Raw genomic sequence first — 72089 nt, forward strand, 5'->3', positions numbered from 1 at the left:
TGTCTGGAGTGGAAAGAATGGATGGAGGAGGTAGGGAGGGTGGATTTGGAGAGAATGCTTGGAAACTCTTCATAGGTGAGAAAAAGGGTAGACTTTCTCTTGGACTAAGTCAGTGGTAGTGGAGATGAGCAGAGTGGATACTTAATAAATAATTTTTAGGCAGAAGGAACCAACTTCTAGGTGGATGTGTGAGACGAGGGAGAAGGAAGGAGCACAGAAGACTCAGACTCTCTTCGTTTGAATAATGGGATAGATTACAAAAGATTTACCAGATTTCAAAAGATCAGAAAAGAAGGGGTCCTCGGACTGTTCCATCAGTAGAGCATGAGACTTTTGATCTCAGGGTCATGACTTCCAACCCCACACTGGACACAGAGTTTACTAAAACAAATGAACAAAGAGAAAACAAGCTGGTTTGAAGGAGGAAGATTAACAGTTGAGTTTTGGATGGAATGATATTTAAGTGGAGATGTTCCCTCCTCTAGCAACGATCTGGTGAGATGGGTTCTCATCTTTTCAGTGTCTCAGATCCTCCCTCTGCCCTTCCTTTAGTTTGTGTGGGACTTTGGTGTGATGGTCCATTATTAAAATCCCATCTTTGCTTCCTTCCTTCCTTTTCCCTTACTCCATTGTACTTACCAGGTGTGTTGGGCTGAATATTGTCCCCTCCCCCATTCATGTGTTGAAGTCCTCACCCCTAGTACTTCAGAATGTGACCAGATTTGGAGACAGGGCCTTAAAAGAGGTAATTCAGTTCCAATGAGGTCATTAGGGTGGGCCTATTCTGATAAAGCTAGTGTCCTTATAAGAAGAAGAAATTGAAATGGAGAGGGGTACCTGGGTGGCTCAGTCTGTTAAGCATCTGACTCTTGATTTCTTTTTTTTTTTTTTAAAGATTTTATTTATTTATTTGTTAGAGAGAGAGAGCATGAGCACAGGCAGACAGAGTGGCAGGCAGAGGCAGAGGGAGAAGCAGGCTCCCCGCTGAGCAAGGAGCCCGATGTGGGACTTGATCCCAGGACGCTGGGATCATGACCTGAGCCGAAGGCAGCCGCTTAACCAACTGAGCCACCCAGGCGTCCCCTGACTCTTGATTTCATCTCAGATCTTGATCTCAGGTCTCTGCCCTGGGCGTGGACCTGTTTAAGATTCTTTCTGTATCCCTTTTTCTCCACCCCTCCCCACCCACTAAAAAAAAATAAAAAGCATTAAAAAAAAAAAAGAAATTGGAATGGAGATATGTGGACACACAAAAGGAAGACCATGTGAGGACACAGAGAGAAGGTAGCCATCTACAAGCCAAGGAGAGAGGACTCAGAGGATATCAGCCCCTTGGATATCTTGATGTCAGCTTCCAGAACTGGGAGACAATAAATTTCTGTTGGCTGAGCCACAACAGAATGTATGGCTTTATTATGTCGGCCCTGGCAAATCCAGCAAACCCCAACCTCCTCAAATCCCACTATCTGCCTACTTTTGCCCTTTTTCCTAGGCAGTGGGGAGTAGCCAGACAAAAGAGCACCCCCTCATTGACTGGCCTTTGTTTAAATTCCTGACTACTTCATGATACCCTGAGAACCTCTCTGGTTTCCTTGCTTTGTCTACTCTGCTGGAATTCTACCAGCCCTCATCCTCTCTCAGTAGATGGATGACCTCATTTCACTGACAAGCAGTCAAAAGAGGATGCCCATATGTCACTGTCTGCCAACCCACTAACATAACGCCCGAAACTATGGTCTCCACCTTCCTTCTGTGAGGTAGCAGAGCTTCCACACACACATCCCGGTGCCTTGGTTCCCTCTTACCTACACATGAGCTCTTCACAAGTTTTAAGTTTTTTTTCCAGCAATTTCCCCTTCTTCTGCATTATCAGCTATTGCCTTTCTCTTGGGCTTTCCAGTCATCCTACAGACATAATGCTATAGGTCTCTCCTAAGAGAGAGAGACTACAAGTTGTCCTCTTGCTATATCCTCATTTCTCTACTCTTTTGACCAAAAACTCTTCAAAACAAGTCATCTCTCTTAAGGACACCAGTCTCTTCATATACACTCTCATGAACCTACTTCATCAGGCTTTGTCCTCCATATTCCTCCAAAAACTGTTCTTGTCAAGAGCACCAATAACTCCCTGTCTGGTCTCAGTTTCTTGTCTCAGGGGTCACTCTGGCCAGGTCCCTTTGCTGGAGCTCTTCTCAACCCTCTGACCTCTGCTACAGGCTCACACCCCCAGTTGAGTCTCTGAAACTGTTGTTTCTGCACACACTCTCTATGTGATCTTATTTATCCTCTTGGCTTTAAAAACTATCAGCATGATAAAGCTTCCCATATTTACGTTTCCAGCACTGACCCCTTGGATTCCAGAAATTTATACCCAAGTAGCTACTTGATATCTCCTCCTGGGGGTGTAATAGGCATCCTAAACTTGCCTTCCAAACCAAATTTTTGTTTGGTGACTTTTCTACCAAACCAAATCTTCATTCCCCGGTCTTTCCATCACTCTAAATGGCAATGCTGTCTTTCCTTTGGTCAGTTACTCAGACCAAAATTCTTGGAGTCCTCTTCGACTCCTCTTTCTTGCAAACCCCACATCCAACTCATCAGCAAATCTTGTTGCTTCTATTTTCAAAATGTTTTCAGAATCCAACTGCTTGTTTTCCTTGCCACTTTTGTAACTACTTCCTTTTTAAAGTCACCATAAATGGTCTCAGCCTTTCCATCCTTGCTTTCTTACAATTTATTCTCAATGCAGAAGCCAGATGGAGCTTATAAAATGTCATGCTTGATCACCTAGTGACCTTGAATAGGTTAAAAATAAAATTTCCTGTCCAAAAAGTCCTTATCCTGTCCTACAGGGCCGTTAGTGATCTGGCCCTCTGCTACCCTCAGAACTTTCCTGTTCTGCCTCCCTTAACCCTGAATTCCAGTTCCAATGGCCTCCTTGCTGCTCCTGAAACTAACCAAGGGCTTTTCTTTCTTTCTCTTTCCATCTTTCTTTCTTTCCTTCCTTCCTTCCTTCTTTCTTTTCTTTTTCCTTCCTTCCTTCCTTCTCTCCTCTCCTCTCCTTTCCTTCTCTCTCTCCCTCCCTCCTCCCTTCCTCCCTCCTTCCCTTTTTTCCTTTCTTCCTCCTCTCCTCTTCTTCTCTTTCTTTCTTTTTCCTTCCTTCCTTCCTTCCTTCCTTCCTTCCTTCCTTCCTTCTTTCCTTTCTCTTTCTTTCTTTCTTTCTTTCATTTTCTTTCCTTCTCCTTCCTTCTTGCTCTCACTTTCCATTTCTTTCTCCCCAGAGTTTTTTGTTTTGTTTTGTTTTGCCTCAACCATGATTTCTGCTATTCCTTCCATCTGGAAAACTTTTGCCCCAGGAAGTCCTGTGGCTTGATTTTTCACTTTCTTTAGGTCTCTGTTGAATGTCACAGAGTCCTAGTGCTAAGGAAACTTGAAGAGAGTGCAGGGGATGTCTGAGACTAGCCACTGGATTATTTATTGAACCATCACTTAGAGTGCTTGCTGCATGCCAGACACTTTTCCAAGCATATCCCATGGATTCTAGAATTACATCTCTAGCCTCACAGAGCAGGTAGTAGTAGCTAATATTTGTTGAATACTTAGCATGTGCCAGCGTTGTGCTAAACACATTGTAAATATGACCTCTCTTAATCCTTATCATACCCCCTGAAATAAGTAGTGCTATGATCCCTGCTTTACAGCTAAAGCACAGAGACGTCAAGTAACTTGCCCCGTATCACTCCGGTAGTGGGTAGTGGAGCTGGGTTTGAACCCAGGCTTAACTACTGATGTCACTTGAGTTAAGGGGTAAGGGGTGAGGCTTGAGTGGAGCTTTTGAAGGGGGCTGAGCAGAAATTTGTCAAGGCTAAGAAGTAGCAGTAGAGATCTTTTCCCAGGCAGCAGACACTGCTTGTAGGCAGATGCCCAGGTAGCCAGCCTTGACACTTTCCAGGATCAGCGGTGGCTAAAGTGTAAAGTACAAGGCTGATAAAGGGAGCTGGCGGAGAAGTACAAAGAAATATTGTCGGTTTCCCCAACACCTGCAGAGAACCCTTAAGGCAGCGCCTTTTCCCTGGAAATGCAAAGTATGGTCTTTGTCTGATTAGGAAGCTGGAAGTGAGCGGCTGTAGTAGTAAAGGTCTTTCAAGTTTTTTAAGTCCTTATTGGTCCGGCTGGCCAGGGAACGTTGCAGGAGGGGGTGGGGGGTGAGAAAGGAAGCCGAGAAAAGGCAAGTCCAGGAAGGGGAAGTGCAGTTAACGAACCCGGCTAATTCTCTTCTCTCTGCCTGAGCGGCGTCTGGCGGGTCTCTCCTCCAACTTCGCCGGGCCGACCTCCTCAGTGGACCCCAATGGCCAACCACAGATTCAGTTCAGTGTCTGAGGAGGAACCCTGCTGCGACATTTCCAAGAAAACCAAGATCTGTCTCTGTGTCTTTTTTGGTCTCCTGATCGCGGTGATCATCGCGGTGCCGGTCGGTATCCTGATGTGGCGCCATCCGCTCAAGGAGTGGAAGGGGAAGGGCACCACTGCCCATTTTTACGAGATCCTCCTGGGACGGTGCTACACCTATACTCAAATCGTGCGACCTGAGCTGGGGTGAGTCGGCGTCCGTGGCGCGCGGCTGGGCGCGGCTGGGCACAGCTGGGCACAGCTGGGCACCGCGCGCGAAACAAAGCATCTTCTATTCCGGGTCAGCAGAGAGCCCGCTGGCCAGCGCTGAGCAGGGAGTGCTGGCCTTGCCACTCCATGCCACTCGCCAGAGCGCCTGGCGTTGGCCCCGAGCAAGCGAGCGAGCGAGCGGATGGGGAGCGCGGGGCTCGCTGGCCCAGCCGGCTCAGCGGCAGAACCCCAGCGGAGATGCCCGCCTCTGCGCAAGGTGCACGGAGTCGGGCGGGTCCCGAGCTACTCGCGCGAAGGTACCTGGTAGGGGTGTGTGTGTGTGTGTGTGTGCGTGTGTGTGTGTCTGTCCTGGGGGATCGCTAGCGTTTTCTACTTTGAATGGGTTTTCTGTTCGCTGTCTTGGCCCCAAAGTGCCCGGACAGTTACGGCTGACACCTGGTTAAGTGGCTTGCGGAGGCTGCAGGGGGTGGGGGAGCTTCAGAGGGGCCAGACCATTAAAGTGCGTTTTTTTTTTCGTGAGTATAAAACAGTACTTTTTGCGCGCCCAGAGATATAGCGGACCAGAGAACCCAGTAACAAAACCAAAACAATAACAACTTTTTAAAATTGAGATAAAATTGGTTCACACTCTAAGGTGCATCCCTTTGATGGATCTGTACAGACCCTGAAAAGTCTGTGGAAACTTTCCGGACGATTCCTCGTTCCTCCTGCCAGCTAGTTCCTAATCTCCGCCAAAGGGGGCCGCTCGCTTTCTTGACTCCAGTCGCAGGGTTTGGTTTCACCCAGAGAACTCACTTTTGAAGTTGTTCATAAAGGAGAACCAGCCAGAAGTAAGACCTATTCCCCAGACTGCCCAAGGCGAGCACTGGGAGCCACCGCTCGTGCTGTGAGTTTGAAATTGCACAATTAATTCCGGTTGTGAACACGGGAAATTCAGGATAAAACCGCATTCCCCCGCCCTCCCCCTCCGTCCGGCGAGTTCTCAGCCCACCGATCCTAAGGAAGATAGCGGAGGTCTCGCGTGCACATTTTTCAAGGCCAAAGATTGCCAGGGTCGCTTAAGTGCTTTGTTTCCGAGTAATTAAATAGTTAATTGAGAAACCAGAAGTTGAGCCGTTCCTTCAGGTTGCACTTAAAAGTAGCAATAAAATCGAGCGCTGTCCGATCTGACATGTAATGATAAATGCCGTCTTTTAATTTTCATCTTAGTGTAACAGTTCTACAATTTTTGTTGTTGCTCAGTCATCTTTGGTAAATTTACACTGTTGGTGAGATTATCACCACGGACTAGCAAACCAGATGCACCACAGAAGCCACATGGCTTGCTAGTGTTTGTCAGGGCACTCGCTCAGTATTAAGCACACACACGCACACACAAATATATATATATATATATATATATATATATATATATATATATATATATATAAATACAGATCTCAGCATACACACACAGGTATATCGACATGTACATACATATGTATTTGTGTGTATGTTCAAAAATAACAGAAGAGGATATCTGTTGTTAATATTTCTTGAGCATCCTTCCAGATATCTCACAATACATGCACATATGCTCACTGTATAAATGGGTTAGTAGTTAATACGACCTGCATGCCAGGCGCTTAAGAAATACCCAGTCATTGAATCCTTCCACAACTCTTTGAGGCACTTAACTAGGGCCATCCCAACTAAGGCCATCCCTATTTTACATATGAACAAACTGAGGGGGATAGTGTGAGTAAATTGCCCAGATTTGGGCTCCAGAGACTGAACTCAGCCTCTCACTATGCCTGTGATGCTTATAGATGGTCTGCAAGTAGAGTGACCATCAAATGTATTGACCATGCATGGGACTTTTTGAAAAGAAAGGGGATGTTGTTAATTATACGGACTCAGTAGACTTAAACTAGAATATGTGATCACTTTATCCTTGGGTGGTTTAAGAGCACAAACTAGGAGTCCTTCTGCTTGGATTTAAAACTTGGCTCTGTCAGAGTGTAATTTTGGGCAGATTATTTACTTTCTCTGTGCTGCACTGCTCTCAGCTGTAAAATGGAATGAGGGTACCCACCACGTGGGAATTCTGAAGATCAGGAGGGACAATCCTGATAATGTAGTGAGTCATAATGCTATTGTTTTCAGAACTGCAGTATCACAGACATCTTTCAACAGTGATAAATATAGATCAAGGCCAACATCAAATGGATAGCTAGTATTTATTGAAATCACAGTCCAGTAATCAGTCCTCCAGTGATGGAATTTATGTTGTTTCTAATTTCCTTTTAACTGATCTTTTTTTTTCCTTTTTTTAAAATATTTTTTTATTAACATATAAGGTATTATTAACCACAGGGGTACAGGTCTGTGAATCACCAGGTTTACACACTTCACAGCACTCACCATAGCACACACCTTCCCCAAAGTCCATAACCCCACCACACTTTCCCTACCCCTGCCCCCAGCAACCCTGTTTGTTTTGTGAGATTAAGTGCCTCTTACGGTTTGTCTCCCTCCTGATCCCATCTTGTTTCATTTATTCTTTTCCTACTTTTCCTAACCCCCACATTGCCTCTTAACTTCCTCATATCAGGGAGATCATATGATAATTGTCTTTCTCTGATTGACTTATTTCGCTAAGCATAATACCCTCTAGTTGAATCCATGTTGTTGCAAATGGCAAGATTTCATTTCTTTTGATGGCTGCATGGTATTCCATTGTATATATATACTACATCTTCTTTATCCATTCAGCTGATCTTGTTTTTTAATTAAGCACATGGCCTTGGAGATCTTACAGTGTTAGTACATGTAGATTTACCACATTATTTTTAACAGCTCATGGTATCCCACCAGGTAGAGGTAACTGTTTGGACAGAAAATTAGTTAACAATTTTCAGGCCTGTTCATTCATTCAGCAGATACTTGCTGAGTGTCTACTAAGTGCCAGGCAGCGAGCTACTACCTACAACGCAGGAGTGGAAGACAAACTTCCCGCTCAGGAAACTTTCATTCCCGTTGGGAGTCACGTGCTTCAGTGAACGTCTTTGTATATATATTTTTGTGCACTTACAGGAGAGTTTTTGTAGGATAGGTTTTTGGTGGTGGAATGGCTGGATCAAAGGACGGATCGTGCATATTTTAAATTTTGATAAGAATTTCTAAATCTCTCCAAAATAACAGTGCCATTTTAGGCTTCCATTACCATCTATCACAGGACATGCTTTCCATTGCTCAAAAGTATCAACTTTTTTTTTTTTTTTTTTTACTTATGAGAAAAATAGCTCCTAATTGTTCTCTGATTATCAGAGGGTCTCAGCATGTTGTATATAGTAACTGGTCATTTATATTTTTATCTGTGAATTTTCTGTTCAGACCCCTGCTAATTTCCACTGAGTTGCTTATTTATTTCTTTTTAGGGCAGTTTGTTATATGTTGAAGATCCTATATATGGTATTTTCTTCTTCTCTGGTCACTGTCCTTGGAACCCTTGTGATTTCTGTTGTGCAAACCGCACCCTGCCCCAGACTTGAACTTCAAGGTCATGACTCTTTGATCAATAATCTGTTTCCTGGGGCGCCTGGGTGGCTCAGTGGGTTAAGCCGCTGCCTTCGGCTCAGGTCATGATCTCAGAGTCCTGGGATCGAGCCCCGCATCGGGCTCTCTGCTCAGCGGGGAGCCTGCTTCCTCCTCTCTCTCTGCCTGCCTCTCTGCCTGCTTGTGATCTCTCTGTCAAATAAATAAATAAAATATTTAAAAAAAAATAATCTGTTTCCTTCCATATTGTTGCAAGTCTGGCATGCTAATGTTTTCTCTTCTAGTCATACCCTCTTCACATCAGAAATCTTTTCTCTGAGGCACCTGGGTGGCTCAGTTGGTTAAGCTTTCCACTCTTGATTTCGGCTCAGGTCATGATCTCAGGGTCCTGGGATGAGCCTCCTGAGTTGGGCTCCATGCTCAGCAGGGAGTCTGCTTGAGTTGCTCTCTCTCCTGCTCCTCCCTTTGCACTTGTGCACGCACACACTCTCTCTCTCTCAAATAAATAAAAATCTAAAAAAAAATAATAATAACAGTAACAATGTCCTCCATGCCTGTCCAGCCTTCATGAATAGTCTCCTTGAAGTATTTCTGAGCTCAGCCTGCCACTCACTTCCAATCCTGATGCCACATTGTGGTAGCCAGGGCTCTCCAGGGAGACACAGAGAGGTGGGGAGGGGCAGAGATGGGGGAAGAGGACAGGTTTATTTTAAGGCATTGGCTCCCATGCTTGCGGTGGTCAACAGGTCCGAAATCTGAAGGGTTGGGCAGACAGGCTAGAGACCTAAGGAAGAGTTGATGTTGCAGCTTGTGTCTGAAGGTTATTTGCAGACAGAAGTCTCTTTTCCTTTGGAGAGGTCAGTCTTTTCTTAAAGGCATATGGCTGATGAATGGTAACCATCGTTATGGAGGGTAACATGCCTTAACTCAGAGTCCATTTATTTAAATATGACATGCACACATGTGTGTGACCAAATATGTGGGTACCTTAGGTCCTGCCAAGTTGACATGGAGAATGAACCATCGTGCAGATGTTTTAGGTTCTCCAGACAAAACATGTCACTTCCAGATACCACTTTCTGTGTTGGTTCTTGATTGCTGATAAACTACCCTAAACTGTGGTGATGGAAAACGACAGCCATTTAATATCTTTTACAATCGTGTGTTGTCTAAGATCAGTTGGAAGGTCTTTTCACTGATGTCAGTTGACTTGACTGGAACCCCCCAAATGTTGTACTTATGTAATGGGGCCTGGGTTTTGTGGGGATGGCTGGGCTTCTTTTTCTGGGTCCTCTCAGGGCCTCGCCTCAATTTCTTCAGAGTTCATAACTCTTTAAAGTGAAGTCTGGCAGGCCTTCTTTAAAAAAAAAAAAAATCAATGCAATTAATTAACATATAATGTATTATTTGTTTTGGAGGTAGAGTTCAGTGATTCATCAGTCATATGTAACATCCAGTGCTCATCACATCCTGTGTCCTCCTGAATGCCCATCCCCCAGTTACCCCATCCCCCACTACTCTCCCTTCCAGCACCCCTCAGTTTGTTTCCTAAGATTAAGAGTCTCTTATGGTTTGTCTCCCTCTCTGACTTCATCTTGTTTTATTTTGTCCGGTCTTCCCCTATGATCCTCTCTTTTGTTTCTTAAATGCCACATATGAATGGGATCATATGATAATTCTCTTTCTCTGATTCTGGAGGGGCTTTCTCAAAGTTAGCTAGCACCCATAGCTAACACAGCATCCCTTCTCCCACATTCTAAAGGTTAGAACAGTCATCAGGCCTGTCCAGCTTCAAGACAGAAAACAAGCCCTACCCTGTGATGAGAAGAGTAACAAAAATTTTGTGGGTGGCTTTAACCGTGTGTCTTTACATTAGCTTTTAAATGTTTATTTCCTTCTTGTCTCTTTTGTTCTTCTGTTACATCTATTGTTCTTTACACATTATCTTTTATTAACTACGTTTAATAATGATAGAAATCTGATACATGCCTCCTTGAATATAAGCTCATTGAGTGTAGAAATTTTTTGTTGAGCGATAGACGTCGAGGACCTAAAATTGTGCCTGCAATATAATAAGCAAAAATAGTTCTTTGAATTAAATGAATGGTATAGAAGCCAGTATATTACAAATAATAAGAAACAAACAAAGCTATAATAAATAAACTTCTCCAAAAAACTTTTCCATACCATTACTCCCAAATCCATCAATCTCTATTTTGGCTTTAAGGTGTTGATTTTTCTTTTATGTAAATAGCTTCTCAGCATTTCTTTGTAGATCTTAGGACTCTATTTTCATATATTCCTTTTCCTTCGTTTTCCTTTTCCAAAGCCTCTGACCCCCACTAGAAGTCACTTTTTTGCCAGTCTTTGAGTGTGGGTTGGCAATCATTGAAACTTGTCCCTGCTTGTTGAGCTGGGACTTTCTTAAGTTCAGCCAGGAGCATTAAATGCAGATGACACATGGTTCTGATGTCTCAAGATCACATTCAGGAGCTGCAGTCCATCCTGAGATGGGCCTCGGCTTGTGAGACCTGAGAGACATGCAGCCAAGACTCCCCAGAGTGTTAGCAGATGCCTAGTGCTCTTGATACTGTGGGAGAGTGTCACCTGTCTGGGCAATAGTTGGGAGCCAGGGGATGTGGGAAGGTGGGGCACAGTTTGCAGGAGGAAATGGAGAGCCACCACATCCAGAGATGGCCTGGGCTCAGAGAGGCCTCGAAGGTACATACAGTTCCAGGAAGCTTCTTGCCTTGGGAATGCCAGCCCTCCCCGTAATTTTGGCCATCAGTGACAGCTGCTGGCTGTGAGGGACAGGAGTGGGCATTCCTCAGACAGTTCTCTTCATCCCTGCTCCATACAAGTGGGGTTCCCAAAGAGAGAGACACTTTTATTCACCCCTGCACCCCTGTCATTGGGACATTGCTCATCACATTATAGTCCCTTAGTAGATGCTTGTTAAGCTGGACTCAGTCAAGTCCCCATCATGCTGGTGGAAGCATAAACATACACCGTGAGACACTTCATAGAGAACATTCTTCATCCATTTTATTCTGCTTGCTGTTGATCATAGACAGCTGCATCATCTACACTGGGCCTGTACTGACTGTCATTTTGATTCTTTTCTTCACTTCTCAATTTCCTTTTGCTTCTCCTTCCTCTTCAAAATTTCTAGCAAGATTTTTCAGGGGCCAGTCTCATTTTACTACCCCAGGCCTCCCATCTCAATGACTTTAGCATTTTTATTCTGTCTACTCAGTAAAATTTGTGAGTTCAAAACATACAAGATAGCAAATTCCTGCAAACACATAGTAGAGACTCGCTGTGTGCCTGGTGCTAGGGCCACTGTGGGATGCGGGGTGGGGCGCTTCAGAGAGGATGAAAACACCAGTCCTGCTGCCCAGGGTCCTGCAGGGAGGTCTGGGATGACTGGCCTTGAGACAGCATTGTGCAGGGCAGGTGATCTGTAATGGCACATGGCTGTGTCCATGGGCAAGAGAGGGGCCCTGTGGAGGGCAGAGTGGTTTCTGTTCTTTAAGACCTTTGCTAGATTCTGTAGGGGGGTATAAGAGGTACTCAGATACCCATCAAACAAGAAAATATTTGAATTGCTGTGAGCCAAGTTCCTGCACTACACCACAGAGATTCAGAAATGAGCACTACCTGCCTGATGGAGCAGAGTCAGGAAGGACCCCACAAGAGAAGTAGCATATGAGGTCTTCCTTTGATGACGGAATTTCAGCAAAGGGTTTTCTGAACAGTGTGTGTTAACCTATTGAATGAATCTGGGAGACAGATAAGCTGCTACTCCTGGGGAAAGACTGGCCAATGGTTGGATCAAAACTCTTTAAAGAGTATAGGACTTTGACAAGACCCTGCTGGTGAGAGGGTGAGGACCTCATGTTAGCCCACCCACAATGTGGACCTTCTCAGTGTATGAGAGAGTATAAGCATGACCATATTTGAACAGGACAGGATTGTGTAGCATATTTTCCCTGTGGATGGTGGAATGACTTCCTGCTCAATATCTGTATTTCCAGTGAGACCCTGAACCTCATTAGGGTGGAGTCAAGTTGACGGCCTCATATTCACCTGTGTGCCCTAAGTGCTTAGGACTATGGTTGTCAGGCTTCCTTTAACCCCATCTTTCATGCTGGTGTTCTAAGGCACATCAGTGGCCAGAGTCTTAGATGCACCTGACTGAATGGGGAGGGTCAAATAGGGAAAGCGAAACTGGTTTTCCAAGGGTGGGACATGGATGTAGCTGTGATTGTATATGGGGAAGTCGGACCATAGGGCTAAATTATCTTTGGAAGGAAGGGTGGAGTACACAGACAAATAAATAGCATTTGGGAACTTCAAGGCTTGAGATGCTATCGGGACACCTGAGAGAATGTAGCTGTGGGGTAGAATCTTCTAGAAGGAAAGGCTACTTCAAAGACCTGGGAGCACCCCAGATGGCTGAGTGGGGGAAAGCAGAGATGAGAGGAGACGGAAAAGGAAAGATGCTACTTCTGTGTTTCACTTCAGAAGTTCCTAGAAAGGTCAGGAGTGCGCACTGCTAATGTCACGCCCATGCTTCTGGTTCTGGTATCATTATTAACCGCTGAGGGAAGTGGTGGTGGCCTGCCTGGAGAAAACTTTTGTTCTTTATCACAACAAACACTCAGGACTTCTCTGCTTCCGCCTTTCCTCTTTGGAGAGAAAGCCCTTGGAAAATTGTTGCCAAAAGTCCGTTTAGAAATTTTGAAGAGAGAAAGGTTGAGAATCAATGTTTATGGGTTGTTGGCAATGTACTCGGAGCCTTACAAAGTTGGTTCTGTTATCAGAATCCTGTCAGAAAAGTCTCAGGACACATCCTGTGATGGAGGAAATGAAGCCTGAGAGAGGTTAAATAATTTCGCTTCTCCTGCAGTTGGTCAGAGCAGGCTGGGTAATTTGTGGGGCCCAGTGAAAATGAAAATGTGGGACTCATTGTTCAAAAAGCAGGAAGAAGCTTTTACTTTCCTCTGAGGTCTTGTCACCAGCTGGATGGTTTTTCACTTGCTATTTAATGTTAAGTCCCCTTGGGCACGAGGAGTCCTGCAGGGACACAGCTGACCCTCACAAGTGCCTGGAGCTGCTCTCCACAACTTGGGACATGGGGAAGGTGCCCCTGATCCCACCCAGCTGCCCTCAGGCTCCAGCTGTGGGTGGGGTGTGGCAGCCTGAGAACCCATCCCAGGGAGATGTGAGCCAAGGCCTCAAGCCCCCAGTGCAGGTTCCAGCATTCCATTGGCCTTGTTTCACAAGACACAAAACAAAGATAAATTTATTAAGAATTTCTGGACAGTTGGGACGCCTGGGTGGCTCAGTTGGTTAAGCAGCTGCCTTCGGCTCAGGTCATGATCCCAGCGTCCTGGGATCGAGTCCCACATCGGGCTCCTTGCTCGTCAGGGAACCTGCTTCTCCCTCTGCCTCTGCCTGCCATTCTGTCTGCCTGTGCTTGCTCTCCCTCTCTCTCTCTGACAAATAAATAAATAAAATCTTAAAAAAAAAAAAAAAAGAATTTCTGGACAGCAACTGCAGAACATTACACTCCTTGACCTGAGCCCAGGACCCCATGTGACTGCATTGGTCAGAGGCCTGTGAAGTTGGCTTTGTAGTTAGTAAGTAGTAGAAACCCATCTCTTTCCATTCTTGGCGTCATCAGATCCATTAGATTGATGAGAAAACTGAGGTATGCAGTGATTTTTGTTGTTGTTTTTGTTGTTCCTAAGGACCAGAGCTGGTAAGTGGTAGAGGTGGTTTTTGAACTGACTGATGACACTGCCTACAGCCATCCCATCATAAGGCTCCAAAAGAGTGTGTTCTCAGCACGTCTCATGGCCTGAGGCAACCCATTCCAAAGATAGGAGCATTTGTAAAGTCTCCAGATGGAGGTATCTATTACTTTCTCTGTCTCAAAGATGAGTCATGAGGCTGCATTGTGCGGTCCTTGGGCTCCTCCTTTTAGGGAAGCAAGGTCCCAGAGCCCAGAGCTTTGTCTCTGTACTCCAGAAGCTATTATGGACTGCTCAGGTAAAGCAGCTGAATGCCCAGTCCTGCCTGGTGGCCAAGCCATTTTCTTTGTGACTTATCTCTCCTGTTGAACCATCGCCTTCCAGAGCTTGGTCAGGAAAGATGTAGGGCACACTCTGCACTCCTAATCCTGTGCCTGTAGAAGGCCTTGCTGATTGATCACACTTCACTGGGTAGGCCTGGCCCAGCCTCAACATTGTCTACACAGCCGGCCAGGTAGATGCTATCCGTTTGTTGGAGCTGTTCTAAGAGATGACATCTGTTTGATAGTCTGTGTCAGAATCATGTTGCTTGTCAGCCTAGATATGTAAGTGTAAGTACTTTTATTTATTTATTTTTTTAAGTAGGCTCCATATTGGGGCCTGAACTTATGACCTGAGATCAAGACCTGAGCTGACATCAAGAGTTGGGTGCTTAACTGATTGAGCCACCCGAGAGCCCCTGTAAAGTACTTTTTATCCCACCTGGGGATAGTCACCATCATCCTATCCATTTTCAGTTCTGGGTGCTTAAGTTCAAAGGTGACTAACAAATGAAGAGGTCGTAAGGAAGGGGCAGCAGAAGGAGAAGCTGGATCACAAAGTTCAAGGGGCTCGGGCAGCTTGGCTTGGAGGAATTTGATGGGACAGAGTATCCGTGACCAAGTGGTCTCTACTGGTCAAGGGATAGTCCTGATCCCTGGGTGTGTGTTGTGTTTCTTTCTCTGTAAGGCTGACTCAAAGCCTCAGATATCAAAAAGTCAAGAATAATGGCCAATAGTTGCACAGTTCATCACAATTTGAGTTCATTTGTTAGAGTAGAAGTTCCAAAAAGTTAAGAGCTTGACTTTCATTAACATACAAAATCAGCGCATGCCAAAGATTTATTTACTCCTTTATGGAGGAATCAATGAAATGATAAAGTCAGTATAAAGAACACCTTGGGAGCACTAAGTATTTATACATATTCAAAATAGAATATTAGAATTAGGCTGATAGGTTAGATATAAAACTGGTTAATGTTGCACAAGTTAATTAAAAGCCATAACCTTTGGGGTATATCTTTTCTATTAGACAGAAATTATTTGCATCTTTAACCAACCACATGTATATTGTTAGCATCTAACTTCATAAACTTTGATAGTAAATAGGAAAGGCAAAGACACATTCTGCTACACGATGAAATATTTCTAGGGGCAACCTGTTAATGTTTTTGTAAGATACTGAAAGGACATTCTGTCCACCTTTTTGCCTTATTTCCAGATGGTAAGTGTTTTTGTAACACATTTATTCAGTGTTTCTCAAACTCCTTTTATGTCACACAAACTCTTCTAGATCCTGGGTATATAACAGTGAACAAAACAGACTAGGTTCTTGTTTACATGGATCTTTTATTCTAGTGGGATTGGTGTATAGTGGATAAAACAGGAAAATACACAGTATGGCAGATGGTGGAAAGTGCTAAAAAGAGAGCTTAGCAGTAGTCTTAAGGTGTTAAGTATAATAATAAATAAGAAAGGCTTCCCTGAAAGCTGACATTTTAGCAAAGATCTGAATAAAGAGGGAGAGCAAACCTAGAAACATCTGGGAGAGCCTTCTGGGCAAAAGGAAGAACAAAGACAAAGGCAAAGAACCCTATGATTGGATCTTCTCTTAGGGAAATACTTTAAAAAACGCAAAACTAGACAAAATAGTTAACCCCCTTTACCTAATCCCCATTGTCGATAATTAACATTCTGCTCTTAATTTCATCTATCTCCTCACTTCTTCCTCCTAAAGAACTTCATTTATTTAAACCATTTTATTTTAAGATTTATTTATTTATTTGAGAGAAAGAACAATCTGGCATGGAGGGGCAGAGAGGAGAGGAAGAGAGAATCTTTTTTTTTTTTTTAAAGATTTTATTTATTTATTTGATAGACAGAGATCACAAGCAGGCAGAGAGACAGGCAGAGAGGACAGGAGGAAGCAGGCTCCCTGCTGAGCAGAGAGCCCGATGTGGGGCTCCATCCCAAGACCCTGAGATCATGACCTGAGCCGAAGGCAGAGGCTTAACCCTCTGAGCCACCCAGGCGCCCCTCTTTTTTTTTTTTTAAATTATTTTTATTAACATATAATGTTTTATCTGCCCCAAGGGTACAGGTCTGTGAATTATCAGGCTTACACATTTCATAGCACTTACCATAGCACATACCCTCCCCAATGTCTATAACCCAGCCACCCTATCCCTACCCGCAACCCCCTGCCCTGCCCCCTGCAGCAGCCCTCAGTCTGTTTTGTGAGATTGAGTCTCTTATGGTTTGTCTCCCTCCCAATCCTGTCTTGCTTCATTTGGGGAAGAGAGGATGTTTAAGCAGATTCTGCATCCAGCTCCAGGCCAATCCCATGACCCTGAGGTCATGACTTGAGTTGAAACCAAGAGTTATATGCTTCACCAACTGTGCCACCCAGGCACCCTATTTACTTATTATTTATTTATTTATTTATTTCTAAAGATTTTATTTATCTATTGACAGAGAGAAATCACAAGTAGGCAGAGAGGCAAGCAGAGATGAGAGGATGGAGCAGGCTCCCCGCCAAGCAGAGAGCCCGATACGGTGGATCGATCCCAGGACCCTGGATCATGACCTGAGCCGAAGGCAGAGGCTTTCAACCCACTGAGCCACCCAGCGCCCTACTATTTATTTTTAAAGCAAGCTCCACACACAGGTATGGAGCCCAGTGTGGGTCTTGAACTCATGGCCCGAGATCAAGACCTGAGCTAAGATCAAGAGTCAGGTGCTCAACCAGGTGCCCTCCCCTAAAGTACTTTAAAGCCATTTCCTGACTTCACATCATTTGTCTTCAATTCTTCAGTTTGTATCTCTACAAAAAATAACATAAAAAAACTAGTTGACATACCATGTCACACCTGACAAACGATGACTAATTCTTCAATATTACCTGTATCAACCCTGTTTATTTTTTCATGCGTTTCTTAAAAGTGCGGTTTATGATGGCTTTTGTTCAAATAAAAATCCACCCGTTGCATGAGGCTACTTTATTCTTTAAGTAATATCTTAAAGGATATCTTAAGCATCCTTTTAAAAAAAAATCTTATTTTTATGTATTCTCTGCACTCAACATAGGGCTCATGTTGAAACTCGTGACCTCAAGAGCAGGAGTCATAGGCTCCACTGACTGAGCCAGCCAGGTGCCCCTCTTAAGCATCCTTTAACTCCTAGCCATTTTTCCTTCTCCATTTTTTAGTGCCTATTAATTTTGAAGAGACTGCGGAGACAGATTGGATTTGAGGGTAAGCAGGAATGCATTACAGAAGGAACCATGGATTTCTTTGGGCATCAGTCGCAGCAGGAGGGACGTAATGTCACAGCACCCCACATTTAGGGGGTTAACAGAATTGGGTATTATCTGCTTGATTCATCTATTATAAAGTTTCTTCGGCAACTTTTCATTAATTAGTTTTGGCACAATTCGGGAATTATTGCCAAGATCGATTATGTCCATAGGGGCTATACAATGGATATTTCATAATTTTAATACACCTTCTGCATTTATTTACTCTGATTCATCTAAACAGAAGGCTTTCTCTCATCCACCACTTGGATGCCTTGAAATACAGTCCATAAAAGAAAGGCAGAATAGATGCTTGATTCTTTTTCCTTATTGATCAGTTTACAGAATAATGGGTTAATGCCCTATCAATGTCTAGGGATGACCAACGAGTTTCTTTTTGGTTTCAGGTCTGTAACATTTTTTTTAAAATTTTTTTTTTAAAGATTTAATTTATTTATTTGACAGAGAGAGATCACAAGTAGACGGAAAGGCAGGCAGAGAGAGAGAGAGAGGGAAGCAGGCTTCTTGCTGAGCAGAGAGCCCGATGTGGGACTCGATCCCAGGACCCTGAGATCATGACCTGAGCCGAAGGCAGCGGCTTAGCCCACTGAGCCACCCAGGCGCCCCTTTTTTTAAATTTTTTTATTAACATATGGGCACCTGGGTGGCTCAATTGGTTAAGTGACTGCCTTTAACTCTGGTCATGATCCTGGAGTCCCGGGATCAAGTCACACATAGGGCTCCTAGCTCCACGAGGAGTCTGCTTCTCCCTCTGACCTTCTCCTCACTCATGCTCTCTCTCACTGTCTCTCTCTCAAATAAATAAATAAATAAAATATTGGGGTGCCTGGGTGGCTCAGTGGGTTAAGCCTCTGCCTTCGGCTCAGGTCGTGATCCCAGGGTCCTGGGATGGAGCCCCGCATGGGGCTCTCTGGTCGGGGGGGAGCCTTCTTCCCCCTCTCTCTCTGCCTGCCTCTCTGCCTACTTGTGATCTTTTTGTCAAATAAATAAAATCTTTTTTTTTAAAGATTTATTTATTTATTTGACAGAGATCACAAGTAGGCAGAGAGGCAGGCAGAGAGGGGTGGGGGGAAGCAGGCTCCCCGCCGAGCAGAGAACACGATGTGGGGCTCGATCCCAGGACCCCGGGATCATGACTCGAGCTGAAGGCAGAGGCTTCAACCCACTGAACCACCCAGGCGCCCCGACAAATAAATAAAATCTTAAAAATAAATAACTAAATAACTAAATAAAATATTACAAAAGATTTTTTAAATTAACATATAATGTATTATTAGCCCCAGGGGTACAGGTCTGTAAAGCGCCAGGTTTACACACTTCACAGCACTCATCGTAGTCAGGCCTGTAACATTTAAAAAATAAATCACCTATGGTCGTTTTTACCAAGCCATTCAACTTGGTTTTCATAGTTTTTTTTTTTTTTTGAAAGGTTTTTCTTGTTGCACTTACCCATTTTAAGTACAATTTAAATTATATAATTAAAACAACAGGTATAAGCATATTTACAAGTAGATAAATAAACAACCAAGTTGGGTGTGGTAGACAGCAGCCTATTAATTATGCAGAGAGAATGGATACTGTTGGTGCCTACAGGGGGTCACGGAGATAGGGGTCAGGTAAGAGTTTTGCAATAAAAGTGAATTGAGATGTGGTCAGGTTTTCTTTTCTTGCCAATAAGGAACAGAAAATTACCAAGACAAAGTTTTTTGTTTTTTTAAGTAGGCTCCACGCCCAAGGTGGGGCTCAAACCCACCACCCTGAGGTGAAGAGTTGGATGCTCTACTGACTGAGCCAGCTGGCTGCCCCAAGACAGAACGGAACAGGAAAGTGAATGAGATAAAATCAAGAGTTGATTTTGTGCACGTGCGTGTGTGTATGTGCGTGCACGCGTGGGTATTTCAAAAATTCAGGGTTTGCTAGGGGAGGTAGAATTATGTTTGTGGATTTTTGTAGTTGATGTGAGTGGGGATCATCTTTTTTCAACAAAATCTCCCCAGTAAGGAACTACTGTGGAGAGTGGGGATGATGAGACTCTTGTTTTGGAGACAAAAACGTGAAAGCCGAGGTCAGAAATTTGACGAATAAATGGAGCAAGAGAATATCTTTATTTTTCCTTTGCAGTGACTCTTACTTTTTCTAATTACAAAAATAAAACAAGCCATTGGAGGACATTGAGAAAAATACAAAATAGAAGAATACAAAATCACTTGACCCCCAAAGTGGAATTCTAAGTAGTGATGAATGCCACAATTGCCCTCCCCCGCCAAGATAGTAGATTCACAAAAGGAAGATACAGAGCTGTTTAAATGGATGGTTTCAGTATATGTAATTAAAAAAAAAAATTACTTGACAGAGATTAGGTGCACATGCAGGGGGAGCAGGAGAGGGAGAAGCAGGATCCCTGGTGAGCAGGGAGCCCGATGTGGGGCTCGATCCCAGGACCCTCAACATATACATTTTATAGATACAATTCAAATGTCTTTTATAATATGACATTTAGGAAGATCACTAAGCTTGGTTTTCTATTTCTTAGTAGAATGTATCAAACATGATGCATCTACATGGTAGAAAGTTATCTAGGTATTTGGTCCTTGGATGTTTTGAAGCAGTAAAGTCTAATTTGAAGGGACATGAGTAATTCCCCAAGACATATTTTGACTTGGCCTCCATCCGTACTTGCCTCAATACCATTCAAATGTTACTTTTATTATGACTATCCAGCAAATACTATGGAGCCATTGCTGTGTTTGGCATCTCATAGTTTTATTGAAAAGAATCATAATAAACATACTTTCCTCATTATCTCAGTTCTTGGGCGTAAGAGTTTGTTGGTGAATTAACTTAACCCAGAGCAGTGTCAAAGTTAGTAATTATATCTCCTTGGGAATTCTTCAAGAGCAAAGAAAGATTGAAATCAAACTGTGAGAGATTTAAAATTACAAAGGGAAGTTTGAGACTTGGATCAAAGACAGTGGATCACATTTTGGGGAACTTCCTTCCTGTTTTAGCACTTCTCTCTAGATTCAATTTTTTCAAGGGGACTTTTGAACCTCTGGATGGGAACACATCAGTTTACCACTGAGAACTGTCATCTTTGTATCTGCCATGTCATTTTCCTTCTTCAATATTCCTTATTCTCATGTCAGTATCTCCTCTCAATTTGTTTTTTTTTTTAACTGAAGATGTTAAATTATGAACATTTTGAACACACTGAAATGTCTAGGGAATAATATTACAGATACCTATCTACTCATCATACAGAGTTAAGAGGTATAACATGTTTGCTTTAGATCTTTTTTCCTAGGGTTTTTTTTTTTTTTTTTTGCTTGTTTGTTTGCTTTTGAGTTTGAGACTTGGGGAGTTTGAACTTGGAAACCTGAGATCCTGAGATCAAGACCTGAGATGAGATCAAGGGTCGGATGCTCACCAGACTGAGCCACCCAGGTGCCCCTTTTGTAGCTTTTACAGAAATAACACCTGATACTTAAATCAAAGTCTCTGTCTCCACAATTCCCCTTTCTTCTTCTTTGGAAAGGAGGCTTGTAAACTGAGTATTTGATATTTTCGATCAATGTGATAGGAGTCATGCTTTGCCAAGAGGGAAGAAGAGCGAGGAAAGTCTATTTGGGTTGGGAACCAAGTGTCTGACACATTATGTTTGCCCAAACTAGTCTCCAAATTTGTGGTGTCAACTTACTTTTCAGAAAAGGAATCTGAAGGTCCTTGTTTCTAGGCATCCTTACCATGGCTTGGAACAATTTTTGCCTAACTCTTTGTGGCTTTAATTTTTGTTTCCCTGATTACTAACACAATTAACCATTTTTTATGTGTTCATTGGCCATTCTGGTTTCTTCTGTGAAGTGCCTATTTTTGGTTTTTGCTTGTTTTTATGCTGAATTGTATGTCTTCTATATACATTCAAGATTTTAATTATTTTGGTCAGTTACATGGATGGCAAATATGTCCTCAGTCTGTGTCTTTTTTTTTTTTTTAAAGATTTTATTTATTTATTTGACAGACAGAGATTACAAGTAGGCAGAGAGGCAGGCCGAGAGAGAGGGAAAAAAGGCTCCCCGTTCAGCAGAGAGCCCGATGTGGGGCTCGATCCCAGGACCCTGAGATCATGACCTAAGCTGAAGGCAGAGGCTTAACCCACTGAGCCACCCAGGTGCCCCCCAGTCTGTGTCTTGACTCTTGACTTTATTGGATCCCTTGTATTGCTGATGATTTTAATGTGATTACATTAATGTGATTAGTGTGTTTATCTTTTATAGCTGTGCGTTTTGTACCTTATTTAAGAACTTACTATTTTTTTAATCAGAGGTCACAATAAAGGTCACATATATTCCAAAATTTTTGAACTTTTGCCTTTTGCAATGAACTTTTTTTTTTTTTATCCATTTGGAATTTGTCTCTGTGTGTGGTGTAAGGTAGGGACTGAATTTCATTTTTTCCTCACAGATGGATAATCAGTTGAGTGAATACTATATATCAAATAATCCATCCTTTACCAGAGGCTTTATTTTATTTATTTATTTATTTATTTATTTATTTTTTAATTTTTTTTATTTTTTTATAATTTTTTTTATTTTTTTCAGCATAACAGTATTCATTATTTTTGCACCACACCCAGTGCTCCATGCAATCCGTGCCCTCTACAATACCCACCACCTGGTGCCCCCAACCTCCCACCCCCCACCCCTTCAAAATTCTCAGATCGTTTTTCAGAGTCCATAGTCTCTCTGGTTCACCTCCCCTTCCAATTTCCCTCAACTCCCTTCTCCTCTCCATCTCCCCTTGTCCTCCATGCTATTTGTTATGCTCCACAAATAAGTGAAACCATATAATAATTGACTCTCTCTGCTTGACTTATTTCACTCAGCATAATCTCTTCCAGTCCCGTCCATGTTGCTACAAAACTTGGGGATTCATCCTTTCTTTCTTTTTTTTTTTTTTTTTTTTTTACAGCTTTATAAACATATATTTTTATCCCCAGGGGTACAGGTCTGCGAATCGCCAGGTTTACACACTTCACAACACTCACCATAGCACATACCCTCCCCGATATCCATACCCCACCCCTCTCCCAACACCCTCCCCCCATCAACCCTCAGTTTGTTTTGTGAGATAAGAGTCACTTATGGTTTGTCTCCCTCCCAATCCCATCTTGTTTCATTTACTCTTCTCCTACCCCATCGACCCCCCATGTTGCATCTCCTCTCCCTCATATCAAGGAGATCATATGATAGTTGTCTTTCTCCGATTGACTTATTTCGCTAAGCATGATACCCTCTAGTTCCATCCACGTCGTCGCAAATGGCAAGATTTCATTTCTTTTGATGGCTGCATAGTATTCCATTGTGTATATATACCACATCTTCTTTATCCATTCGTCTGTAGATGGACATCTAGGTTCTTTCCATAGTTTGGCTATTGTAGACATTGCTGCTATAAACATTCGGGTGCATGTGCCCCTTCGGATCACTATGTTTGTATCTTTAGGGTAAATACCCAGCAGTGCAATTGCAGGGTCATAGGGTAGTTCTATTTTCAACATTTTGAGGAAGCTCCATGCTGTTTTCCAGAGTGGTTGCACCAGCTTGCATTCCCACCAACAGTGTAGGAGGGTTCCCCTTTCTCCGCATCCTCGCCAGCATCTGTCATTTCCTGACTTGTTAATTTTAGCCATTCTGACTGGTGTGAGGTGATATCTCATGGTGGTTTTGATTTGTATTTCCCTGATGCCGAGTGATATGGAGCACTTTTTCATGTGTCTGTTGGCCATCTGGATGTCTTCTTTGCAGAAATGTCTGTTCATGTCCTCTGCCCATTTCTTGATTGGATTCTTTGTTCTTTGGGTGTTGAGTTTGCTAAGTTCTTTATAGATTTTGGACACTAGCCCTTTATCTGATATGTCGTTTGCAAATATCTTCTCCCATTCTGTCAGTTGTCTTTTGGTTTTGTTCACTGTTTCCTTTGCTGTGCAAAAGCTTTTGATCTTGATAAAATCCCAAAGTTCATTTTTGCCCTTGGCTTCCCTTGCCTTTGGTGATGTTCCTAGGAAGATGTTGCTGCGGCTGACGTCGAAGAGGTTGCTGCCTGTGTTCTCCTCGAGGATTTTGATGGATTCCTTTCTCACATTGAGATCCTTTATCCATTTTGAGTCTATTTTCGTGTGTGGTGTAAGGAAATGATCCAATTTCATTTTTCTGCATGTGGCTGTCCAATTTTCCCAACACCATTTATTGAAGAGGCTGTCTTTGTTCCATTGGACATTCTTTCCTGCTTTGTCGAAGATGAGTTGACCATAGAGTTGAGGGTCCATTTCTGGGCTCTCTATTCTGTTCCATTGATCTATGTGTCTGTTTTTGTGCCAGTACCATGCTGTCTTGATGATGACAGCTTTGTAATAGAGCTTGAAGTCCGGAATTGTGATGCCACCAACTTTGGCTTTCTTTTTCAATATTCCTTTGGCTATTCGAGGTCTTTTCTGGTTCCATATAAATTTTAGGATTATTTGTTCCATTTCTTTGAAAAAAATGGATGGTACTTTGATAGGAATTGCATTAAATGTGTAGATTGCTTTAGGTAGCATAGACATTTTCACAATATTTATTCTTCCAATCCAGGAGCATGGAACATTTTTTCCATTTCTTTGTGTCTTCCTCAATTTCTTTCATGAGTACTTTATAGTTTTCTGAGTATAGATTCTTAGTCTCTTTGGTTAGGTTTATTCCTAGGTATCTTATAGTTTTGGGTGCAATTGTAAATGGGATGGACTCTTTAATTTCTCTTTCTTCTGTCTTGTTGTTGGTGTAGAGAAATGCAACTGATTTCTGTGCATTGATTTTATATCCTGACACTTTACTGAATTCCTGTACAAGTTCTAGCAATTTTGGAGTGCAGTCTTTTGGGTTTTCCACATAGAGTATCATATCATCTGCAAAGAGTGATAGTTTGACTTCTTCTTTGCCGATTTGGATGCCTTTAATTTCCTTTTGTTGTCTGATTGCTGAGGCTAGGACGTCTAGTACTATGTTGAATAGCAGTGGTGATAACGGACATCCCTGCCGTGTTCCTGACCTTAGCGGAAAAGCTTTCAGTTTTTCTCCATTGAGAATGATATTTGCGGTGGGTTTTTCATAGATGGCTTTGATAATATTGAGGTATGTGCCGTCTATCCCTACACTTTGAAGAGTTTTGATCAGGAAGGGATGCTGTACTTTGTCAAATGCTTTTTCAGCATCTATGGAGAGTATCATATGGTTCTTGTTCTTTCTTTTATTAATGTGTTGTATCACATTGATTGATTTGCGGATGTTGAACCAGCCTTGCAGCCCTGGAATAAATCCCACTTGGTCGTGGTGAATAATCCTTTTAACGTACTGTTGAATCCTATTGGCTAGTATTTTGGCGAGAATTTTTGCATCTGTGTTCATCAAAGATATTGGTCTGTAGTTCTCTTTTTTGTTGGGATCCTTGTCTGGTTTTGGGATCAAGGTGATGCTGGCCTCATAAAATGAGTTTGGAAGTTTTCCTTCTATTGCTATTTTTTGGAACAGTTTCAGGAGAATAGGAATTAGTTCTTCTTTAAATGTTTGGTAGAATTCCCCCGGGAAGCCGTCTGGCCCTGGGCTTTTGTTTGTTTGGAGATTTTTGATGACTGTTTCAATCTCCTTACTGGTTATGGGTCTGTTCAGGCTTTCTATTTCTTCCTGGTTCAGTTGTGGTAGTTTATATGTCTCTAGGAATGCATCCATTTCTTCCAGATTGTCAAATTTGTTGGCGTAGAGTTGCTCATAGTATGTTCTTATAATTGTCTGTATTTCTTTGGTGTTCGTTGTGATCTCTCCTCTTTCATTCATGATTTTATTTATTTGGGGTCCTCTCTCTTTTCTTTTTGATAAGTCTGGCCAGGGTTTATCAATCTTATTAATTCTTTCAAAGAACCAGCTCCTAGTTTCGTTGATTTGTTCTATTGTTTTTTTGGTTTCTATTTCATTGATTTCTGCTCTGATCTTTATGATTCTCTTCTCCTGCTGGGTTTAGGGTTTCTTTCTTGTTCTTTCTCCAGCTCCTTTAGGTGTAGGGTTAGGTTGTGTACCTGAGACCTTTCTTGTTTCTTGAGAAAGGCTTGTACCGCTATATATTTTCCTCTCAGGACTGCCTTTGTTGTGTCCCACAGATTCTGAATCGTTGTGTTTTCATTATCATTTGTTTCCATAAATTTTTTCAATTCTTCTTTGATTTCCTGGTTGACCCATTCATTCTTTAGAAGGATGCTGTTTAGTCTCCATGTATTTGGGTTCTTTCCAAATTTCCTCTTGTTATTGAGTTCTAGCTTTAGAGCATTGTGGTCTGAAAATATGCAGGGAATGATCCCAATCTTTTGATACCGGTTGAGACTTGATTTAGGACCAAGAATGTGATCTATTCTGGAGAACGTTCCATGTGCACTAGAGAAGAATGTGTATTCTGTTGCTTTGGGATGAAATGTTCTGAATATATCTGTGATGTCCATCTACCAGAGGCTTTATAATGCCACTTCTGTTGCACCTCAAATTCATTAGTTGGTTATGGGATTCCCTAATCTGCTTTATAATCTGTTTATCCCTAAATAATTACCACATTGTTTAAATTACTAATGTCTTGATAACCAGCAGGGATGGTCCAATTTCTGTTGCTAGACATTAGTTTACATATTTTGGAAGTACTTAGAGAAACAGAATCATAGGGTGCCTGGGTGGCTCAGTTGGTTGAGGTCTGCCTTCATGATCTCAGACTCTCGCCTCTAGCTCCCTGCTTGGCAGGGAGCCAGCTTCTCCCTCTTTCTCTACCCCGCACTTGTGCTTGTTCTCTCTCTCTCTCTAATATAAATAAATAAAATCTTTCTTAGAAAAGAAGCAGAATCATATGCCCTGTACTCTTTTGTGTCTGGCTTCTTTAATGGCTTTGCCTTGATGTTTTTGAAATCCATCCCTGTCGTGAGTGTCTGCTGTAAACTATTCCTTTTTGCTGCATAGTAGTCCATTGTGTGGCTGTGTACCCCAGTTTGTTTCTCCATTCATCTTTTGATGGACATGTGGCTTGAATCCCCTTTTGGATATTACCAGTAAAGCTCCCATGGACAAGGTTATTGTGTGAATACTGTGTTTCATTTCTCTTCGTTGAATACCCGGAATTGAAGTAGCAGAGCCACAAGCTTAAAAAGCTAATGAAGAAACTATTAAATAGTTTTACAAGGTAATCGTGTGGTTTTACATATTTACGGTCAGTGTACGAATATTCTAGTTGCTACACATTCTTACTGACACTTGATATCGTCAGACTTTTATACCTTAGCCATTTTAATGGGTTTGTAGTGGTATTTTTATAGTGTTTTTAATTTTTCATTTCCCTCATGACTAATGATGATGTTGAACATCATCTCATAGGCTTATTGAATTAGCTTTTCACCCTATCAAGCAGGGAGCCTGATGCAGGACTATCCCAGGACCCTGGGATCATGACCTGAGCTGAAGACAGATGTTTAACCGACTGAGCCCCCCAGGTGCCCCTGGCTCCTTAGTAAGTCTTCAAGTCAGGTAATGTAAGTCTTCCAGCTTTTCTCCTTTTGATTACTTTGGCGAGGTTATTTGTATTTTCACATAAATTTTAGAATCATTTTTTGAATCACTGTTTGCGTCCACATGGATGGAACTAGAGGGGATTATTTTAAGTGAAGTAGGTCAAGCAGAGAAAGACAATTATCATATGGTTTCACTCATATGTGGAACATAAGCAGTAGCACAGAGTTCCACAGGGGAAGGGAGGGAAATCCAAAGGGGGAGAAATCAGAGAGGGAGCTGAACCATGAGAAACTCTGGACCCCGAGAAACAATCTGGGGGTTTTGGAGGAAAGAAAGGTGGGGGAGGGGTAACAGGGTGATGGGTATTGAGGACAGCATGTGCTGCGATGAGCACTGGGTTTTATACTTAACTAATGAATCATTGAACACTGCATTAAGGACGAATTATGTACTATACAGTGGCTGACTAAACATAATAAAAAATAAAAATGAATAAAAATAAAAAGTGGGTAAAATTATTTTAGAATTCTTTTGTCAATATTAACAAAGTATGCTAAAATTTTGATTTGTGATCTGTGAAATCTACAGATACATTTTAGCGATAGTTAACATCTTGATAGGGAGCCTTCCAAGCCATGAATAGGGTACACTTTTGTTTCTTCAGGAATTTTAAAATTTCTCTTAGCAATATTTTGTTTTCAGACCACTAATCTTGCATATATTTTGTTAAATTTATGACTCAATAGTTTCTATTTTGGGACTGTTACCACTTTATTGCTATTACATCAAAGTAGAATATATATGTGTGCTTATATAATAAGTATATATGTGTATATACATACATATATATATATAATTTGAAAAATCTTTTCTTTAAATTTTTTTTTTATTTTTAAGCCTTTATTATACAGTTTTCACACATTCCCAAAGACAGAGCAAATAATGCAACAACCTCCCTTGTGCACATCACCCAGCTATGACAGGTATCACCTGATGTCCAGCTTCCCACATCCTAGGTTCTACTGACTACAACCCTGGATGTCAGATAACATTTTTGAAAAATGTTTTCCAGTGGTTCAAGTTTTGAATGTTGGTATTGTATCCACAATTTTTAGACAGCAGCAAGTTTGACATGTTTGAGAAATTGAACAGTTTTGGCACCTAGCAGATGCAGGGCAGAAGTGAACACTTTTAGGTCAGAGGTAGTCAGAGATGACACAGTTATAAAGGTACAGGCATTTGACATTTTTTCTTAAATATTGTCCAGAAAGATCCAACCTTACACAAGAGCAAGTCCTAAAGTGATACATTTCCCTAGTGACCACACATTTCATTTATCGTTATCTCCTGTTTAATAACTAATTCCCTATGGACCAAAAGCTTTGGAGGTTAGGAGTGCTGTGTGTCTTGTTCCCTGCTATTTTCTAAGAGTATAACTAATACTCTTTGTGGTGCTCTGTATTAACTGGTCAAAAGAATACAAAGTATAAATAATGTTTAATAGGAGTATCTTATAAGTTCATGTTTATAACATTTGGATATTACAGTAATGATAATAGATCTTGATGAGTCCAAAAATTTAAGCTAAGGGATTACAAGAAGTGACTATCCCAGAATGACTCAAACCTCAACATTAACTCTATCTTCTAATCTGTTTTGCTTTATAGTTTTAGGAAAATTGTCATTCCAACAGGTGATTGATTAGTAAGGAACTGGCTTGCTTAAAATTCTAGGAGAAGTAGCTCTTTCTGCCCACAGGTCCTTCCTGTGCTTTAATAAAACCACCTTTTTGGACTTAAAAAAAAAATTCTAGGAGAAGACATGCTCAGGCTTGAGATGGGCATGAAGGGTGAGCACATAGAAAGATAGATTCAGGGATATTGCTTTCTTAACAATACATGTATAAAATACTTAGATATAGGCAGTATTTTCCAAGATCGTCCCCCAAGTCAAGTCACAAAATACATGATTTGACATAAAGGCAGAAAACCAAAATCAAAGCCCAAAACAAATCTAGGAAGCAAATACAAAAAGATGAGCACTCCCAGGCCCCCATTGGTTTGGAAATTAAAACAGCCCTTCTTTGGTGATGATTCAGACAATCAGTTCTCAGTCTTCATATGCCTGGACCAGTAGAGAGCATCTGACAGAGTTTCTCACTTCCTCCAACTTAGTATACTTTCTTCTCTTGGCTTCCAGAATACCCCATTCTCCTGCTTTTTGTCCCACATTCCAGTCTGTTGGTTTTTTTCTCCCAACCTCTTCTGTTGGATTGCCTCAAGGATGAATCTTCTCTTCTTTGTCTCTTGGGTGCTGATCTCAGATCGGTTCATGGCTTCAATTCTCCTGAACTTTAGACTCATACATCCCTCTGATTATTCTGTAGCTTCACTGCATGTCTCATAGAAATTTCAAATCCGGCGTATTCAGAACTGAGCTGGTCAGTGCCACCTCCACCTAAGCCTTCTCCATCCCGGTTCTGGGCAACCCCATCCCTCCAGGGGCTCAGGCCACAAACCTTGGAATTAGATTGACTCCTTCTTTTTTTTAACACCACACATCTAATCCGTTAGGAAGTGTAAGGCGAATTGGAATGTATCACTATTCACCATCTTTGCTGGACCACCCTGGTGCAGATCACCGCTGGTACTTGCCCAGATTCCTGGTCTATGTGCCTCCACTCTTTCCCTCATTTGGGCTGTTCTCAATGAGGCAGTCAGAGAAATCCTTTGAAACTTAAAGTAATATCATGTGCTTCCTGTACTCTGGATCCTCGGTGGCTCCTTAGTTCTGCATGAGTGGAAGCTAAATTCTGGGCAATGGTTTGAAACTCCCCGAGTCAGCCCTCACCTCTGTCTACTATCCACCTGGCTTTCTGCAGCCATGAGCCACACCGGCTTCTTTGCTGTTTCTTGAACATATCAGGCAATAGGGCCAGATTCATGGGATTAGTGACTTCTGAACTTTCTTGATCCTGACTCTGAGATCAAGCGTCCTATGCCCTACCCATTGAGCCAGCCAGGCACCCCAAGAATCTTATGCCTTCAAGATCCTACTTGGAAAATCCTGACTTCCTCAGCGAATCTCGCCGGTTGCTCTCTTTGCCCACAAGGTGGCAGTATCCACCTTCAATTACAGGTTCTCCCAGCCTTAAATTTGAGACTAAACCTACTTGTTTTCCTTGGGCCCAGACAACGTGCACTGCAGGACTTGACAGCGGGAAAGTTCATGGAATGAGTGTAATTACCACTTGTGATCCAAGTGCTTTTAGGGATGAGGATTTAGGGTGTGAGAGCTTTCCTTGGGGGAGGAACACATGAAGAAGCTGATGTTGCTTTTGCGGGGCAGAGGGACACTTTGAAATAAAACTTATTTGTGGGAAGGGTGGGAGTGCATCCTGGGAGGTGACAGCACAGACTTATGAAGCATAAAGTAGGCTGACAACATGCGGATTTCACCACCAGGTGTACCTGTTTTTCACCTTGGCATAGGACTTTAACTCTCTGCCCATCCCCCGGATCCCACTGCTGTATCCCATCACCTGGGAAACACATGCCCTGTTCTGGTCCTCAGCTTCTTGTGGGATCTAGGGAAAGGACAACCCCTCTGTGGTTGTAGGTCCTCATTTCTGTTAGAAGCAACTTTGTTTCCTGTGGGAGGCAGCATTGTTTCGGAGGAAGAGCCTCGTTTGGAATGTCAGGCAGCTCTGCTCCTCCCTCATTGTTTGGTTTTAGTCCTTCCTACTGGAAGGAGCAGAGTGGTAGGAAGGGGGGAGGATGTACTGTTGACCTTGAATCCTGACTTTTGTGCCCAGCCTGGTTGGCACAGAGCCTCCAGATCACCAGTTAAGGAGGCAAACAGAGAAATACTGTCATGGCTAAGATGCAACTCAACATGCAGACTTTCTTAGCAAATCGGGTCTTCCAGAAACTGCTCCTAGAGCTGCTGCCAAGCATAAACCCTGCTTAAGGCGCGCTGGTTTTCCCAGGCCTTTCGATTCTTTAATATCCCACTCAAGACTGCAGGTTCCTGTCAATGTCCCCCAGCCCGAGACCACCGGGAATACAGAGCAGTTGAACAAGATGGGTTTCATCTTGTTCAAGGCTCTTTGCAAGGGTGAGCGCTCATTACAGGACCCATGGGGGCAGGGGAGCACTCAGTGTGAGGATGTTAGCAAGGATTTATAGAGCTGGAGCTTGTTTGATGACATTTAGGGTAAGTGTCAGAGAGTCTGGCTTTGCCTGGATGCTGCCCGGAATGAGGGTCATTCTTGGATGGGGTTTGTTAATCTTGTCAGCTGGAAGAATGAAGCAAAGCCGAAGCAGTCACTGTTAAAGAAGGAGCAGTCACTGGTATTTGCGATGATAAAAGGATATTTGGTCTTTCTGTGTGTGTGAGTGTATTAGCTGGAACTCCAGGTAGATGGGCTAAACGTTTGTGCTAGAATGAAGAGAACTATCTCTTAAATGCCCTTAACAGGATGTCCTTGGCTAAAGGATTACTTAGAGAAAATAACTTCATAATCTCTGAGGCATGAGTCCCTCGAAAATCATTTAAGCTGTGGAGCTCTCTGGGGAACAAGATGGAGCTGTTTCATCATTTCAATCCTTCCAGTTGTGTGACTGACCATACAGAACCCAAAAGGTCAGTCAGTGGCATGATCCATGATTCTGGGTGAACAAGTGTGTGTCCCATACAGGAGAGCAGGCAGGCAGGATCTGGGAGGCTATGCAGGAAGCACCATCCTCCCCTCTCTCTGTCTGAGCCTCCAGATTGCTTGTCTCCTCGGTAGTATTCATAAACTTTGACTCTTAGTATGATCTGTGATGAAGAGTGATTTGACAACCCAGTCTTGCTTAAGGAGGCAAGGAAGTCTTAAAAGTGGAAAGAAAGCTCCATTGGAGAAAGTCTGTGGCCCTAACCTGCACCTCTCCTCATATTTTCACCTCACTGGGCCTCGAGAAGTGGGGTTGGGGCACTGAGTCTTGCCTGATTATGTGCTTTTGTCTTCTTTTTTATTGGGGGGGGGATAGGGTGGCTGGGTGATGGACATTGGAGAGGGTTTGTGCTATGGTGAGTGCTGTGAAGTGTGTAAGACTGATGATTCACAGACCTGTACCCCTGAAACAAATAATACATTATATGTTAATAAAATAAAATAAAAAAAGATTTATTTATTTATTTGAAAGAGAGAGAGAAAGAGTGGTGGAGAGGAGGGGCAGAGGGAGAGAGAACATCTCAAGCAGACTCCTTGCTGAGTGCAGAGCCCTCCCTACTCAGGGCTCGATCGCATGACCCTGAGATCATGACCTGAGCCGAAGCCAAGAGCAGGACACCTAACTAACTAACTGAGCCACCCAGGTGCCCCACATGCTATTGTCTTTAACTGGAGGAGAGATGAGAAAAAAACATCGTAGCTGAGAGGAATGGGGGAGGGCACAAAAACGATGGGGGGTGACCAGGTGGTGATCCATGTTCATCTCTGCTGGACACTGGAATTCCTAAAGCTGTGTGTTTTCTTTCAACCCAGGTCCTAGGACTTTCCAAGATTCTCAAACGTTTGGTCTAATTGCTCAAGTGACTCTAAACAGAAAATGAAAGTTTTATTATGACCTCCATTGTAATACATGTTTATTCTAGGAAAATTCGAAGTATAAGGAAGGGAGGATGAGCAGAGCAACACTTAATACGCTGCGCAACCAGACATAACTATTTTTATAGCATGGTTTAATTATTGCGAGCCTTTTTCTCACCTTCAGTTTCTAAAGATCAGTTGTGATTGTACTATATCTCTGCATAAAAAAATTAACTTCCACAACTCCTTTTTATGTCTGTCTGTCTGTATGTATGTATTTATATTTAAATTCAAGTTAGTTAACATATAGTGTGTTATCAGGTTCAGGGTAGAGTTTAGTGATTGATCAGTTACATCACAAGTGCCCCATCCCCCAGTGACCCCATCCCTCCCCCACCTCCCCTCCAGGAACCCTCAGTTTGTTCCCTAGAGTTAAGAGTCTCATGGTTTGACTTTGTCTGTTTTTACCTTGATTTTTTTTTCCTTCCCTTCCCTTATGTTCATCTGTTTTGTTTCTTAAATTCAACATGAGTGAAATCATATGGGGATTATCTTTCTCCGACCGACTTATTTTGCTTAGCATAAAGCCCTGTAGTTGCACCCAGTTTGTTGCAAATGGCAAGATTTCATCCTTTCTGATGGCTGAGGCATATTCCATTGTAGATATACACCACATCTTCTTTGTCCATTTATCTGTCGATGGACATCTGGGCTCTTTCCATAGTTTGGCTGTTGTGGACATTGCTGCTGTAAACATTGGGGTGCATGTGCCTCTTCAAGTCACTATGTTTGTATCCTTTGGATAAATACCCAGTAGTGCAATTGTTGGGTTGTAGAGTAGCTCTATTTTTAACTTGTTGAGGAAATGCTACACTGTTTTCCAGAGTGGCAGCACCATCTTGCATTCCCACCACCAGTGTAAGAGAGTTCTAACACCCTCCCGTAGTTTAGGTAGCTTGGATAATACATGAATCCATTTTCACTGTAAGCCAGTAATACAGAAAATATGGGGTGAAGGTAGAAATCTGCCTTTATTTTTCTTCTGAGAGACAACCCCAGTTGCCAGTTTGATGCGCATCTTCTTTCTGTTTTCTAGAAGATGAGGTCTACTGTCATCACTTAATGTAAAATAAACATCCCCGAAGAGATTCCAAGCTCTTTATAAATATAATGTTCAAAGGCTACTTTATATTCCACAGAGCACAGACACCTTTTGAATCCATCCCCTTCTATCGGCTGCGCCCCTCTGATCTCTCCAGAACCCATCAAAGGAAGCAAAGCCACAACACGGGCAGATAGAGACCCACAGTGGTTATGAATGCAGTTAGATTTTGCATGTCACAACACCTGGGGGAGCACACAAAGAAAAATCACTTTTAAAATGAGGATACTGATTCATACTTAATCAGTGAGTGAGTGGTTTTGTTTTTTTTGTTCTGTTTCTGTCTTTTGTAGCAAAAAATTAGAGAACTTTATGCAATTTATTGGGTTTTTAAGTTTTAGTGCCTTTGACAAGTCACCAGCACCCTGATTGTAATTTGTTCTGCTCCTTCTCAGCCTTGTACCATGATATGGCTCTCGGTAGGACCTAGGTAAGAATTTATGGACTGAAAGAGTGGATGGATGAACGGATAAACAGGATGAGGGTTAAACCTACAATGAAATGTTACTTGGTATTAAAAGGGCAGGGGATTCTGACACCTGCTACAACACGGATGAGCTGTGACGACAGTTGTGCTGGGTGAAATCAGCCAGTGAGGGAAAGACAAACAGGGCGATTCCGCTAACGCAGTTTCTAATTCCCTTGTTTGGAGAGTGGGAGGGCAATTTCCAGGGGCTGGGAGGAGTGGGGAATGGGAAGCTCTTGAAAAATTCTTGTTTTGGCCTTTTCCACTTTTCCCATTCTGACTTGGTCGGCCTGGAGTCAGGCACCGTACCTTTTCCCAAACTCTGGAAGCTCTGGTTACTGGAACACTGGTCAGCTCTGGTTACTGGAACACTGGTCAAGGGTGGTGGGAGCTGAAAGCCATAGGGCCAGATGACTTCCAACTGCCTGTCTGGTTTAAGCACAGACCACCCTCGGGAACAGCCCCAGGGGGTGACAATCACCACATCATATTCTCCAGCACAAGCATCAAGTCTACCTGGAAGTATCACCATTTTGGGACAGATGAGCCATTTAAAAAAAAAATTTTTTTTTTGAACTTCCAGAAATGGCTCATATTCTTTCCATGCTGCTGCTTTGGTCAGAGTTCCACCTCTGTCTCTGCTGGACACAGGAATTCCCAAACCCTTCTGATTCTCTGTACCAGGTATCTGACTGAGAACAGCTTTCATTGGCTGCTGTTGGGGACAAAAGCGAAGCCTGGGGACTTTGGCAAAGAAGCTACACTTGTGACTTTGAGGCTCTTTCCTGCAATGACCTGTATAAAAGAGTTGGGCAGACGACTCTGGACGGTGTCATCCTAGTGCCTTTTTATTTCTTTATATTTATGCCAGTAAAAATGCTGACCTGCACATTTAGGGTGAAATGTTTACTTTTGAATTCAAGGATCAAAAATAGCTTCATAAAGTCTGCCTCCAGACTTCTCTCTGCCCCTCCTCATTTTTCTCTAACTTCGGGGCACTTGGAGGCTGTGGTCATGGAGACAGAGAAAGGGAAGGCAGCTGAGTCATAAACTCTTCCAAAGTCTATTTCAACTCTAATGTTCTGTCACTCTGCCCTTTCTAAACAAGGATCTCTGTGAAATTTTTAGCCTGGGACTCTTGAGCCCAGAAAGTAGTGTTCTTGAATTGGATCTATATGCCTAAGAAATGTAAAAATAATTTTGGAGGTTTGTGAGTTCTGTAGGAAACTCCACCTAGTCTTTGGTGATTACATAAGAATACATTCATGAAAGCATCTGGCATATAGTGGGGACTCAGTACACATCCCTTTCTCTTTCCTGCCAGATTTTTTGTAGTGGAAAATTCTCTTGCTTTTCATCTTAGGAAGACATCTCTCCTCCTTCAGCCTTTGTCTGTCTCAAGTCCCACAGATGCTGCTAGGGCCAAAGGTAGAAGAATTATAGGAGGGAGTTGGAATCTGGAATTGCACATTTCTGAGAAGGCCACTGCATTAGATTAATGGAACTAAAGCACGATTCCCATGAACACCGTCAGGTGCCCCATAAATTTTGATTGACATTGAAGTACATAATGCAATAACCTTTTTTCCTTTAAATGCATGATGCATGGAGAAAACCTGGTGGAAAATAGTTTCCTGGCACAGCTTTTGAAGGGCAGCTGAGATGCAGTTAAAATGTCCTGTGCAGATTGGGGAACGGAGAGACCTCGGCATGAGAGACCCTCGACCCCAACTCCGGAAGCCAGACACATGTGGTGTGGTAGCTCATGGAATCCTCACAGACCTTCATGAGTGAGGTGTTACTACTTCCCTTTTACAGATGGGGAATCTGAGGCTGGAGCACTTTGCTGTGGTAGTGAGGTAGGAGCCTGACCTTCAGGACTCATCTGGCTTTCCCGTGACCTCGATGCTTTGCTTAAGTTCACAGCCATCAGAAGTCCTCATCTGTAAAATGGGACAATGGTGGTATCTCCCTGTGCAGAGACTCTTTCTTCTCTAGAATTGAAACAATGATTTTAGATGGGCAAAGGCCATCGTGGTGAAAGGTTGCATTTCTCACCTTCACTTGCAGTCAGGTGTGGTCTGTGACATTTTAGCAAATGAAATGAGAGCAAATAGAAAGAACGTCTTCTAAGTACCTGTCCTTAGGAGGCAGCCCACATGCCCATCACTGTTGCTGTTTTCCTCTCCTCTTCCTTCTTTTTCTTCCTCTTTCTTTCCCCTACTGTTTGGTGCTGGCTGGAATGTAGTCATGATGGCTGGAACTGAAGCAGCCATTTTAGACAAAGCAGATGGGTCTCTGGTATGTGGAATGTCATAGAAATCCCAGATACTGGCCTTGAGATTGAGATATGTAAGAGAAATAAAGCTTTCTCAATTTTAGATCTTATTAACCCAAGTCAAATCCTGATACATTTGCTAATAGAAATGTTTTGAGGTTAAATGAGGTACATATGTAAAATATTTATTAAGCCCCCAGTAAGTGCTATGTTTTATTGTTATTGTTTTATTACTGTTATTATTACTATTACTACTATTATTATTATCTCAGCCCACCTTGGGTGGGCTGGATGACTGATCTGGAATTCCGTCCTTTCGTTGTTTTATATCAAAGCTATTATATTTTTTTATAGGCTGATTCTTACTAAGGTGAGGGTGGATGCCATGCCCATCCAAAGCTGAGAGAGAAAGGAGACAATCATATTGCCTGTGGCCAAGGGGATAGGCTGTGCTGTTACCCTCTGGGTTGTGTTTGTACCCTAGATCTGATTCCTAGTAGCTGGTGGTGTTCTCACCACCCCAGGTGTGGACATACTGACTCTCTGTGCCTCTCCACAACCTGTGAGCATGAGCTCCAGTCCTAAATTAGCTGGGGGAGTATGGGCCACACCTGCTTCTGTTGGCTGCAGATGACTGCTTATAGCCAGGAAGGTCTGAGCAAGGGGCAGGAAAAGAAAGATAAGAAATAGAATGCTGATGTTGAATGAGTTTTACTCTGAGCTGGGCACTGTTCTGAAAGGATTTACCATGTGCTTTATTTAAGCCCAGAACATCTGTATTAGGTAGATACTTTACAGATGAGGAAACAGAGGCAGAGGGAGGCTGAGTGACTTTCCCAAGGAACACAGCACAGGTAGGCAGCCCAACTCAAGGGCTTTCCCCCTTGTCCTAAACAAAGGGGTTTTCCGATGTTTCCTTTTCCAGAAAGAACTGGTGGGAAGGGTGGCTTCTGTGTCAAAAGGCCAGTGCCTCACTAATGTTTTCTGATTCCTTGGCTTATTAGGGGAAAGCCAGTCTGAGCTGGGAAAGCAGAAGACCCTCTGGAGTGGAAAAGAAGCTCAGAAGGGAATGGGAAACTGGGGTTCTTTATTTTCCCCGGGGGCAAGTTGCCTGACTTGGTACTGTCCCTAAGATTCCCCACTGCAAAGGCAAGAGTTTATCCAGATAATGATAACTGAGTGCTCCCAGGGGAGTGCTCCCACTTCTTTGTCCCAAGGAAATGATGGGTTTCCATGTACCTGTTACCAGAAACACAAGAAGAGTTCTAGTTTCTGTCTTCTCCAGCACCCTTAGGTCCCCTCATTCCTCCAGCCCCTCTTCCCTGCCAGCATTCTCCCCGCCAGGGGTTGTCTGGGGGGAAAATGGACTTGGAAATTTGTTTCAGAGACTTTTCTCCTTCTTTGGGCGAGCTTAGAATTTTCCAGTGATGGCTCGAAAAGAAAAAAAAATCCGATGAGACCACATTAAAAAAAGAAAAAGATTTTATTTATCTATTTGAGAAAAAGAGAGAGAGCATGGGCGGGGAGCGGGGCGGGGAGAAGCAGGCTCCCAACTGAGTAGGGAGCTCAACGTGGGGCTCAATCCCAGGACCCAGGATCATGACCTGAGTGAAGGCAGATGCTTAACCGACTAAGCCACCCAGGCGCCCCAAGATGAGACAACTTTCATGCTTAAAACTATCCAATGGCTTTCCACTGAAATTAGAACAAAATCTGAAATCGTTTCTTTGGTCCAAAGAGACTAAATGTTCTACCGCTTGATTATTGTTTCTGACCTGATTTCTTAACCCTTCTCTTGTTTGTTCCTTTCTGCTGCAGCTGTGCTGTGTGCCACAGGGCCTTTGTATCTGCAGTACCCTCTGTCTGGAATGCTCTCTTCATCATTCAGTCTCAACTTAAATGACCTCTTAGCTCTCCTGGCCAGCCTCCCCAATCAGTCATTGCTTCAGTAAGCAATGCTGCCCCTCCCCATTGATTTTTCTGAATACTTAGAATAATTCGTACTTATTTTGTTAGCTGATTTGCTTGTTTGTGTACTGTCTCTCTAACCAGAGTGATCTCCAGGAGAGGCAGGGGCCTCGCAGTATAGGGAGGGTAATGCTCATCTCCTAAAAAATACTACATGATTGGATGAGACAATGCTTCTGAAACTACTTGGCACACAGCCAGGGGTTCCCAAGTGACAGTGGGAATTGTCAGTGACATTGGAAGTGACAGTGTTCCCAAGTGACACTGGGTAATTATGCTCCAGAAATATGTTTGAGATCTAACCTTCCGTGCTTTGTTTTATTTTCCGTGTTTTATCTCGCAGACATAAAGACTGCCAAAAGATAGGGAAGGCGTTCACAACTGCATTTCTTTCTAAGGACCCTTGCAGCAGCACGGAACAGGACTACCAGCCCCTCCTGGAGCTGACCGCTCAAACCGTCCCTTGCAACAAGGTAACAGGAGCAGACTCTAGGATAAAAGCCAAAGGAAGGGGCCATAGGACCACATTTTGACCAGAGGGAAGAAGAACATCTGGAGATTCGAATGTATGAGTGGTTGGCCGAGATGGAGTTTGTGGGGTTTTTGGGGGACCAGGATCTCATCAGGATTTAGGACGTCTGGGGAAGGATGGTAAGAGAGAGAAATGGGAATGGGGAAAGAGGAGGGAGGTGTGGCCAAAAATCAGGCAAAAACGAGACTTCCTGAAACCCAACCCAACCCAATCCAAGCAAAAATGACCTAACCTTACATAATTGCCAACTCTCCCCTGACTCTGATGATGATGATGTTAATGACAGCTCACAGTCACCCTGCAAAACAAACAGGTCAAGAATCAAGACCCCCTGGAGCGCCTGGGTGGCTCAGTGGGTTAAGCCGCTGCCTTCGGCTCAGGTCATGATCTCAGGGTCCTGGGATCGAGCCCCGCATCGGGTTCTCTGCTCAGCAGGGAGCCTGCTTCCTCCTCTCTCTCTACCTGCCTCTCTGCCTGCTTGTGATCTCTCTCTGTCAAATAAATAAATAAAATCTTTAAAAAAAAAAAAAGAATCAAGACCCCCATTTTACCAGTGAGAAAACCTAGGCTTGGTGAGGTCAGGGGTCAGTGAGGGCTCAAGTCTGAAGACCTCCAGAGTGACCAGCTGAAATGTTAATAGTGTAGGATTAGGAGCTGGAGTGGCCTGGATTTTATACATTGATTGTTCCAGAGATTGTTCAAAGATGGGTACATCTTTCCTGAAGTCTGCATTTAAGATGAGAATTCAGTGTACGCCCATCATCTTTGTGAAGCCCCCGAGCCAGCCCCATGTTACAGCCGCTCATCCCAGTGTGGAGAGCCAGGGACAGGAAAGAGCTCTTGCCTGAGCAGGGAGGGTCTGCTTGGTAAACGAGCCTCCGGTGACAAGCATCGAGGCCACAGTTGTGAGACTAAGCACTTTATTTGCAATTGTCTCATTGTATCTCCTCATGCCCCTGAGTTCCTTATGTTTATGACCCGTACCATTTTATAGTCAGGGAAAGTGAGGCGTAGCGAGGTTTTGGCTGCCTGGGGTCAGATAGCTGTAAGGGCTGGGCAGGAGGGACTTCCTGGGGCGGCAGGCCTCTGGGGCCCACACTTCCAGCCATACCCTCCACTGCCTCCTGTCAAGAAGGAGTAGACCCATGGGCTCAAGATTGTTCTGAAATTTGACCTTCTGCACTTTTACAAGGGACCCCCCCCACCAAAATTCACAATATTTGTCTTTTTATTTTCCTTTCTTTTCTCTTTGTGGGGGTAGGAAAGAGTTTGGGAAAGCAGCAGAGATTATGGAGCACATGAAGAATCAAAGAGCACTTTTCCCAGAAAACAGCATGGAGACAAAATGGTTTTGCAGATAACTTTAGGAATTTCCTAATGCCTGCTCCAGATGTGTTCTGGTTCTGTGTTCGTTGTTAAGATTGTGATTGGTGGTTTTCAGACTTTTGTTTACTGTCACCAAAAATAACAAGGCATTTTGTATTATGACCTAGGACACACACACATACACACACACACACACACACACACACACACACACACTCTCCCCACGCTCTCAGGATCACACACAGAAAGCAGTGATTATGTGATTTTCTCTGATATTCTGTTTTTCTTTCATTTAAAAAGATGTGGAGTTTTGTGTGTGTGTGTGTGTGTGTGTGTGTGTGTGTGTGTGACTTACTGAATTGCTCTTGATGACAGGTTGTGTTTTCCTTTCCTAGACCCTCTTTTGGAGCAAATCCAGCGAGCTGGCCCATGACTACACGCGTGTCCGGGGAGACCTGTTCACCCTAGAGGACACACTGCTGGGCTACATGGCGGATGGCCTCAAGTGGTGTGGAGACCCACGCTCTTCAGGTGAGGATCAGGGCCTTTTGGGGTTGCCCAGGGACGTGTTGGGTAAAGGAGCCCCTGGGCTCTGCAAGGGGTCTTGGCAGGTACCTGCCTCGATGCCATTTCCAGCCTTAATGATGATCCAGACTCATGTAAAAGACTGTTCTTTCTTTTCTTTTTCTTTCTTTCTTTCTTTCTTTCTTTCTCTTTCTTTCGTTCGTTCTTTCTTTCTTTATTCGACAGAGAGAGATCACAAGTAGGCAGAGAGGCAGGCAGAGAGTGAGGGGGAAGCAGGCCTTTTAGGGGCCCCCAGGTGCCCCGAAAAGACCGTTCTTTATATCAACTCAGTTTTCTGGAAAAACTGACTTCTGAGTTTGGGGTTGTCTGTGTTCCCTGATTCCCTTCTTTCTTTCTTTTTTTGAAAATATTTTATTTATTTGACAGAGAGAGAGAGATCACAAGCAGGCAGAGAGGAAGGCAGAGAGAGAGCAGGAAGCAGGCTCCCTGCTGACCAGAGAGCCCGATTTGGGGCTTGATCCAGGACCCTGAGATCATGACTTGAGACAAGGGCAGAGGCTTTAACCCACTGAGCCTCCCAGGTGCCCCCAATTCCCTCCTTTCTGAGAGCAAGTGTAGCTGCTTCTAGATTGGCAGTGTTTTGCTTTCTATCAGGCCAGTATTCAGGACTAAAGAGTGCTAGAGCTGGATGTAGCCTGAGAGGGAGCCAGGCCAAAGCCCTTCCTCCCCAGAGCCACCACAGCCACGGCCACAGCCATGGCAGCAGAAGGTTGGGCTCCTCTGTGTCTCAGGCCAGTGTAGGGCTTTGCTGTTATTTTTTAGAGGCCGCCTTATCTTGCCCAGAAAGACCCAGAACACCGCACTGAGGGAAGATTATTTCTAATCAGAAAATCCTATTGAGCCTGTTTTCACTTCTTTTCTTTCTCTTTTTATTTATACTGAGTGTATTTTTACTTTATGTTGTTTTATTATTTCTTTAAGAATAAAAATTAAAAATGAAAAAAATAAAAAAAAAAAGATTTATTTATTTGCAATAGAGAGAGAGAGGGAGAGCATGAGGTGAGGAGGAGCAGAGAGAGAGAGAGAGAGAACTCTCAGGCAGACTCCTTGCTAAGAGTTGGAGCCCAGCATGGGTTTTGATCCCAGGACCCCGAGATATGACCTGAGCTGAAATCAACAGTCAGACGCTTACCCAACTGAGCCATCTTGGTGCCCCGCTTTTGACTATTTTAAAAAGTAAGCACTCAAGGCAATTCGCAGACCTGTACCCCTGGGGATAAAAATATATGTTTATAAAGCTGTAAAAAAAAAAAAAAAAAGAAGAAAGAAAGGATGAATACCCAAGTTTTGTAGCAACATGGACGGGACTGGAAGAGATTATGCTGAGTGAAATAAGTCAAGCAGAGAGAGTCAATTATCATATGGTTTCACTTATTTGTGGAGCATAACAAATAGCATGGAGGACAAGGGGAGATGGAGAGGAGAAGGGAGTTGAGGGAAATTGGAAGGGGAGGTGAACCATGAGAGACTATGGACTCTGAAAAAAACGATCTGAGAATTTTGAAGGGGTGGGGGGTGGGAGGTTGGGGGCACCAGGTGGTGGGTATTGTAGAGGGCACAGATCGCATGGAGCACTGGGTGTGGTGCAAAAATAACGAATACTGTTATGCTGAAAAAAAAATAAAAAAACTAAAAATAAAAATTAAAAAAAAAGTAAGCACTTAAAGACTTACTATAAAACTTCTTCATTGCAGGTTTACATTGTTTCTTATTACAACAATGATGCATGCTTATTTGCAAAGTACTTGTATATTATGGAAATGTATAAAAGTAAAAAATGAGGGCTTTTGGGTAGCTCAGTGTGTTAAGCCTCTGCCCTCAGCTCGGGTCATGATCTCAGGGTTTTGGGATTAAGTCCCACATCAGGCTCTCTGCTTAGTGGGGAGACTGCTTCCCCCCGCCACCCCTCCCCCTGCCCTGCCTGCCTCTCTGCCTACTTGTGATCTCTCTGTCAAATAAATAAACAAAATCTTAAAAAAAAAAAAGTAAAAAAAATGAAGGTCACTCTGTACCTTCCCCACTTCTAGGTTTATATCATTTCTCAGAAGGGGATTGTTGTCAATAGTTCAGTACAAAGCCTTCCCACACATGGCCCCTCACTCACATAAACATATATATTAAAATGTACACACACTCTTTTGCAACTTTGCTTTATTCATCTAGAATTAGTAGATAGAAATACAGCCATATTGGGGAGCCTGGGTGTCCCAGTTGGTGGAGCACTGGACTCTTGGTTTTGGTGCCGGTCGTGATCTCAGAGTTGGGAGATCGAGGCCCTGGTCAGGCTTCGTGCTCAGTGCAGAGTCAGCTTGGGTTTCTCTCTGCCTCTCCCTCTGCCCCTCCCTTCTCTGCTCTCTCTCTCTCTCAAATAAATAAATAAAAATCTTTCTAAAAAAGATTTTGTTTATGTATTTGACAGAGAGATACAGTGAGAGTAGGAACATGAGCAGGGGAACTGGCAAAGAGAGAGCAGGCCTCCCGCCAAGCAGGGAGCCTGATGCGGGGCTTGATCCCAGGACCCTCATGACCTGAGCTGAAGGCAGATGCCTCATGACAGAGCCACCCAGGCACCCTGAATCAATAAAATCTTAAGAAAAAAAAAAGAGATACAGCCATATTTTTTTAAAAAGCCCTCCTTTGTCTCCTTTATGGATGTTAGCATAACTTATCTAATGAATTTCTGGCTGATGGACATTTAGGTGGAGATAATTGCTATTGCCAGTGTTGCAAGGATTACTGTGTACAACACACACAGACACACGTACAGATACCATGGGCACATGCACATCTAGCTGCTTAGGGAAGTGCTTTGGAAAGATAAATTTCTACAAATGAAATTTCAGTGCGGAACAAATTGCAGTAGGAGCTGATACTGTCATTCAAAAGGTGGTAATCACTTAGACACTCATCAGAATATGGGAGGTCACTTGTTTGCTCATTCCTCCCGCCAGTACTGGTTCATACTTAGAAAAATGTCTTGGCCAATTTGATAAGGAAATAATACCTTGACTTGTTTTGCTTTGCTCTGATTGTGAGGCTGATCATATTTATGTCATTTAATGGTAGATATTTCTATTTCTTTTATAAACTGGCAGTTCGTGTATCTCAGCTGTTTTTATTGGGATGCCTGTTATTTTCTTACTTACAGATGTTCTTTATAAATTTAGAATATTAGCTAATACTTACTGCTCAGTTATAAAAATCCCAGCCATTGGGGCGCCTGGGTAGCTGTCGATTAAGCGACCAACCCTCAATTTTGGCTCAGTTCATGATCTCAGGGTTGAACCCTGGGAACGAGCCCTTTGACTGAGCTCTGCACCGAGCTCCATGCTCAATGCAGAGTCTGCTTGTCCCTCTCCCTCTGCTCCTCCCCCCATTCATGATCTCTCTCAAACATATAAAATCTTAAAAAAAAAAAAAAAAAGAGAGAGAGAGAGAAGTGCCTGGGTGGCTCTGTCAGTTAAGCATCTGCTTTCGGCTCAGGTCATGATCCCAAGGTTTGTGGGATGGAGCCCTGCTTCAGGTTCCCTGCTCAGTGCAAACCCTACTTCTCCCTCTCCCTCTGCTCCCTCCTCTACCCCCACTTGTGTGCTCTCTCTCTCTCTCAAATAAATAAATAAAATCTTAAAAAAAAAAAAAGTCACATGTTCTACCAACTGAGCCAACCAGGAGGCCCTAAATTTTATAGTTTTTGCCATGTTTCTTGCTTTCCATTTTAAATTTCCCATTTTGCAGGTCAGCTTTTCTTAGTCATTCATTTATTTCTTTTAGGTTTTAAATTTGTTTGCTGTAAAACCTTCTCCCTTTGGCTTTACTTTTCAATTCTAGATCATGTTTCTGAAAACAGGGCTTCTGTCTGATTCATTTCTTTCTCCTCAGGACCTAACACTCAACTAATGTTTGTGTAGTCAAGTGGGTGAAAAAAGTATAAGTAGGTACACATATACACACATGATAGACTATTACTCATTCTTTCTTCAAAAAGAAAATCCCGCCATTTGCAATAATAGATAAATCTGAGGACATTGTGCAAAGTGAAATAAGCCAGACAGAGAAAGACAAGTAGTGCATGAAATCGCTTACATGTGGAATCTTAAAAGAAGAAAAACTCCCCAAACTCCTAAAAACAGAGAGAAAAGTGGGTGCCAGGGGCTGGGAGGTAGGGGAATGAGGCAGAGGTTGGTAAAAGGGCATAAACTTTCAGTTATAAGATGAATAAGGTCTGAGGTTCTAATGTACAGCATGATGATTATATTTGCTAATATTATTATATAATTGAAATTTGCTAAGAGAGCAGAACTTAAATGTTCTCTTATACACATAAAAAGATCAATACAGGAGATGATAAATGTGTTAAATTAACTCCATATGTGGGGGAATCTTTGCACAATCTCTCTCTCGCTCACATATATATATGTGTGTGTATATATATCCTCACACTGTACACTTTAAATATCTTACAATTTTTTCAATTATATCTCAAAAGATAATTTAAACCATTTTTGTGCACTAGACGGATATGCCTGGGAGAAGTACCGTAGAAATGATGTATTTGTGCTCTATATCTGCTGAATCTCACTGACTCCTGAGCCTGTCTTCTTGGGGGAGAGTGAGCATAGAAGGACTCAGAGGCTCTCTGAACCCAGGGATGTGGGGACTGAGGCAGGTCAGGGAGAAAGACTGTCAGCAAGAGAGAATTGGCAGGAAGTGGAGGAGTAGTTGGCAAGAGTGGCCCCTGAGGGTCCAATTTTATCCCTGGTTTTTCCTGGAAGAGGGGATTTGGAAGAGGGCTTGTTTCTGCCAGATGAACTTTTGCTGTAATTTCCCAGAATGATGACTCAGAGCTGGTCACTGTGTTCCTGTCTGGAATTTGGAGGATAAGGTAAGGACTTGGAAGGGACACAGGGGCATTTAGTTAAATTGGGTCCAGATGAGTCCATTCTCCCTCCTCCATCTTGGCAGTGGTGGCCATTGGAATACGGCCCTGCTGTGATTGAATAGCCCGGGAAAATCAGAGCTTAATTACACCCTTACTTTTCTACTTTAATTATTTTCTAAAACCTATGTCTTTTAGAAATGAACTATCAATCTTGTCCAGACCGGAGGGAAGACTGCAGCAACAACTCTTTTTCTGTATTCTGGAATGCAGTGTCCAAAAGGGTAAGTACTAAAAGGAAATCTTAGAATTTTAGAGACCAGAGAACTTTAGAGATCATCCAGTCAGGGATTGGTTTTAATCCTTTTTTACACCACAAATCCTTTAGGAAAAAAAGTTTAGGATTCTTTCTTGAGAATAACGTATCTAAGCACGTAACAGTAGATTTTCACATACAATTTTAGGGCTTTCATGGATGGTCCGTGGGCTCTAGTTGGTGAATCCCTGCTCTTACCCAGGTTTTGGCTTTGGTTGCCAGGAACCTCCAGCTTGGTTTAATCCTCTGATCTAGGCATTGGCCTATCTTAGATCCCTGATCAGTCTGAATGATCAACGTTTGGAGACCACTTACTGTGTGCCAGGCATGAGTATGTTGAGTCCCTACTAAACACTGTATACTCACACAGAGGCGCTATATAACTTGTTTTTGTTTGCTTGCTTGCGGTTTCTGAGAAAGGTTCCTGCTTATTTTCTTACTCTCTGATACGTCGTGGGAACAGTGCTGGTGTGAACAACTCTTAAAGACAAGCCATATTTCATATGTGTCAAGCACGAGCTTAGAGCTAGGAGCACATTGAAAGTGATGTAAGGTGCCCTACCGTGGTGAGCTACCCTGGGGCTGCAGCTTTATTTTGGCTAAATGTTCATAGATGTACCAAGACAAGTTTGTTTTGATCCGATGAGATCCTTTCTTTTTCTGACGAGAGAGGCAGAGCTCTTTGGGGTTTGAATACCCCTTGCACTTCCTTGCTTCCAAGTGATGTGACCTTGGGGCAAATTGACCCAGCGCTTACTTCCTGGGGGCTCTTGAGAATCATAGACGGCAGGCTCAGCACTTGGCCCCAGAAGCACTCTACTGACTTAGCCCTTGTGATGGGTAGAAATCGGGCCCCTGTCCTCTGTTCGTCACACCCAGCCAAAAGACAGAAGCTGCGCTGGACTCTTACAATTTGGTTTCAGATGGTTCAGTGGTGTTTTATCACCTGCAGAATAAAGGCCACATGACTTGGCCAAGCATTCACGGCCCTCTGTGAACTCACTTTTCTACCCAACTTCTGCATCTACTAAGGTTTTCACCAAAACCACTGTTTTCTCAAACCCCTAGGCCTTTCTGTTTGCACCTGCCTCAGCCCTTCCTGGGTGAGATCCTACCTGTCCTGTAGGACTTAGCTTTCGTTGCCCTCTGCCATGCCTTTTCTATTTCTTTCCTAATCACCATCACTGACTATTTAGACTTCTTCTCTTTCCTTCCCTTCCTCCTTCCCTCTTTTCCCTCCATAGATTTTCTCTGGGTGCCCACTCTGTGCCATAAACCAGCTCCAGGCTTCAGGGCTGTGGTGCATAGAACAGCCAGGCTCTCAAAGAACACTCAGTACTGGCAGCTAACCCCACAAGGATCTCATCTTTCCAGTACGACATAGTAGTGAACCTGAGCTGAACCTGAGCTGGTCCCAGGGGGTCTGGGGGCCTCTTGAAGGGAACATGTAGATTGCTTTGCTTTGTTCATTTTGTTTTTCCCAGTGCCTAGCAAAGATTCTAGCTGAGTATTCATTGCACGAAGAAATAAAACTGCTTGCTCAGTGATTCCTTCCTTCCTTTGTTCCTTTGTTCCTTCCTTCCCTATTTGTGCCCGTGCAAACCTGTGTCCCCTTCTCTCCTCAGTTTCCCCTTTCTTCCTGTCCCTTTTCCCTTGCCCTTGAATTGTCCACCCTGCTCCCACTAAATGAAACGTGCAGTGTCTACAGCACATGACACCAAAAAAGTGCTTTTATCTTCCTCCTCCAGCAATGTTTTTCTTAATCTCTGGACTTTCAGCTTCTGAACCATCAATTTAGCAACCTTGTGAACAGTGATGTTGACCTCCGTTGTTCAAACACAGATTGGAGCAACCGCTTCCAGAATTCTTATTTGAAGCATAATCCTGTCAATGTCTTAGGATGCAAATTACATACACCTGGCAATACTGAGCGAGCCCTATACGGGCTCTTCCCTCTTTAACCTGCTAATGCTGAGTTGTTTCAGAAGGAGCTGCTGGGATGTGGCAATTAAGTTTGCATGCTGAGGAATGGTGGGCTTTTTTTTTTTTTCCTTTTAAGTTTGCAGAAGACGCCTGTGGTGTGGTCCATGTGGTGCTCAATGGGTCCATCAGTAACACCTTTGATGAAAGAAGGTACTGGTTTCTTTGCAACCTATTTGCAAGTGTTAGTGCAGCCTCCTGTTACGTATTTCATCCCTAGAAGAATATGCTTTTTGTGGTTAGGTCAGAACTGAAGATTTGGGCTAAAGAGGTGGAATGTTTTCTACGGAGAGATTTATCTAAGAGTATTTGTCTGGTGTCTCCTTTGTTTAAAAATACTTTAAATGTCCCATTGGCCCTTGCTCTGTGGCCAGCTCTTCCCCTTGGCTTTTCAAGGCCTGGTGTCATTTTCTGAGCTCTCCCAACTTCCTGCCTTTATTCATGCTGTTCCCTCTGCCCAGCCACCCTTCCCGCACCCACCTGTTTAATCCTCCCCATCCATGAAGATCTGGCCTGGCTCCTGTGTCCTCCATGAAGAGTGTACATCTCAGTCAAGATGTCAAACCACTACTGTGCTGGGCTCTTGGCCTTCACTTCTCATTCTAGGCATTACCCATCATTAATTGCAGTGGTTGAAAGCAAGGGCTCCCGTCATTTCATATTACCTGTGTGACTGTCGGCTGGGCACCTAACCTCAGGGGCCCCTGAAGTATGTACCAGGAGAGGTGGTGGTGGTGACTTGAAGACTAACTGAGCTCTGTGCCTCACAACAGAGAGAGGGCTCAGTGGGTATCAGCTGTTGTTCCTCATTTAACCCACAGCTCTGAATCTGACCACACCAACGCCCTTCTTCTCTGACCTCCTTCTATACTTAGTTTTTAGCACGTTGGATGCTTTCTCAGCCTTTGTTCTCTAGTCTTTCCCTGGAAAAGGCTGGATTGAGAAGAGAGGCAGATACTGGTGGGCTGATCCAGGCTCTCTGGATGCCCCAAATGAATTTTCCTTCTCTCCTGTTTTAATATTTAATTCTGCAAAGAAGCATTTGCCCTTTTGTCTTCTTTTGACCCTAAGCTTGCAGGGTTTCGGGTGAAAGTGTTAACACTCCATAATTTTATAATCTGATACTCCGTGTCCAACTATGTGCAACAGGAATGGTGGCTGTCAGAGATCAACGGGGAAGAGTTGAGGGCTGGCGTCCGAGCAGGGCCCCAGGGGCTCTTAGAGCAGCGCCTCTCCAGCCTCATTGAGTGTGGGTCATCTGGGGGTGGTTCAGCTGCTGGTGGGCTGAGATTCTGCAGGTCCAACTATCTCTCAGGCAGTGCTCATTATGGCGGTGCAAGGCCCCCTCTTTGAATAGCAAGTATTTAAAGAATCACCATCAAGTTACCAAGTAAGAATCTTATTTTGAGAATCGTATTCAATGAGGGTCACAATGCATGAGATTGGCTGTTTCTAGTGCAATTCACCGGTCAATCCCAAAGGGCAGGTTCTAACCAGTGGTTCCTAGCCTGCTTGCTCTTGACAAGGCCTGGGGATGGCTGAACAATTCAGTTTGGGCTTAACAATATTCACTGCCTCTTCTATCGTAGCACTTTTGGACGTGTGGAAGTCTTTAATTTGCGTCCAGAGAAGGTTCATCAACTACAGGCCTGGGTGATGCATGACATTGGAAGTGTTCACAGGTATATGTTCCCACTTTGTGCATATGTATTCTCAGGGTAATTTTTGGAATTGGTCCCTGCAATCACAGGAATGCATCGAGAACAGAGTGACTGAGGAAATTACTGGGGCCTCCCTGGACATTCAGCCCATCCCCAAAACCTCTCAGTTTCATATCCACAATAAGTATCTATGCAGTTCACACCTTCAGCTCCCCTGCTGCCCTGTGAGCTCTTAAAAACAGCTTCTGCCCCATTTCATCCCAAGCTCTGGCCCAGAGCTTGCTACCTAGAAGAAACCAAGATCGGGAAGTGTTTGCAAGAAACTTATCACTTAACTCTTTTTTATTTCTTTCTTTCTTTCCCAGTGACTCATGCTCGAGTTCCTCCGTAAATAATCTGAAACGGATTCTAAAGGAAAGGAGTATTGCATTTTCTTGCCAGAATAATTACGGGTAATTGACTTCTTAAAAAAGCAATGGCTGTCTTGCCGACTGTAGGTATTTTCCTCTCCTTGGCCTCCTCTGAGCCAGGAGGGCTGTGGAAATCCCTCTTGGGCCTTGTTGGTGATCCGGGATGGTGACCTATGGTGTGCGTTCCTGCCCCTCAGGCCACCCTACGAGCTATTTCCAGCCAGGGTCCTTCTGTTGACCACCTTTCCCCCATCTTCCTCTTCTTTCTTCTCCACCTGTCCCTGATCATTGATTTGTCTCTGAAGCGGACCCAGCCTTTGAGAACATATTTTCTGGTTTCCCACATGAGATGCCTGACCCAGGGCTTGCAAACCATTGGCTTTCAGGGGAGTGGAAGCATGTTTTGTCCAATGCAAAGGATTTGTAAAATCCTTGTGACACAGTGGTGTTTTGCATGTGAGGTTTCTTTAGTTGGATCTCGGTGTAGATCCCTAACGCTTGATAAGTTGCTACATGGATGTCTACCAAACTTTACCTTTTATAAATTAGGCAATGTAAGTAAGATCTAATTTCTTTTTTTGCCAGTAGTACACGTTCATTGGGGAAAAGTTTAAATTTACAGATGGTATATATTTTTAAAGTCATTTGCAACTCTGTTATCCAAGCTGGGACCCTCACTTACTTTTAAGTAGTTGTAGCAGGGACTCCTTGCTAGAAGCATCTTTGGAGATTTACCCGTAAATGATGGCTTAGAAGAAGGATATGGACAGAAAAAATTTTCTCAAAGAACACAGAGCCTGGAATTCAAGAATCCTTTTCCTGTCTCTTTCTATCACCACCTTCTCCCACCAACCCTATCGGAAAGGCAGAAGGACAGAGTCCAGAAACATTCACTGAGGGCGTTTGTCTCAAAATGACCTGAATTCCCCCTCAGTCAGCTGGCTCCTCTCTGGAAACTGCCAGAAATAACACAAGCTTTCTACCGCAGTTAGATGGGAAAACAAGCCGAACAAAGGAGCAAGAATAACTAGAAAGGAAGCATTGCAGACTGCAGACATCTGACCAGTTTGAGTTATTCAAAGATACCTCGTGTTGGGAAAAGAGAACACTAAACACCTAGGAGAAGACGGGGGAATGTACATGGGTCTTATCCTCAACCCCCCCACCCCGCCCCGCTTTTTTTCCTCATTTTAATCATTCTCCTTTCTTTCATTAATGGCCGTCAGTCAGCCTCATTCATGCTGACCACAGGTTCCAGATGAGCTCACTTCTTCTCTACCTGGGAAGACTGTGAAAGCATACCTTCCATCTGGACTTGAACAGTGGTCCATGTTGAAGGAAGTGATTTGTAAGACAATAACACCTGTCATTCTGAGCCTCAGCTCATGTAATCTTAAATTTGGGGATCATACTTGAAATCACTAGGCCTTTTCCCCAACCATGAGGTTGTAATATATTCAACATGATTCTTTAAATTACCAGCTTTTCAGGGCCCCTTGTTGTATCTTTAAGAGTTCTATGGCTTTGTAAGAAAGCTGCTTGTCCCCACAGGAGCCTAAAGTGAATGTCAGGGATATCGATGTAGAATAAAGGTGAAATCACTCCATGCCAAACACACTTTCCAATTTAGCAAACTTCTGTCCCACTGTTTTGGTGTGATTGTTTAATAGGCAAACAGAAGTGTAAATACATTTATATAGGTTAGACTTTCTGCTGATTCTGAGGTTAACCCCTTAGAAATCCCCACCTGGAGACAAATGCTATTAACATTTGGCTGTATATCCTTCAAGTCCTTTTCCTTTTTCCCATATACATGCTCATACTCCCGATGAAATATATACAGAATCTCTTCACATGTGTTCTAACCAGTGGAATGAACAGAGAGTAACAACCCTCTTTTCCATGACCTTAAAAATGTAGCATTTTTTTTCTCATTAGTGCCCCCTTGTGACATATTTATTAAAAACCTAAAGGTGCACTTCCTCTGTTACTTCGAAATACACTCCCTCTCTCTCTGTGTGTTATCCAACATACCCAAAGTGTGTCCATTTTATTGTAACATTGGATGTTAATATTTACATATCTGTGGAGAGAGATCATCTTAACAGCATAATTGCTGTTAATAATTGCTTTCCCCTGGAAAGTGTGCATGTGGGTGATCCCAGGCTACCATATTGGTGTGGATGGAGTGAGTCCACATTTAGAACCATTGTGCCCAGCTGGTCATGATAGTTGGCTAGAAATGAGCCTGAGATAGCCCATTCCAGAAGCCCAGGGGTGCAGGTAGCTGCTTCTAAGGATTTCTCTCTTTCTTGACTCAACATAGCAAAACCAGATTCAGCTACAATTTAATGAACCACATTCCTTACTATCCATCCTTTTCTATAGACCAGCCACTCCCATTGGACCCTGTGGCTTTCTTATCTCATTTTTACTCAGCAGGGAGTCATTCACTGGCTAGATTCTTATCTAGGATTTGTTCTGTGCAAAGGACTTCTGGTCTTCCTGCTGATGGCCACCAGCCTTCCCCCAGAGAGTCTCCATCCTCTCTCAACCCTCTCTCAGGAAGCTATTGAAGAGAAGAGAGCAAATCACCAGCAGAAAATACGGAGGTCCCTCCTCTCAGGTTGCTGCCTCTGCATGTCTTGATCACCAGCTGACATTCATAGCATGTATTTGTGACATGTTTGAGCCAGACATTTGTTTCATCTCCACACATTATCATCAAACATCCCTTCTCACTATTTATTTCAATGGCTTTTTTAAAAAAGATTTTATTTATATATTTGAGAGAGAGCCCACGCTGGGTAAGGAGCAGAGGGAGAAGCAGACCTGAATGGGGTGAGGGGCAGAGAGACAGAGAGGGAGAAGCAGACTCTCCACTGAGCAGGGAGCCCACTGATACTGGGACTCTGGGATCATGACCTGAGCTGAAGGCAGATGCTTAACCTATGGAGCAACCCAGGTGCCCATATTTCTGTGGCTGTACAAGTGAAATGAAACCAAACCAGCCATACTTTAAGTTGTTCATTCCCGGAGTTGACCTTCCTCTGTGTTGTCACTGCAGGAAAAGAAGCTGAGTGTCCCATGCATACTTTTGTTGCTAATGAAGGAGCTACTTGCTTTGGGCAGTTGAACCATAGATGTATTGTACTGCCAACTGATCCTCTTTCTTTCTCTTTTTTTCTTTCTTGTCATAGGCCTATCAGGCTTCTCCAGTGTGTGAAAAGTCCTGAGCCTTCATCTTGCAGATTTTATGTATGAGCCAATTAGCATGGTCGTTTCGGATCTCTGAGCCTTACATACCCATCGCACGTGTGACTCGGGAGGCACACTGTTGGGAAGCTGAGGACTTGGGGGGATCTTCTGTCATAATGCCAACACTAGAGTTGGAAGCCTTTCCCCCAAAGTTTTAAAATAACATGTTGTTGCCATAGTGTTCATTTTGACTTACTAATAATCAAAAAAATTATGGTATAAAATTAGAATGAAAATTTTATATTAAGTTATTTCATTTTAATTTTCATAGGTGCTTTTATGTGGTTTATATGTTAGTAGCATCCTTTCTATTGAAAATGACTATACCAAACCTCTCTTACTGGTGCAGATAATTAAGGGATTGGTAAATGCTCATGAATGACCTTGTCTCAGGATCTACTTTTGTACCCTTTCTACAAATAAAGTATAAATGCTATAGTTATGGGTCATGCTGGATAAAGAATTCTGTAGGATATAAGCTACCTACCTGCTTTATCTCCCACTCTTCCAACAACTCTGTGAGGTTGGTACTGTTATCTCCCATTTGTTAGATAAGAAATGGAAGTTCGGAGAGGTTATATAATTTGCCTAAAGTCATACATTTAGTTCAAGGTAGAGGCTGGATTTCAACTCAGCTCTCTCTAACTCCAGAGTATATATGCTCTCTTTCTAGGCCTATAATACCAGCTGAAATGCTTTATGTTCCCTTCTAATAAATGCATGTTGGATTAAATTGAATATAATAGAATCCGAACTGGGTAGCTTTTCTGGATAGCTTCAAAAACAGATACACTTTTTTTCCTCTTCATTCTCTTCCTCTTCTTCATGCTCAGTGTCTTACATATATCAAAGGCCGTTAAAATACCTATTTGTTCCCGATACTGGCAATTTTTCTCCTTTTTTTCTTGATTAGTCTTGCTTGGGGATTTGTCACTTTTATTACTCTTTCAAAGAACTAACCTTTGTTTTCTCTTTCTATTTAATTGGTTTGCACTCTTCTCTTTATTTTTAGGGATATAAAAATTCCTTTTAATTTCCTTAAGTTTCCTTAATCAGCTTCTTAAGATCGAAGCTTAGATCATTGATTTTTTTTTTTAAAGATTTTATTTATTTATTTGACAGAGAGAAATCACAAGCAAGCAGAGAGGCAGGCAGAGAGAGAGGAGGAAGCAGGCTCCCCGCTGAGCAGAAAGCCCGATGCGGAGCTCGAACCCAGGACCTGGGATCATGACCTGAGCCGAAGGCAGCGGCTTAACCCACTGAGCCACCCAGGCGCCCCTAGATCATTGATTTTTGAGCACACTTTCTTTTTTTTAATATATCACTTAGTACTATCAATTTTCCTCTCAGCGCTGCTTTAGCTACAGATCTTAAGTTTGGTGTGTCTCTTTTTATTACCATTCAGTTAGAAATATTTTCTAATTGTTATTTAGAAATGTGTTGCCTAGAGCAACCCCCTCAGGTCCCCTCCCTCCTTGGGAGCTTCCTACTATCATTTTGTTATCACTCAATAAACCTTGCTTTGCTGCGGAAAGAAAGAAAGAGAAATGTGTTGCCTAATTTGCAAACATCTGGAGATTTTCTAGATTTTTTTTTTCTAAATGTAGATTTGTTGAAGAATAAACTAATTTGAGGATCTTTCAGGGAACCCATTAGGTTTGTTGAAAACAGCATAAATTTAGGAGTCAGCTGTTTCTGGGTTCATATTTTGGCACTGCTCTGTAATCTTGAATGAAATAGTTAATCTCTTTGAACTTTGATTTCCTTGCCACTCAAATAAGGATCATCATTTACTCCCCCGAAGATGTGGTGGGACTAAAAGATGACAACAATGAACAGTATAGCTTTGTGCCTTGTAGGTAAGCAAGCATTCCACCAAGGCACCAAGTTTGGACCCTTTCTCCTGGCCCCTGGGTGGCAATCCAGTTTCCTTTTTTTTTTTTTTTTTCAAGATTTCATTTATTTATTTGACAGAGAGAGCCAGAGAGCACAAGTAGAGGGAATGGCAGAGGGAGAAGGAGAAGCAGGCAGGCTCTGCCCTGAGCAGGGAGCCTGATGCGGGGCTTGATCCCTGGACCCTGGAATCGTGACCTGAGCTGAAGGAAGATGCTTGACCATCTAAGCCACCCGGGCATCCCAACAATCCAGTTTCCTCCAGGAGCCATGGCAGCTGTAGCCAGTGTGGCCAGTCCACAGATGCTTCACTGGCCCCCATGTCCACCTAGGCACATCCTCACAGGCTTTTAGTTTGGGCTGGACAGGAAAATGGATGCTCAGTACTAGTTCTGATTCAAATTTGGGATTGCCCCAGGGTTCAGTGAAATCCACCTGCAGAATGTCTTCAGTGATAGGTCCTTGCTGACCCCCTGGATGACCTGGGTGTTTTCCTCTCAGGACACTTTCTGCCTTATGGTTGAGCTTGCTTGCTGATTTCTGGATTCTCTAATGTATCTTTCTTCTTGACCAGGATACCCCTTGAAGTGTCAGAAAAATTTGGTTCTTTACACCCCCTTCCACAGATGAAACAGAGTTAGCAGTCAGTTTGCAAGAGGCTTTCCCTAAGAAGACTTATTTGAGTGTTTAAGTTAAAGCTGGTGGAGACTAAAAGGAGGCTGGTCCCAAGGTTTTCACACTGTGCACAGAGCAATCCCGTGAGCTCTGGGGGTATCGGGGCAGGGGCACTCTTTTCTTGTATGTCATCTCTCTGTATCTTCATTCCCATGATGTCCAGCCCTGCCTGTCTCTCTGCAGCTTTGGGTATCCTTGCATGACCATGACCATGCAGCCATCTCTAGTCCTAAGGACTTTTCTGCCCTACATACACGAATACATCCTTCATATCCCTCTTCTTATAAGTGACATCCTCACTGAATTACTGACTGCTCACAGTGTCATATTTTGCTCACCAACCTGCTGCTCCCTGTTTCCCCCCTCCATTCGTGCTTGCTCTAGAATATGCTCTTACCATCCCAACTTGTACCACCACCATCATACATAACTCAAAGGCTGTGACCCAGGACCCAAGATCCCCCTTCTCACTTCCGAAGGCTCACTGTTTTCCTTCTACAGTGTTTCTTGACCTTTCAATATTTGAGACACTCTTTCAAATACAGTTCTGAAATTTTAGCTTGAATACTTGAAAGAAGACACACACACCTAAACACATGCATATATATAAAACTCTTGCTGGAAACAAGCTCAACCCGTGTCTGCACACTCCTTGATAACCAGCAGCAACAGTGTTTGATTTACTTCCTGGCATCTCATTTCTCCTTAAAACAATTCCCAAGACTGTCACTTGAGTTTCTCAGGTAGGATCCATACTACTCAGAAGGTTGATTTTTTTTAAAGCCAAGGATAAATGTTACGCATGGCAAATGAAAATTGTATGACATTTATAGAATGTTAAAGTCAACCTAGAGTATGCTCTAACTTTGAAAGGCATTATGTGAATGCAGTGCTAACCCGGGCATTTTCCCACAGGTTTTTTTTTTTTTAATAATAAAGCAGTTATTTTATTTATCCTAGTAAGAGTTGTCATTTTTAACATACATCTTTTGAAACAACTTATCAGGAACTCAGTAGCTGGGTGTGCTGCCCCGAGAGGCAGCTGTTGGCTGGCTTTCAGCTCACATGCACAAAACATAGAAGACTTTGAACTGGTATCTGACAAGGCATTTATCCTCGAACTTGATTCGCATAGTTGCACAGTGCCATTCATCTTCTGATCGAAGGGCAGACAGCCCAAGGTAGTGGAAATGATGGAATTAACACACAGTGACCCACTGGGCATATTCATGGCTTCTGTGAATCTCAGGTTCAAAATATACCTAAAATAGACATAAATTATACAAACAATAAAAGAATAATAAAAGACTTTGTGGAATCATTTTTTAAAAAAGTTACCTCTGCAAATACCAGATGATTCCATGTATATATGAAATCTAAAATAAAGTCAGACTCACAATAACGGAGAACAGAGTGGTGGTTTCCCAGGGCTGGAGGTAGGAGAAAAAGGGAGACAAACTTGGTCAGGGGTCTTAACTTTTAGTTATAGAAGAAATATGTTTTGGAGACCTAATGTACAGCATGGTGACTACAGTTAATAATGCTGTATTGTGTACTTGAAATTTGCTAAGAGAATAGATCTCGAGTGTTCATATCACACACACATCCACACGACTATGTGAAGTGATGTGTTAATTAGCTTAATTGTAATTGTTTCACAGTGCATATGTATATCAAAATATCAGATGTATACCTTAAATGCATATAATATTTTTAAAGATAGTATTTATTCATTTAGGGGGAAGAGAGCACAAGGAGGGAGGAGGGGCAGAAGGAGAGGGAGAAGCAGCCTCCCGCTGAGCAGGGAACCTGATATGGGGCTTGATCCTAGGACCCTGAGATCATGACCTGAGCTGAAGGCAATTGCTTAATTGACTGAGCCACGCAGGCGCCCCTACATACAATTTTTTTTTTTTTTTTTGCTAATCATACCTCAATAAAGCTGGACAAAACCTCACAGTCACTTCTGGGTTTGAAGAGAGAATCAAGTAAGTGATGCACCGCCAAAGGCATTAAGTGCTCTCATGCACCCCATCCCACGACCAGAGGAGCTGGGCAGCTGGAAACAGGATGTATCATCATCCTGAGTGTGTCTTTTTTTTTTTTTTAAGGACTTTTTAAATTTATTTGACATACAGAGATCACAAGTAGACAGAGAGGCAGGCAGAGAGAGAGGAGGAAGCAAGCTCCCTGCTGAGCAGAGAGCCGGATGTGGGGCTTGATCCCAGGACCCTGGGATCATGACCTGAGCCAAAGGCAGAGGCTTTAACCCACTGAGGCACCCAGGCACCCCGTTTTTTTTTTTTTTAAGATTTTATTTACTGAGTGTGTCCTGTCGGAGAGGGAGGTGGGAATAGATGCCCAGAATGGTCTGAACTTACATTCTGTTGAAAAGCCAAGTCTTCATTCACCCATCTTTATCCTTGGAGATCTTGAGGAAGGAATAGTGGTTTGTTTTCCAGCAAGAGTCTCTGCTTTGAGAAACACCTTTGTTCTCTATGAAGAAAACTCACCTTGAGACCTGCCAGGAGTTTAATGTGATAACATAGTGCACTGTATGATTCTTAATGAGGTACACAGATATGAAACACCATTTAAAGGCTTGATGCACAATGCAGACCTGCAGAGAAGAGAAAACTAATGTGTGTTGTATCAGGCACTTCTTCAGCCGGTGATCTCAGCCACAAAAACAGATGCAACTCTGGCTGGAAGTAAATTTCTAGACAATATCAGCAGCTTATAGGTTCTTCATGAGGGCAAGAAAACTGGAAGCTGCTTAGCCAAGAACAACACCCAGAATTACTCCACAGACTGGTCAGATAGAGGAGGAGTTCTTGTCCTGAGGACACTTCACTGTCACTTTGTCAGTGCCAGTTCTGCTTTTGGGAATAGCAGTACAGTAGGCTCTCCACCCTTCTCTGTGAGGGATATGTTCCAAGACCCCCAGTGGATGCCTGAGATTGTGGATAATACTGAGCCCTATGTCCATTATGTTTTTCCTACATGTACCTATGGTACAGTTTATAAATTCAGGGCAGTAAGAGATTAACAACAGTAACTATGAATAAAATAGAATAATTATAAATATACTGTAATGAAAGTTATGTGAATATGGTCTCTCTCTCAAAATACCTTATTATATTGTACTCACACCTGTCGCGATGATGTGAGATGACAAGATGCCTGTGTAATGAGATGAAGTGAGGTCTATTATTGGCCTTCTGATAATAGGTCAGGAAGAGGATCACTTGCTTCAGGACTGTGGTCAACTAGAGTGACTGAAATCATGGATAAGGGGGTTCTGCTGTAACCAGAGGGTGTGATGGATAGCATATGGTGGATGACATGGTGGGTGGCTCATGGTGGATGGCTTATGGTGGGTGGCATGTCAAGTGCAGCACCTGCCTCCTTGGCTCACTAGACTCAGGTCCATGGCTGTGCAGATCCCTCTGTGGTATGGTCTGATCCATGTAAAATGCTTAGAACAGAGCTCAGTTTCTCTACCTATAAAGTGAGGGAATAATAGTGCCTATCTCTTTGGGTTGTTTTGAGCATTGAACAAGATGATAGGTGTACAACTCTCAGAATAGTGCTTAACATATAGTAAGAGCTCTCTATTAAGGTTTTTTTTTTTAAAGAATTTATTTATTTGACAGAGATCACAAGTAGGCAGAGAGAGAGGGGGAAGCAGGCTCCCTGCTGAGCAGAGAGCCCAACTCAGGGCTCGATCCCAGGACCCTGGGATTACGACCTGAGCTGAAGGCAGAGGCTTAACCCACTGAGCCACCCAGGCACCCGTAGTTTTTTTTTTTTTTTTTTTAAATTAAGAAAGAAAAGGCTGGAACTGCTTTTATTCTGGAGGAAATTCCTTGACAAGCCTACTTGGTTTAGAAGCTGAGATGCCAGGGACAATGGAGAAGAGGGTAGGGATGGCCCTCTTTCCAACCAGCAGGGTTCTCCCATCCCAAGCTGGATGTTGACTAACAATATCAGCAGGAACCCCCCAACCTCCATACAACCCCAAGTCTAAGAATTTGACATTTGTAACTTTCATTTTTCAAGCTGACCAGGAGTTCACCAGGCTCCTCTGGTGTTACCAACCCAACCTTTGCTTTCTGGTGATAATAAAGGTGTGCAGCTCTTTTTGGTAAGTGAAACCAGAAGGAAAAAGGTGCTGGAAGTAGATGCTGTCTCCTGTGTAATGAGCAAACAGAAAGAACACTGGAAAGGGTAAGACTGAGAAGAAATGGGATAGCCAACCCAAGACTTCACTTGGAATGAAATAAATCTCCCTTTGTGGATGACACAATAATCCGTCCAGCTTCCTCAGAGTTGCCTTCCAGGAATTTCCCTGAATGGGTAGAATAAGATCCACATTGGCTGTTGGAGGGAGAAAAGCCCCTTTGGGAGCGACTAAGTCTCAGATTACTCTGTGTTGCCCAGTGTCCTGACTTTGTCTGGCTCATGGCCATGGAAGTTGGAAACTTCTTCAGACACTGCTTGGTTGGACTGGTGAGAGGGGAAGAAGGAAGCTCCGTGTGGTGGTGTGTTAGGTGTCCCTTCTGTTGTCAGCTTTCTGGAACACGGGGATGAGTCATTGAGTCTGTGCTGTCAGAATAGTAATTGTAAAGATGGGTTATTTTTTCAGTGTCACCCATGACCATTATTATGTCAAATGCTTCCACAATGAAAGTAACAAAGTAGACGTTTCTGTAATAACTTACTACAGAATCATGAAAGAATTATGGAACATTATTGCTGCGAGCAGTGAGTCTGCGCCTTTGCTTAATAAGTGAGGAAACAGTCCTTCTCCTGGGAGTCATGGCGGGTGGGTGTTGAGTTGTAGGCAGTAGCCTAGGAGTCAGGGTGGTCCTCCCTTGATGTCTCCCTTTCTTCTCACAAAGCCGAAGAACCCACAAAGGGGACTGGTGGAGATTGCTGACTGTCGTCTAGTGTCCATTATTTCCTCCTCTTTTTAAATAGTATTCTCCCACCCCCATTATTAACTGGGAACATGGTTTCTCGACCACAAAATACATTGCCAGCTGGGTCTGGGTCTGACCACTGGGATATAAATAGACATGATTAATATAATTGCCTAATCATCTTAGAGACAAAGCCACTTGCCCCAGATTTTCCATTTTACCTCCTTCCCTTTGCTGAAAGACACTGAAACTCCAGGAGCAGCCTTAGACCTAGAGATGGAAGTCACAGGCAAAGGACAACAAATCCCTTTCCCCATCCCCAACCATGTTCACCATGAATCTCATGCCAGGTTGCAAAACTTGGTCTGCTTTATCCTCAACCCTGGCATGTCATAGAAGTTCAGAAAGTGTTGGCTCCCCTCTCCCTGTATTTGCACCTGTTTGATTCTGGCTTCTGTGTCTCAGTTTCCTCTTTCAGACTTGGCTTTGCTGGCTGCTTCAGCTTCACTATTAGATAATCAATTTACTGTTTATTCATTCAGTCACCACTATTTTTAAAGTAACTATATTAGAAGAGTCTGTCTGCAGTGGGAGGCTGTGCATTTTTGGAGGTAAATATGTTTGGATAACAGATGTTTGTTATCATGCTTATTGTCCATCTAAGTACACTTTGCTCATCTGAGAACTCAGGAGAAAGACCATCAGCTCTGACATTCCTGGCACTCTGCTGTTCTGATCCCTGGTAGTCAGGAGCAATCTTGTGACTGAGAACCCAGATATATTCTTCAAGGTGTCCTCCAAAGGCTTCACCCATGTGTTTGAAATTATCAGAAAAGATCAATAAAATTGTGTTATTTCTATAAACTGGGATGTATTGGGATAGAGAGGACTCTGGTCATTGTGGTTTAAAATAGAATCTAATCTTTGAATTGAATAGAAATGTCAATATGTAGTTTAAAAATGGTTTATAGGAATATATTTTATTTGAATGAATTATGTACAGAAGAAATAAAAGTTGGTAGAAGTAGATGGAACTCTTCATAAATGACAAAGTGTTTGAAAATGTAGATATCAGGAGTCAAGATGGCGGAGAAGTAGCAGGCTGAGACTACTTCGGGTAGCGGGAGATCAGCTAAATAGCTTATCTAAAGATTGCAAACACCTACAAATCCAACGGGAGATTGAAGAGAAGAAGAACAGCAATTACAGAAACAGAAAATCAACCACTTTCTGCAAGGTAGGACTGGCGGAAAAGTGAATCCAAAGCAACGGGAAGATAGACCGCGGGGGGAGGGGCCGGCTCCTGGCAAGCGGCGGAGCAACGAGCAAAATCAGGACTTTTAAAAGTCTGTTCCGCTGAGGGACATCGCTCCAGAGGCTTAACTGGGGTGAAACCCAGGCGGGGTCAGCGCGGCCTCAGCTCCCGCAGGGTCGCAGAAGGATCGGGGGTGTCTGAGTGTCGCAGAGCTTACCGGTATAGAACGGGGAAGCCGGCTGCAGAGACAGAGCCGAGGAGTGACTCTCAGCTCGGGGTTGCCTTGAACCGGTCGCAGGCTCGGTCAGCTCGGAGCGCGGCCGGAGGCCAGGGTGGCGGGAGTCATTGGGCGCTGTTCTCTGAGGGCGCACTGAGGAGTGGGGCCCCGGGCTCTTGGCTCCTCCGGGCCGGAGACCGGAAGGCCGCCATCTTTATTCCCGTCCTCCGGACTCTACGGAAAGCGCTCAGGGAACAAAAGCTCCCGAAAGCAAACCCAGCAAGCCCGAGCGGATTACTCAGCACGGCCCCGGGTAAGGGCGGTGCAACTCCGCCTGGGGCAAAGACGCTTGAGAATCACTACAACAGGCCCCTCCCCCAGAAGATCAACGGGAAACCCAGCCAGGACCAAGTTCACCTACCAAGGAGAGCGGCGGAATTCCAGAGGAGAAGAAAGCAAAGCACGGAACTCATGGCTTTCTCCCCATGATTTTTTAGCCTTGCAGTTAATTTAATTTTTTTTCTCTTTTTCAATTTTTTTTTCTTTTTCTCTTCTTCTGCTAAATTTTTTTTAACTTTTACCGTTTTCTTTTTTTAACGTTTTTTAAATAGTTTATCTAATATATATATATTTTTTTCCTCTTTTTATATTTTTTCTTTATCGGCTTTCTTTTTTTAATAGTTTCTTTTTTTTTCTTTTTTTTTTTTTTTTTTTTTTTTTTTTCTTTTCTTTCTTTTTTCTTTCTTTCTGAACCCCTTTTTATCCCCTTTCTTCCCCCTCACAATACGGGATCTCTTCTGATTTCGCTAAAGCATATTTTCCTGGGGTTGTTGCCACCCTTTTAGTATTTTACTTGCTCCTTCATAAACTCTTATCTGGACAAAATGACAAGGCGGAAAAATTCACAACAAAAAAAAGAACAAGAGGCAATACCAAAGGCTAGGGACCTAATCAATACAGACATTGGTAATATGTCAGATATAGAGTTCAGAATGACGATTCTCAAGGTTCTAGCCGGGCTTGAAAAAGGCATGGAAGATATTAAAGCAACCCTCTCGGGAGATATAAAAGCCCTTTCTGGAGAAATAAAAGAACTAAAATCTAACCAAGTTGAAATCAAAAAAGCTATTAATGAGGTGCAATCAAAAATGGAGGCTCTCACTGCTAGGATAAATGAGGCAGAAGAAAGAATTAGCGATATAGAAGACCAAATGACAGAGAATAAAGAAGCTGAGCAAAAGAGGGACAAACAGCTACTGGACCACGAGGGGAGAATTCGAGAGATAAGTGACACCATAAGACGAAACAACATTAGAATAATTGGGATTCCAGAAGAAGAGGAAACAGAGAGGGGAGCAGAAGGTATATTGGAGAGAATTATTGGAGAGAATTTCCCCAATATGGCAAAGGGGACAAGCATCAAAATCCAGGAGGTTCAGAGAACCCCCCTCAAAATCAATAAGAATAGGTCCACACCCCGTCACCTAATAGTAAAATTGACAAGTCTTAGTGACAAAGAAAAGATCCTGAAGGCAGCCCGGGAAAAGAAGTCTGTAACATACAATGGTAAAAATATTAGATTGGCAGCAGACTTATCCACAGAGACCTGGCAGGCCAGAAAAAGCTGGCATGATATATTCAGAGTACTAAATGAGAAAAACATGCAGCCAAGAATACTATATCCAGCTAGGCTATCATTGAAAATCGAAGGAGAGATTAAAAGCTTCCAGGACAAACAAAAACTGAAAGAATTTGCAAATACCAAACCAGCTCTACAGGAAATATTGAAAGGGGTCCCCTAAGCAAAGAGAGACCCTAAAAGTAGTAGATCAGAAAGAAACAGAGACAATATACAATAACAGTCACCTTACAGGCAATACGATGGCACTAAATTCATATCTCTCAATACTTACCCTGAATGTTAATGGGTTAAATGCCCCAATCAAAAGACACAGGGTATCAGAATGGATAAAAAAACAAAACCCATCTATATGTTGCCTACAAGAAACTCATCTTAAACCCGAAGACACCTCCAGGTTTAAAGTGAGGGGGTGGAAAAGAATTTACCATGCTAATGGACATCAGAAGAAAGCAGGAGTGGCAATCCTTATATCAGATCAATTAGATTTTAAGCCAAAGACTATAATAAGAGATGAGGAAGGACACTATATCATACTCAAAGGAACTGTCCAACAAGAAGATCTAACAATTTTAAATATCTATGCCCCTAACGTGGGAGCAGCCAACTATATAAACCAATTAATAACAAAATCAAAGAAACACATCGACAATAATAGTAGGGGATTTTAACACTCCCCTCACTGAAATGGACAGATCATCCAAGCAAAAGATCAACAAGGAAATCAAGGCCTTAAATGACACACTGGACCAGATGGACATCACAGATATATTCAGAACATTTCATCCCAAAGCAACAGAATACACATTCTTCTCTAGTGCACATGGAACATTCTCCAGAATAGATCACATTCTTGGTCCTAAATCAAGTCTCAACCGGTATCAAAAGATTGGGATCATTCCCTGCATATTTTCAGACCACAATGCTCTAAAGCTAGAACTCAATCACAAGAGGAAATTTGGAAAGAACCCAAATACATGGAGACTAAACAGCATCCTTCTAAAGAATGAATGGGTCAACCAGGAAATTAAAGAAGAATTGAAAAAATTTATGGAAACAAATGATAATGAAAACACAACGGTTCAGAATCTGTGGGACACAACAAAGGCAGTCCTGAGAGGAAAATATATAGCGGTACAAGCCTTTCTCAAGAAACAAGAAAGGTCTCAGGTACACAACCTAACCCTACACCTAAAGGAGCTGGAGAAAGAACAAGAAAGAAACCCTAAACCCAGCAGGAGAAGAGAAATCATAAAGATCAGAGCAGAAATCAATGAAATAGAAACCAAAAAAACAATAGAACAAATCAACGAAACTAGGAGCTGGTTCTTTGAAAGAATTAATAAGATTGATAAACCCCTGGCCAGACTTATCAAAAAGAAAAGAGAGAGGACCCAAATAAATAAAATCATGAATGAAAGAGGAGAGATCATAACGAACACCAAAGAAATACAGAGAATTATAAGAACATACTATGAGCAACTCTACGCCAACAAATTTGACAATCTGGAAGAAATGGATGCATTCCTAGAGACATATAAACTACCACAACTGAACCAGGAAGAAATAGAAAGCCTCAACAGACCCATAACCAGTAAGGAGATTGAAACAGTCATCAAAAATCTCCAAACAAACAAAAGCCCAGGGCCAGATGGCTTCCCGGGGGAATTCTACCAAACATTTAAAGAAGAACTAATTCCTATTCTCCTGAAACTGTTCCAAAAAATAGAAATGGAAGGAAAACTTCCAAACTCATTTTATGAGGCGAGCATCACCTTGATCCCAAAACCAGACAAGGATCCCATCAAAAAAAGAGAACTACAGACCAATATCCTTGATGAACCCAGATGCAAAAATTCTCGCCAAAATACTAGCCAATAGGATTCAACAGTACATTAAAAGGATTATTCACCACGACCAATTGGGATTTATTCCAGGGCTGCAAGGTTGGTTCAACATCCGCAAATCAATCAATGTGATACAACACATTAATAAAAGAAAGAACAAGAACCATATGATACTCTCCATAGATGCTGAAAAAGCATTTGACAAAGTACAGCATCCCTTCCTGATCAAAACTCTTCAAAGTGTAGGGATAGACGGCACATACCTCAATATTATCAAAGCCATCTATGAAAAACCCACTGCAAATATCATTCTCAATGGAGAAAAACTGAAAGCTTTTCCGCTAAGGTCAGGAACACGGCAGGGATGTCCGTTATCACCACTGCTATTCAACATAGTACTAGAAGTCCTAGCCTCAGCAATCAGACAACAAAAGGAAATTAAAGGCATCCAAATCGGCAAAGAAGAAGTCAAACTATCACTCTTCGCAGATGATATGATACTCTATGTGGAAAACCCAAAAGACTCCACTCCAAAACTGCTAGAACTTGTACAGGAATTCAGTAAAGTGTCAGGATATAAAATCAATGCACAGAAATCAGTTGCATTTCTCTACACCAACAACAAGACAGAAGAAAGAGAAATTAAGGAGTCCATCCCATTTACAATTGCACCCAAAACTATAAGATACCTAGGAATAAACCTAACCAAAGAGACTAAGAATCTATACTCAGAAAACTATAAAGTACTCATGAAAGAAATTGAGGAAGACACAAAGAAATGGAAAAATGTTCCATGCTCCTGGATTGGAAGAATAAATATTGTGAAAATGTCTATGCTACCTAAAGCAATCTACACATTTAATGCAATTCCTATCAAAGTACCATCCATTTTTTTCAAAGAAATGGAACAAATAATCCTAAAATTTATATGGAACCAGAAAAGACCTCGAATAGCCAAAGGAATATTGAAAAAGAAAGCCAAAGTTGGTGGCATCACAATTCCGGACTTCAAGCTCTATTACAGAGCTGTCATCATCAAGACAGCATGGTTCTGGCACAAAAACAGACACATAGATCAATGGAACAGAATAGAGAGCCCAGAAATGGACCCTCAACTCTATGGTCAACTCATCTTTGACAAAGCAGGAAAGAATGTCCAATGGAAAAAAGACAGCCTCTTCAATAAATGGTGTTGGGAAAATTGGACAGCCACATGCAAAAAAATGAAATTGGATCATCTCCTTACACCACACACGAAAATAGACTCAAAATGGATGAAGGATCTCAATGTGAGAAAGGAATCCATCAAAATCCTCGAGGAGAACACAGGCAGCAACCTCTTCGACCTCAGCCGCAGCAACATCTTCCTAGGAACATCGCCAAAGGCAAGGGAAGCAAGGGCAAAAATGAACTTTTGGGATTTTATCAGATCAAAAGCTTTTGCACAGCAAAGGAAACAGTGAACAAAACCAAAAGACAACTGACAGAATGGGAGAAGATATTTGCAAACGACATATCAGATAAAGGGCTAGTGTCCAAAATCTATAAAGAACTTAGCAAACTCAACACCCAAAGAACAAAGAATCCAATCAAGAAATGGGCAGAGGACATGAACAGACATTTCTGCAAAGAAGACATCCAGATGGCCAACAGACACATGAAAAAGTGCTCCATATCACTCGGCATCAGGGAAATACAAATCAAAACCACCATGAGATATCACCTCACACCAGTCAGAATGGCTAAAATGAACAAGTCAGGAAATGACAGATGCTGGCGAGGATGCGGAGAAAGGGGAACCCTCCTACACTGTTGGTGGGAATGCAAGCTGGTGCAACCACTCTGGAAAACAGCATGGAGGTTCCTCAAAATGTTGAAAATAGAACTACCCTATGACCCAGCAATTGCACTGCTGGGTATTTACCCTAAAGATACAAACGTAGTGATCCGAAGGGGCACGTGCACCCGAATGTTTATAGCAGCAATGTCTACAATAGCCAAACTATGGAAAGAACCTAGATGTCCATCAACAGATGAGTGGTTAAAGAAGATGTGGTATATATACACAATGGAATACTATGCAGCCATCAAAAGAAATGAAATCTTGCCATTTGCGACGACGTGGATGGAACTAGAGGGTATCATGCTTAGCGAAATAAGTCAATCAGAGAAAGACAACTATCATATGATCTCCCTGATATGAGGGAGAGGAGATGCAACATGGGGGGTTGAGGGGGTAGGAGAAGAGTAAATGAAACAAGATGGGATTGGGAGGGAGACAAACCATAAGTGACTCTTAATCTCACAAAACAAACTGAGGGTTGATGGGGGGAGGGGGTTGGGAGAGGGGGTGGGGTTATGGATATTGGGGAGGGTATGTGCTATGGTGAGTGTTGTGAAGTGTGTAAACCTGGCAATTCGCAGACCTGTACCCCTGGGGATAAAAATATATGTTTATAAAGCTGTTAAAAAAAAAAAAAGAAAAAAGAAAAAAGAAAGGATGAATACCCAAGTTTTGTAGCAACATGGACGGGACTCGAAGAGATTATGCTGAGTGAAATAAGTCAAGCAGAGAGAGTCAATTATCATATGGTTTCGCTTATTTGTGGAGCATAAAAATAGCATGGAGGACAAGGGGAGATGGAGAGGAGAAGGGAGTTGAGGGAAATTGGAAGGGGAGGTGAACCATGAGAGACTATGGACTCTGAAAAACGATCTGAGAATTTTGAAGGGGTGGGGGGTGGGAGGTTGGGGGCACCAGGTGGTGGGTATTGTAGAGGGCACGGATTGCATAGAGCACTGGGTGTGGTGCAAAAATAATGAATATTGTTATGCTGAAAAAATAAAAAATTAAAAAAAAAAGAAAATGTAGATATCAACATGGGGTTTTCCTCTTGAGTTAATTTAACCCAAGTGAGACATTAAATTCATGCAATGTTACCCAACTGGACATGCACACCTTTATTTTCAATCAGAAACTTAAAAATGAATAAGACACTGGGAGCCAGGTAAAGAGTGTTATCCGTGTCTGTTCTACTTGGCAGAGTCAGGATGAGGCTGAAGTAAAAAGTCACTGAGGGCACAAAATTTAGGGAGGTGTCACTCTCTGGACCTTGCAATTCCCTGGGTATCACATTTCCCCACCTAGTCCAGTCCCCTGCCATTCAATGTGTAGCTTATCAATGGACAGTGTAAAAAAAAAAAAAGTTTTGTTGTTGTTGTTGTTGATTTAAGAGGTGGTCTTTAAGGATTCTGCCCTGAAATTTTCAAAATGTATAAAGGTTTTTGGAATATACTGATTAATATTTAAAGGAACCATAGAGAAGATTCACTGGAAATAGTCTCCACAAATGAGAAAATTCAGTTAATATCACTGAAATCCTCCTAACATAATTCCAGGAAACATGATTCAGTTTGTGATAATACTGCTTAGAGACTGTCAGATAAGAAAACTGACTACTTCTTACTCTTTGAAGTGGTGTAATAATTAACAATGTTCAATTACGCCTGTTCTTTTCATGAATTCATGACTATAAAAATTAATAGAACATTTCATAAAGCAATATATCTTCTCTTTAAATGTTTTTTAAAGAAGTGTTTTGTTTTGTTGTTAAGGGCTTTTTGTTCATAAGTCAAACAACAATCCCTCCAAAGGGAACGGATAGCCTATCAGCTCAGACCAAAGAGTGAGTTCAGGATGGTGGCCACTGGTATTTCTAATGATAAAATTGTTAGAAGGTACATGCAGAAAGCTCTACTATGCAGATGGCCACAGAACACGACCATCTGACAGTTTTACTGGTGAGGGTAATGGGACTCCAGATGTTACCAATCTCTACCACGCGACCTGAGCTCTCCATTTAGGCTTAATATTTGGCTTTTCCAGTTTTGCTAATGACACAAACATGATTTAAATCCTTGATGTTTTAATTGTAGTCAAGGACACATTCTCCAACAAATCAGCCTGGAATTTCATACCCAATACAGTGCAGTCTATACCCAATAGTTTTGGGGAGCTTTTTCATCAGCAAACTGGCAATGCTGACCATCTTTGAATTATATGGCTTGACTCAGGAAAGCAAGATTTGCATTGTTTTGCCAATCCCAGTTGTGTCTATAGCAACCAAGACATTCTTTCCTGTTGAAGTTGCAAAATCATCTCCATAAATTTATTTTATTGCCCCAACTGAATGGTCATTACCATAGCTCTTCCGTCTCATAAAATCTGCAGTCAAGGGATGGATATATTACTATTTCTGTTCAGTGCTTTGTCATAATCCAGCAAGTCAGTAGAGAATTTATAGCTCCCCTGGGGCATGCGGATGCCCCATCTGGGCTGCCATGTGATAGCCTCCTATCTTCACAGATTTTCAAGTATAAGTCATTTTGTTCTGTCCATGATTAGTCCTTTAGGAATAAGCACCTTTTCTAAATCCCCAGTGTAATGATTAGATATACAAAATAAATCTAGGTCATAGCCTGGTTCGGTATCACCAGTTGTGATACAGTGCTGTGGGCCACCATAATGGGACTAGCTGAGGAGGAGGGGCACATAAGATTGCTTTTTTTTTTTAAAATTTTTTTGCTTTTTTAATTTAATTTAATTTTATTATTATTATTATTATTTTTTTTTTACAAGATTGCTTTTTAACCAGCCATTTGAAATTCTCATATTGTTAACACAACTTGGAGGACCAGGCCACCTCATAGCAGTCCCTTTTAGCAGGAGGAGCACTGGACTTGTATACAGGCTGGCCAGTTTGCTTTGGTTTGCCCAGGACTATTCCAACATTAGCACTGACAGCCCCTCATCTCGAGAACCCCCTCAGTCCCAGGCGAATTGGACAGCTGGTCATCCTAACTTGGCATCATGTCCTAGCTCTGTTATTAAAGTTGTATAACTTTGAGCACAATGATTCATTTCCTCATGGAATGTTGCCTCATCAGTATAATACAGAGAGAGCAGGTCTCTTTCAGGCTTGTTGTGAAGATGCTGGGTGAAAACAGTGCCTCATCCTTGAATTCTGTTATCAAAGCCCTGCTCGCTCCCAGGGACTCAGTGTGATGGTCTGCTGTTCCGTGAGATGGGGTCTTCCGTACCAGTACAGCACTGGCTGACTTGTATATGTAAGGTGTTTGTAACTCAGCTATTTGTAACCTGAGGACTCTTTCCCCCTATTTACTAAAAGATAATTCTGAGCCTTGGTAGTTTGAGATATTACCCACCTGAAGCCTGACATCTGATTATGGTGATAAATATATCTTGTGTTTGGTTATGGGGCTGTAGTATATCCTTGAGTTTTTAATGTATTCAATGTCACATCAGGGGGATTTGTAAGAAACACTATTGATATTTAAATGGATTTGTAGAAAACCATTTTGAGTTCTTGAGTTATAACATGGCTATCATCTGATTTTCAAGAAAGTCAGGAGAAGCAAGGCTGAGTGTCAGACTGGAGAAAGAGATTTGGGCTCTTCCATTTTCTGAGTCATTAAAGGCACCATGCTGGGAGCTGTTTACTGGATCTATTGCAAATATTGGGGTTGATTTGAAGGGCAGGTGGTCAGGTTTTCTTGTGTGCTTTGTTTTTTTAAATGTCTTTTCTTTACTGAAGACTAATGGCTATTTTTCAGTAAGGGCCAGTGGATGAAAACCCAGAAAAAAGGAGGATGAGTATTGGCTGAGTGTGTGACCCAAGTGTATGGAAGTTGGATATAAGAATATTCTGGAAAGTTAAAATGCAAACAAAGATAAGCTCTTACCCATTTCTTCAAATCCAAGAAGCTCATTCATTTTTCATTTTTCACATTTCAGAAGTTCAGAGTATTTTAAATTTGGTGTCTTTTCTGAAAAGTTGTTATTTAATGATGATACATTTAACAATTAATGGCCACTTATAGTAGAGAAAATCTGTTATTCCAAAATCTAATATTTTACAGTTTCCCACTGTTATTCAAGTCTAGAAAGGCTCAGTGGTTGATTAAAATTCATCATCTCCACATAAAATGAAAAAGAAAACAAAAACAGAACAAAATTTAATGTAGCTTGGTAGAAAAAATAAATAAAAAGTTAAAAAATATGTATATATGTGGGGCGCCTGGGTGGCTCAGTGGGTTGGGCCTCTGC

At 42.6% G+C, this 72089-nt stretch overlaps 1 protein-coding gene and 1 pseudogene across 2 annotated transcripts; one reads left to right on the plus strand and one right to left on the minus strand.

The window, feature by feature from the left end:
• Nucleotides 1-4214: 4214 nt before the first annotated feature.
• Nucleotides 4215-53949, plus strand: CD38 (CD38 molecule). 2 transcript variants are annotated; one of them, XM_047718931.1, is made up of 8 exons: nucleotides 4215-4596; nucleotides 38911-39040; nucleotides 40821-40956; nucleotides 46085-46170; nucleotides 48262-48335; nucleotides 49772-49864; nucleotides 50209-50295; nucleotides 53454-53949. In XM_047718931.1, exons 1-8 carry the CDS (start codon nucleotides 4349-4351, stop codon nucleotides 53515-53517), a joined length of 918 nt encoding a protein of 305 aa, XP_047574887.1. In that variant the 5' UTR covers nucleotides 4215-4348; the 3' UTR covers nucleotides 53518-53949. The 2 variants fall into 2 exon arrangements, with proteins under 2 accessions (XP_047574887.1, XP_047574888.1); XM_047718932.1 differs by lacking the exon at nucleotides 4215-4596 and adding an exon at nucleotides 4618-4916.
• Nucleotides 53950-69828: 15879 nt separating this feature from the next.
• LOC125094153 (hypoxanthine-guanine phosphoribosyltransferase-like) overlaps nucleotides 69829-72089 on the minus strand; it is a 5784-nt pseudogene continuing 3523 nt past the window's right edge.

The sequence above is a fragment of the Lutra lutra genome, chromosome 2, assembly GCF_902655055.1.
Source record: "Lutra lutra chromosome 2, mLutLut1.2, whole genome shotgun sequence".
In the NCBI taxonomy this organism is placed as follows: domain Eukaryota; kingdom Metazoa; phylum Chordata; class Mammalia; order Carnivora; family Mustelidae; genus Lutra; species Lutra lutra.

What these genes read in the sequence shown, in the direction of transcription:
- CD38 (XM_047718931.1), top strand. Translation starts at nt 4,349, where the DNA reads ATGGCCAACCACAGATTCAGTTCAGTGTCTGAGGAGGAACCCTGCTGC. An exon ending in AAACCGTCCCTTGCAACAAG is followed by an intron (nt 39,041 to 40,820) that starts GTAACAGGAGCA and finishes TTCCTTTCCTAG; the next exon opens with ACCCTCTTTTGGAGCAAATC. An exon ending in AACACCTTTGATGAAAGAAG is followed by an intron (nt 48,336 to 49,771) that starts GTACTGGTTTCT and finishes CTTCTATCGTAG; the next exon opens with CACTTTTGGACGTGTGGAAG.